Raw genomic sequence first — 72,089 nt, forward strand, 5'->3', positions numbered from 1 at the left:
CAAAGTAGCAGTGTGCCCAGGTGGCCAAGACCAGTGGCAGTTCTGTTCCAAATCTGTTTTGTTTTACCCTCTCTACAGGGAGATAGTAGAGTAGTGTGTGGGGTAAGGTCTTTGTTTATTTGTTATAAAATTCTTCTAAGACCTTGCTTGTTCTGCTCAGGTACCACTTGAGGTACCACCCAAGGACAGCATGAATAACTTGGAGCAGCAGAGGACTGGGTCCACCAGAGTATAGCTTTGCAGTGTAGGGGTGTTGAAATGGAATCAGCCTGGATATAAAGGATATCATTTGTGGACTCCAACAATGCTGCCACATGGTGTTCGTGTTGCCAGCTTGAGCCATAACATCAAGATAAAGTGCAAAACCCAACGGGACACTGAGGAGAAGTACACAAATGTGTCAAATTTCAAGCAGTAACCATTTTCCTCAGAGTATAGATTCAGGCCATGTTCTTTGAGAAGCTGAAAATGTCTGCTTTGTACCTTTGCACTTAATTCAGTCCTGTGCTTTGCATCCTGTCTCAGCAGATTTAATTTAAAAGTAAGACAATCTATTATCAAGTACAGAAACCATGGTGATGACTGTACTTCCACAAATCTAAATGATTTTCCAATTATGGAAGGAGCTGTGAAATGCAATCTTGGCCACTAAAGCTCTCCTACACATCATACAGATGTTCACAGCTTTCACCATGCTGTGAAATACTCATCAAAATAGAAGCCTAATTAACACCTCTTACAAAGACTGAAAAGAGTGACTCACCAGTGTTATGCTGTCAGCAGCAATAACTGGATTCCTTGGACACTGCCAGCAATACCATTCATACATGCACCTGTGTCAGCCCTTGTAAAGGTGCACATTATCAAGAGAATTAGTCAGGGTAGAACTGAGACATATGATTTTCCAGACTCCAAATTACAACCTAATGATTACTTTCACAACACAGCTAAAACACATAAACACAAGTTGTTCCAAAATGCCGCTTCAGTTATTAGCTATTAATGACAATCTGAGTACACAAGGACAATCAGAGGAAGAAAAGGGAGAGGTTTTATATTTTTTTAAATAAACTTTTAATGTGCTATATAGGCACGATCACTACAAGATCTTCCACCTATACGCAATACTACACACTGTTAACACACTGCATTTTCACTGTACATTAAAAAATCTGGGAAGAATATTCCTTCACTGGAAAAATATCATACAATCACTTAAATAAACAAAGACAACATTACAGTGCAAACAAAATCCTGGTTTTATTTATTCTGCAATTACTGAGTATTTTCTAAAAGTCTTTTAGAAAAATAAAAAAACCTTCCCATGGGCAACCAATACGTTCTGAGATGATTTCCTCTTGCTGAACCAAGAAACTTGATCTATTCCTTGAAGTTGTTATAAGCGGTATACTCATTTATATGACGTATATTCACGTGATTTGTATGAAGCAACAGATCCCAACCCAAATTCTGCAGACAGCAACAAAACGGCACTTGCTGGCTTCATCTGACTTTTGATCAGACCCATGACAAGAAAGGTCTGGTACAATAGTTATCCCCATGAATTAAAGACAAAGTGCTTAAGGAAGCCAGACAAGGCCTTGGTTAATGATGCTATTGGTTTCTGCTGGTAATTGCTGTTAGACAGAGTAGGGACATACTTTTTTTTTTTCCCTTTAAAGAAGAAAACCAGACCATGGAACAGCAATCATGCCAAATTCAACACACAAAAGAAGTATGACATATTTCTGTCCCAAAGGGCATGATAGTTTTGCTTGAGCCCACAAAGGCCAAGACTCAGAGCAGATGTTGCCTGCTTCCTAATCTGTGTAAACTCTGTCACTTTCATAAACTCCTACTCTGGTGAAACAATATAGTAACTTAAAAGTGCCTGTATGCTCTTGTCAGTTGGGTGATGTTAAGAGAGTATAGACTTTAGGGAAATAAAAAAAGCAGGTAGGTGCGTACATGAAAAGGGGATGTTTGTTTTCACTTGGAGAAGAATGTTGTCTCTTTATCCTCCATTGTGCGACCCTCCTCGGAAAACTGGAAAACCTATTTGAATGCAGCTTCCGACTCTGGGTGAGATAGTGAGTTTGACCCACTACCATTGCTGCACAGAATGACACTGGGCTCTTCATGTACGTATCATCAACTTCTGTTCAATCTCCATTGGATGCCATATAAAGAATAAGGCAGGCTTAAAAGGAAACAGAATATTTAGCACCAGTGACAGTATATGGGTCATCCTTGAGGTTCTTACCAGATTAGACAATACCATGAAGCACTATTTTTACAGGCAATAAGTGATTATTCATTACAATTTTCAGATTTGCACTTCTTTCTAAGCATACATAAAAAAATAGTAGTAGCTAAGAAAGCTGAATTAAATAGCACACAATTTCACAGTCCTATTGCTGTCTGTAAAATACATAACCTGCATATCACCAGTTTGCTACTATACCAGCTGATGGGTAAATGCATAACATTCTAGACGTATGTGGGAGATGGCACAACATGAGGACTATAAGGCTATAGATTCCCCAGTTCCAGCTTGTATACAATTATAATTTTTCGCTTATCTCACTGAATGAGCACACAGAGCATGTAGAAAATATGTCTCAAGTGGATGGGCACTGAGCTGCATGGCTAAGATAAAGAGCAGCTTCCACAGTGCTTCTGGCTGGCAGTGACTGAAATACAGCAGGAGGCAGGCTTCTGGTCATGGTGAAAAAGAGCACTGGCCAGAGGGTATGCACCAATGGGGCTGTGCCTTAAGAATGCCTTGGCAGACCAGAAAAACAAATTCTGCTCTGCTACATACTGCAGTTCTCACAGCTGCAAAGCCATCTTGTGGAAAGGCAGTGTGATGATACACGTTAGCCTGCTACATCAGTAGGACAGCTGTTAGATCCAGATGAATGAGCAAGTGCAGATTTTGCCTACTAAAGCTTTATAAAAGCCTTTGACCACCCTCATGCATAAATACTAACCCACATATCAAAATTACTTATCCTAACTACTTAAAACATTATGGTGTAACTGCCCCAAACAGAATTAGCTGCCTGTACCTACAAATGAAACTTGCAAATGAAGACAGTAAACATTAAGAGATTATTGTACCAAAAAGGGTAAAAATATATAATAAACTACTGTTTAATTACATCCCCTATTCATAAGTAATTGACCATGATTCACTCTCACAAAATTATTTTAAGATTGTGTATCTAATAGAAGTTCAATATTTGACTACCCCAAGAAACTGCATTAAAAATATCCCAAACCCATCAAGCTATGTGACCAGAGCCAGAGACTTGCCTGCTAAGCAGCTCCTTCTCAGGTCCATCAAGAACACCCTAGGGTCCCTCAGAGTAAGGTTACTCTTTCTCATGGAGAAGTTTCTCAGGGTAGCAAGAGAGTAAAAGTTCTTGGTTTTTTACTGATGAGAAGAACTTGTTGATTCTTCTCAAGATACGAAGGAAGAACTTCTGTTGGGAAGCACTTTCATTCACACAGAAGGTCTGGGAAGGTTAACTGCTCTCCTTGCACTAAAATAAGTGTTCTTTCTCTTACACAGCAATACAGTTAGAGAGGCACGCTGCAGCACAAGTGTATCACACACAAAATCCCACAGACAATTCTGCAGAGAGCCCACGTTCACAGGACTAAAGGCTGCCTCTCTCCTTTATAGACTCAAGCTCTGAATTCTGGCAATGAATTCTGTGCAACCCAGCTTATCTCTCACCTCCCATCCACAGGAAGGGGTGAGACTGGGTTGTTAGAGAGTCCGTACAGCCACAGGGTAGAGCAACGACAAGTGTTCTGCTCCTTTGATAGGCAGCTTCTTTGTAGTGTAGTAGTGGATGACTTCAGGAACACTGTCGAAGGGAGGGCTGTTCTGACCCAGGATGTATTTCTCTTTGGTTTTCGTCAGCTTCATATGCATAAAACCTTGACTGCTCCTGCAAGGAAAGCAAAGTGTAAGTTCATGCTTGTGCATAGGAAAGAGGGGTGCAGCACCACGACAGGCTCTCCTTATGGAGGGGAAAGTAGGAAAACAAAATGCCAAGTAGTTGCTGGGTGGCAGGCTGAGACAGTGGCCAGACTGACAGTTCCCAACTGCTAGTTGCAAACCCCCATGGACAGTTCACCACAAAGACAGCCTAAGGTAGTGTTTTGTTTTCAGTACCTGTGCTGCCTTGATCCACATGCAAGGCTGTCTCACACAGAAAGTGATCCAGAGGTGTGCCAGAAGACAATCCATTTCCTCCCCATGACCCACTCCCCAGCCCCTCAGTATTTTCCTAAGCACACTTATTTTCACTACAGCCAGTCATTACTTCTGGACCCAAATATCTGTGGTGCTGGCCTGTCAGAGGCCTGAGGGTCCCTTCATAGGCACAAGCAGGCCACAAACCTTGCTCAGATAGGCAAGACATGAACTGTCCTGTTCTACCCTGTGGATGCCTCAGGGCATACCTCACCCATTCCACCCTGGCAGTAACTGTCCAGAACACAACTCTGTGTGAAATCTGCTGGCTTCAGGTGAGAAAACTACTCCAGGTGAGCATGTTCCCAAGGTTCATGGCACAATACTGCATTGGAGTGAACACTATTCTGAGCAAGGGCTGCTGTCCTGTGGTCTTTCTGCAGGCACTCTCTTTGAGGGAAGGCTCATGATTACGCAGGCAGGAGAAGAGTGCCACGGAACTTATGGAACTGCCTTGCCTGCTCTTGGCAAAGCCAACATAACTCCACTCTGATGGGTACCACCCACACTGCCATACAGCACCAGAGCTAAAGCTGGCCTCAGCTCTTCCCAGAAGTGACCCTTCACCGTCTGCTGTCTTAACATAACATATAGGCTACTTTAGGAGTGTAGAGTTCAGCCAGGGCAACACAAGTGCAAGGAACAGCTCCTACACATCAAGATGTTAAATGAGGCTTGCTTTTTACAAGAAGTTTTTTACAGCTTGTTTGATGTCACAATTCTGGCTCCAAGCCATTGTTTCTTCTAGGTGTGTCCAGGGGCAGAGACAATGGTGTTAAAACTAGAGTTAGTCTGTGTCAGCAAAGAAACCCAATTCAAGATGACACAGAAAGCTGCAGCAGGAAAACAAATTATGTTAAAACCAGCTTCTCTAAAACCTGCCATATTCTAGTTAGCAGGTGCAGCGTTTGTAAGTGCCTGTATCATAACCTAGCTCACATCTTTCAGATGTATTCAACAAATCTCTGGTGAAGAGAATGTTTCTGGTGTGCAGAAACCACTGCAGGCACTGTAATTATGGCTCTACATGCTTAAAATCTTGCTTTGAATATCAATTTCTTAGTGGGAAAATATATCTTTCAAGTCATAATTGATCTCTAAATTATTTCCCTTAAATAAGAGCAACATCTTTAAATACTTATGAGGACAGATGTATTGCTCTCTTTCTTCAGTTCACTATGAATATACTGTGCTACAAAATTACTTAAGAGAGTGCAAATACATTAATGGAATCACAGGCATGTGCTAATTTCAAAAGTATGGCAAGGACTAGAGAACAATCTTTTGAGTGCACTTTAGTGCAGAAAAGAAAAAGGCACAAGCCTTTTTTAAGAGGACGACAATGCACATAGTATGAACAAATTGCTTCAAGCCATGTATTATTCATGACAGACAGCTGTTGCTTCCCCAAGAAGGACCTATGCATATATTCAGGTTTGTGTAGCACATAGTCATTGAGCTTCCACAAAAAGAACCTCTGCTACATATCTTGAGAAGTGAGTGTTCTGGAAGGTCACACTGTTTGTGAGGATGAGGGAAAAAGAATGTTATGAATAGCAGGCTAAAGCAGACAAGGCAAATCTATAGCTTCTGCCTGTTTAGTCTCCAGGAGAAGAAAAGATGAGATGGATTGTGTCAGGTTGCAATCATCCACTGCCTAAAATGGAGAGTTACGGAGAAAACAGAAGATTCCCAGTCAACAAGCAGAAGCTACAAGGAAGTTCCCACTGGACACAGGGTCTTCTTCCTCATAAGAGTCCTAGCGCCCGGGAACCAGGATAAAGCAGGTCAGAAGGGTTTCACCCTCACAAGTTTTCCAAAGGACTCAACAACCTGATACGCATGTACTGCTTGGAGTAGGGGATTGGACTAGACATCTCCAGGGGTCCATTCCCAACTAGGTATCTCTAGGAAACTGGAAGGTTATGTGAAACTGACTTCAAAGCTTTGCAGTGTCCCACATGGAAATTTTCTGTTCATAAAGGAGTAGAACTGAGAGGCAAGAACATTCAGTCAATGATTTGGTTTTGCCTACTCCTAGTCTTTGCAGTCAATACCACATTGTTAGTGACAGACCTGACTTCTATCCTGGGTACTTTTCTGGATGTCCAGAACTCTTCAAACTGAGCATTATTTCAGGCTTATAGTGGATGAAAGAAAAGATTATGTTTTCAAATATCTTCCTCCTTACCTCCCTTTCCACCCTCTTTTAAAAGTTTCCAAAAATCACACTGTGAATGTGCTATCTGCCCTCCCTGTTTCAAAATGACATGTCAGTGGTTGCAAGTACATATCAAAACAGACAATTCTCATCTTCTGTAATGTAAAACAAATTAAGTTGGAAGAAAGTCAACTAAGCACCCTAAAATCACGTCCTTGAATTAAACACTTTAAACTATTCTGTGAAACTATTCACATCTACACTAAGGATCCTTCTGTGCTGTCTCACCTTCTCTATTTGTCCTTAAAAGCTGTCTCACAGTCTCCCCTCTTCTGGAATGCCTGGACTCAGACAATCAGTGCCGTTAATAACAGGTAAGGGCAAAATGCATCTGCACTTGATTAACAGCCCCAGTGCTGATGGACCACTGACTAGAATTAAGGGACCACATCAAAAAGGAACCTGGAAATTATACTCCCTCCTCCTCTCCTCCAAACGTTTTCAATCTAAGCTCCGATTTTAGTGTGCAAAGAGATTACTGAAATATCAGGTAATGAAGGGGAAAAACGCTTCATGGTTGAGTGACTGTAAAGAGGTTTCTGCTTAGTTTTTGAAGCACTGTTGGAGTCTACCTGAACAAGTGCTTGACTGAGTAATCCTGGTTTTGGAATGCCTATTTTTCAGCTCGGCAATAATTATTAGAACCTGCCAGGCCCAAAGTTTCCAAAGAAAAGAACCTAAATAGTGATTCCAAGTTCACATATATGAACACTGAGGACAGCCGGTGCCTTGAAGAGACAAGACATACACATTTTGCAAAATAAGGTGCCGGAACTAAGGCATGTGACATTGTTACTGTGTGAATTCTGAGTGCCATTGTGGTTTTTCAAATGTTGCAATAACTCTTCACTACATTTTCATTCAATTGAGGGAAAACAGTGACAAAACAGTGCTATTAGAGACAATATTCTATCCTTTCTTTCCTTTTTGCAACCATTCCCATGAGTTTCAAATATAGAAGTAAATTGCTAATTGCTGATGCCTGCATGAAATTTCTTTGGAACTCTCAAGCACAGATGTTTACACAGACATAAACTTGATATATGACTAATGGTCAGTCATACCTTGTTTAAAATGTTTGGCAACACAACTGTAACACCAAGAGACTTTGAATTGCAACCTCCCCACATATTTTCTTTCAGTGTTCAAAACCCAGTGAGGATGGGAAAGGAATTGGGCAGACAGTTAATCAGAGCGTACTTTTTTGATGTTATGCATGAAGTGTGATAAAAGCAGGTTTAATAAATATTAATTAGATATTAAACCTAGTATTTTTTTCCCAGGAAATATTAATGGCTTTGAAACATGATTCAGTGTTCACAATCAGAAAGTTTGGCCAAGTTTTCTGAACCCTATTTTTGCTGAAGAAAGCACTGTTTTGTCAGAATAGATTTTCCGCATTCACTTTGATGAAACATCACTTGCACAAAGAAAAAAGCAACAACTCTGCAACAGCATTGGAAAAAAAATCTAGCAATGTAGGAAATACATGTTGTGTTACTTTTCCGTTCTGAAATGATTTTCTATTTCATAATTTTAACTTGTATTACATGCTGTTGCTTTGAACAAAGCCTATAATGTTTCATGTCAATATACAGCAACAAGAAAATAAAATAAAAGCTCCTCTGAAAAAGAAAGACTCATTACTTAACCCCAGACAAAAAAAAAAAAAAAATTTAAAACTTATTTATTGGAGCCATTAAGAGGCTGGCCTATGAACTGGTTTTCCTGTTTCAGCTTTGCTTTTTCAAGCACTTTATACACAACACTGTCATTCTACACCTGATGGACAGTCTCGATGATAAAATAAACAATGTCTTTTCCCCTACAAACAAGGTGTAGAAGTGCTCATTTGCACCCAATGTGTGAAGATGACTATTGAGCCCAGGCTCCTTTCTCTATAACCAGTTCCCATCTGCTACTTTGAAGGTAGTGAAAATCTTTGGCTTCTTGGACAGAATCCATATTTTCTGCTAGCAGCCAGGACTCTATCCTTATGGTTTAGCCTAACAACAGACTAGTAATACACTTCTGAATATTTTTATTCAATTGCTAATTTAGAGCTATATCAAAAATCCCATGACCTCTTTGTAAATTATACTGACACAAAGAAACTTGTAATTTTTACAGTATTACAGGATTTACTTCCATTAACAAAATCCACAGAAAGGTGCAAGTCCAGAATTTATCCTGAACCCAGAACTACCCAGAGTTTATGTACTCAGCTTTGGAAATCAGGATCACTTCTACAGATTGTACTGACAAAAAACCCAACAAAACAAACAAAAACCCAACAAAAACAAACAAACAAACAACAAAAAAAAAATCCACAACCACACCAAAAAACCATAGCTTGCAGTTTCCTTTGCTATTCAGGGAAACCATATGCCTGTTTATGAGTCCACAGGATCAGGATGTCAAAAGGCACCACCCTCTCTGAATTCAGCTCTGTACTTCCAGTGGCTATGATTGTGCAGGAACTATCTGACAGAACAGAAAGCAATGCCTGTTACTGTTTTTGCTCACAGACTGCACATTTAGTTAACTTGTGAGATAACCCTTATCTAAAATTAAGAATAGTCACATTTCCCAAAACTGAAATGTCAGTCAGGAAATGAAGTGGTGTGGGCATGATGCACACTGCTGCAAAAGCCTTGGGAGGGAGGAATCTTGTCTGAAAGGATTAGCTAGTAAAGCTCAGCTGGTGCCTGGTCTTCACCGAGCAAGACTGAATCATGCTAATCCTGAGATCCTGTTCTATTGCTGCATCAGGAAGGCACCTGTGAGCCTGATGTTCACTGAAGTGATTGCTGAACACCTAAAACATTTACAAGTAAGAAATGGCTCTCCCTCTTTCATTTGCACATCTACTTCTATCTTTTTCACCCATCTGCTTGTTTGTAAAGAACAGGTCTCAGACAAGGAATTTGAAACCAGGCATTTCAAAAGCAGCCAGAAACTTCTAGTCACAGCACAGTTACCAGGACTGTGGGTCTCCAATTTTTACCCAGCCATCTGCAATTATAATTGTGTTTAAAGAAGGAGTGAGTGGGTATGAACGAGACAAATATCTACAACCCTGAAGGAATACAGAGAAGAGGAAACAAAGGTAACAATCGAGATTCAAGAGAATGTATAGCTGCCCATCATGCCTTGAGATCATTTTGTTCTGAGAAGGTAGATCATATTCTTTCCCTCTTCTGCTGTGCAGAATTTAAACAATGCTGACCAAGAGGTTTAGCTCTTTGGATCCCAATCCATAGAAAGATGCTTGTATCTTAAAACACTTTTCACCAACAATATCAATTTCTTGTTTCTAACTGAGATAAGCAACATAAATGTGTACTTCAATAAGACCTTCACTGATGCCCCCAGAGATAGCTAATCACATGCAATTAAATTTCACTGGGTAAACTGCACCATCTCAAAGTGACAGGCATTGACATGAGCAACTAAAACTACCTCAATGACTGTTTTTTACACAGATGCATTTTAATTTAAAAATAAAGTTATTTTCACGCTCATTTCATTACATTTGGAATTCTCCTGCTATTGGAAAAAAATGGTCTTCAGAAATGTCTACATTATGCAATATTCAGTTATATTAAATGAAAATGAGCAAGTTCTACCATCTTTTCACTTTTTAAATACAGGCAATATTTGAGTAGATTCTTATTGCTGAGTTTTGGGAAACAATCTTTTGTTACTAGAGAAAACTCAAAAACTAGAGTGAAGAGGTTTGGCCTTGGTTTTTGCTTTTGGTTTTGTTTTTAGAAAAAGCTTGTTACATGAAACAGAAGAATAGATTTTATCACTGTTATCTAAACTCTGCACAAAATCAGCAGGGTGTAATTCTTACTTTTTCCCGGAAGCATAAATGAAACATTTAGCCAAAAAGAAATGCTGACTCACACGGGGTAGTAAAGGTCCCTGAGAAGCACAAGCACACCTAATGGACAATGGGAATGTTGTAGTTCTGTGCAAAGAGACTACAAGAGGATATTAAACGGATGAACTCAGCTGTCCAAACCAGCAAAATACAATTTTAATTGTCACCTTTCCCTCTGAAAGTTGTGCTATGGCTGAATAACAAAAATCACTAGGCTGATGCAAGAGTTAAGTGAAATACTTTTGAAAAAAGCTTGTATTCCAAGACTTTGAATTTAAGGGAAAATTTAAGCCTGAGGGAAAATTTATTCCAAAGCTTGTGCTATTAATACTTTAGTGTCTGAAAATATCTAGAGGACACCTATGTTGGAGAATACGCAGATCAAATTACAAAAGAGATAACAGGAACTGAGCCAGAATTCTAAAGCAGATGTGTTCCAGCTCAAGGCAAACCTCTGCATTACAGGGAGATCCCAAAAATAATAGCAGAGGAATAATGACTTAAAATGTGCTCCTACAAAATACTTTTCTTCTCAAGTCCTAGAATGGAATTTTAAACATAAAAAAGTATCAGCTTTGGTGCTATTTATAAAACTGTTTGTTACAACCAGGTATCACCATCATCACAGCAGTAAAATGTATTTTCAGAACAGACCTGTCAAGAAATGGCACAAAAGCCAAACTGGGAGGAATAATGCCAGTGAAAAGGGCAAGTCAGCCTGTACCCCAGACCTACTTGGAAGGCTAGGCTCCACATCAGACCCTATCCTGCATGAAGGAAAGACAGGAAACATTTCTCTTTGCACCTGTACAGCCTATACCAAGGTCAAGGGGCTTCTTTTTCTCTTGCACAGAATACCTTGACTATCTTCCTCAGCTAGAAAATGAAGTGAACATATTGTCCTGTCAAGGGTGGAAGAGTTGGGCTAGATGATCTTTGATCCTCCCTTCCAACCCCAACTGTTCTATGAATCTGTTTTATGGTGTGTTGAAGAGAACGTCTGGATTGTACCCTGCTTAGCCTAAGCTAGGTAAGGTAAACTCAGGGCAGTGCTAAGACTGAATACTGCTCATTTCCTAATTCAGTAGATCTTCCACACTCAATCCTGGGCTTTTTACTTCAAAGAACCATAGCAATGCTGTACAGCTTTACTGCAGTAAAGCACACAAAACAAAAGGAATGAAATCCCCAAACAATACAGTTACTTATTCAGCCTAAAGCAGAAGCAGCAAGAGCATTTCAAATTAGAACCAGAAAAGAAATTACTCCAAGTTTATTTAGTTAAGTGGACACCAAATGAAGACTAAAAATCTCCTAACATCCCCAGACAGGAAGGTACTAATTCAGTGACTGTAACCATTCATCACACAGTCCCAAACACTCTGGAGTCCTTTGGAGCTGAAACACTGCAGGAACAAACTGGATAATTTTCTCCTATTCCGCCAGACAAGTTAAGGCTTACAAATACATTTACTATGTTTTACTGACAAGTACTTACTTCAGTGAAAGAGAATAGTCATGCTTGCTTGTCTGACTATTTCTTACAAGGTAGCTACACTCCTTACATAAACGTAACAGGTTTTCTGCATCTGTCCGACTGATTGCTCCATGGTACCATCTAGGAAAAAGCAAAGAGGTTAATACACACACAAATATTGCCACCCACACTGCTTTCACTACTTAATTTTTTTAAGGTATGGACTGTTATCAGTAGTACATGGATACCTTTAAAATCTGATGTATTATGGATAAAAAGCACCAGATGAAGTTATTACAAATTGTGGAGGCTTGTAGTTCCTGTCAGCTGAGGGGAAAAACTCAGATCAGGAGAACCATGCAATAAAATTGGTGTACACATCTATGTAAGAAACTCCCATTTAGAGCAACACATTAAAATCTGCAGATCCATGATATACACATTTGCTCTATTTCGTCCCTGGGATACATCAGTTTTTAAATCAATATACAAAACAAAAAAACAACAAAAGCAAAGAAATAGAAGATCAGAAGTGGAGAATATGAACAGTTAACAGTGGAAAAGATTTGCTAAAATAAATCTTTGAAAAAGGAGAAGAGTGATGAAGTGTGAAGATCTATCAAAAAAGGCACACTCTAAACAAAGCTGTGGCAACTCTGAGAGCTTTATATAAATCTCTTGTGGATCTGTGGAGTAGATGTGAACAATTCAGGGAAGAAAGGAAATTGGGAGAGGAGAGGTGGGTCCTTCATTAAACTCACTACTGCAAACAAAGAAGCTTCTCAGTGCATGCTGCTCTGTATCAGCTTTCAAAATCTCAGACTCCATGAGAAAGTGCTTTGACCCTTCCCTAAGTTTCCAGAGCAATGTAAAATGTGTCTGGCCCTGTACTGTGTCAAACATGTCTCTGAGGAAGATGCCTCCCTCCCTGCAATTGCCAGGTGCACTTTGAAGCACTATGTGACACTACCATGTCTGCCTAAGCAAGACAATGAACACATCAGAAGTGCTCTCTGTCTGTTCTTATCAGGAACTGTTGCTTGCTTTGTGCAAAAGAGTTTTATTCCATTTGTTCTTACTCTAAGAAAGATGCTCCAGCTAAAAGACAGGTGAATTAAAAAGATACATAAATAAAGACCAGATAAATGTCTTTGACAGACATCATGCTCTTAACTACCTTGTGCTGGTGTCTCCATTGTCAAATCTGATTAATGTGCTAAAAAAAATGTTGGTGTCCAAATTAAAAATTCATTGTGTGCTAGATTAAAACCAAAGTCTGCATTATAGGGAACTAAAAAGAGGTTATACTTTGTATAGTCACGACAGACTAGAAAGGGAGGCCCTGACAACTTCATCACTTCACAAATCAGATAGAGACACAGATGCAAATGATTTCAGGCAGTCTCCTCCTCATCTCTCATTAGATATTTATTGGTGAAGGATATTTCTTAACAAGCAATTTAAAGACTAGATTGCCTTCTGAGTGTAAGGAAATAATATTAACACAAGTGTGAATCAAGAAATGGATTTGGGAGAATTTGAAAACATTTCCTATTAGCTACAATTATCCTTATTTTTTTTTCCTCCAAAGGGCCAAATAAAACAAAAGCGAAGCATTACCTTACCAAATAAGAGATACCAGACTCAGAGAGAAATGGAAAAAGAACATAGGGCTGGTTTGAGGAAGAAAAACCTGCTTTTAGAGTTGAAAGTAGAACAGTTGAGTAGATCAGATGAGATAGCATCTGATTCAGATGTGACGTCGGGAAGCTGTTTTGGCTACACCTGACAGTAAACAGCAGTATGCAGAAGAGTAATTGCTCATGAGTCATATGCCCATGTAATTGGGACACTGCTCCTGTTCCAGCTACCTAAGTGCGATAAGCAAAGTGTCATAATCAGTTTTAAGTTCCTGAGTGATTTGCTGTTCAACTGTATTGGATCTGTTTGCCCTGGGTGTGCTTATTTTTTTTAAACGTCAACATATAAGCATTTGTGACAAAAGGTCAAAGATTCAAACGTCAGTGATGTGGTCTTTAAAAAGTGCAATGAAAGCTTGTGAAGGACACCAGTGCAAAAGTATGGAATAACCTGAAAGTCTTCTAAGATATCCTAGAAAACACAGGCACACAATACAAACTTGAAGGCAAAATTCTAACATAATCACACGCTTTGACCCCCAACAGGATCTCCTCCCACGTTTGTAAGTACCCTGATTGTGCTTTACAGAATGCTCTTCCTGATGTCCCTTACTTTGTCAATGGTCAGGTTTTGACCACAAAGGGGCCATAACTCCACTGAAGACAGGAGAGCAGCATCAATTATACAGTAAGTATAATAAGTTATTACAGCTTACGTAACGCACACTACTCTGTTTCTGAGTTACAGCAAAACAGGAAACTACCAGATCTTGATTATAAGGTTGGGAGGGATTCACTTTCAATGAGACAATGGAAACAGCAGAACACACTTTTTCTTTACACTGTTATTGAGGAAATAGAACAAATTACTTTGGTTCCCCTGGGTCCATGAGTTAATAAATTCATAGTTACAGATTCCTCAGTCACAAGTAACTAAAAGTATTTTCTTGATATACCAATACACTTTGGTATTTTTGCCTGTTTGGGGAATATCCTAACCTACCCATCCACTTGCTAATTTGTGTACATCCTTTCCTTTAGATCTTGTATTCCTTTCTGCAAAAACAAGACTCCACTTCTGCAGAAAAAGAAGTAAGGGTTTGGCATGTGCTGTGGGGATGTCTCACACTAGTAAAACTTGAGTAGTTTGAATTATTATGAATAATCTATGATAAAATAAATGTGAATTCTTGCACTTTCTGACACATCATTGTTAACTGTCCATTCATTTTATGTTTGATCCATCATACTGAAGAATCAAAAATAACCTCATGTCACTGGCGTTTGAATAGTTAGGAAGGAAAACCTGCATTTTTAACATTTAACTGCAGTTATACTGAAAGAGAGAATGACATGACATGAGTCAAAAATTAAGAGCTGGAACTACCCAACTTGGAGGACCAAATGTACAGTAAAATTTACAGCCTTTTAGTTATTTACCTGACAATATCAGTGACTGATTTCACAATAACGGTTGCTACTTCCTCCACTGGAGATAAGCATGCAATCAGTCAGTGGGCAAATGGGTAAAAGGCTGAGGTTCATCAGATGGAACATGACAACATGTGGATAATATTATTATCCACTTCAAACTTAAGCTTTCAAATACTGCCTGAAAAATAGAATGTCGAAGGAAAAGCAATTTCTGGAACTGCCTCCTCTCAAACTAGGAGAGGATTCCCTCCTACTGAGGATTCAAAGTGTAGAAAGATTGTTAATCCTCTCAATACCACTAGCATTAATGAGCAAAGTATTCTCACAAAGTGAATACTCAATCCATGGTAAATTATGCCCTCCCTCTCCGGTGCAAACAAATTCTGCCTCTAACACAAGAATGACAGTTTCTGGAGTGGACTGCCTTCAGGGATTCATGGCACAGCTTCTTCACTTCACTGCATGAATCCACTGGTTTCTCAGAACCCAGGAATATTCACTCTAGCTTTTGTAAATTGCTCCACATGAGGATTTTTCTCTGTCTAGCAGGAATTCTAGCCCCTTCTCTGAGGCTGCACCTTTGGTATGATACAGGACAGTGGGTCATTCCATCACACAAGTCAGTCTGTCCAAACTTCAAGGAAAGGCAACAATGAGGCAAGACAGGGGCCAATTGTGTGGATACCAGACATTCACTTCAGAATGCACTCAGAACCCGAACCTGGAGCTGATAAAGGTGCATCTAAATACCACTCTCAAGTTTGACAGCACAAGAGTAGAAATAACAATCTCTTTTCTGAAAGCTGTTTAAGTAGTCTTATCATTCTCTCCTTGGAGGAGAATCACAGCCAGATGCAAGGCAAATCTGATGTATTAGAAACACGCTCTGCTGCCACAAATATATGGGATTCACACACTATTAAAGAGAATTTGGTTATATGGGAGATAAAACTTTTTTTTTTCCCCTAATGCAGTATAAAGGTTGAAAATGGAATAACTGTATATACTTGACAGGTAAAATTCACTGTTCCTGAGATGATTTTCTTGTTTAACACTATTTTGTTCCCCCACAAAAATTACTTACACCTCACAGGATTACGAAGAGTAGGTCTTTGAGGCTTTGGGGATATTAAGGAGGGAAGATGGTCAGCAGGATCTGGGCACTTCCTGCTCCTGTAAGTTGGGAGGCAAAGAGCTGGAGAGCAATTACTGAGCTACTTACATCTAAGAGAGCTTACTTACATCTGCTTTTCCAGTTGAATAGTTGGATCTATTCTCTCTCCCAGGATCCCACAAAATTCAGGACTGCCATGTTTGATAGGTTTAAATCCTCCTCCAGGTGCTCTTAATTGCCTGTGGTGGTCATTTGAGGAAGGAGATGCTTGCCGTTTCCCACTTCCATTAAACTGGGCTGCAAGACACACAATAATTACCTCTCCAGGCAAGGTTAGCAAGGACCAAAAGAGTTGTAGCAGTCAGAGAGATTTTCACACCCCACAGACAATAAACATACACCCACTAGCATTAAGATGCCTTATCTACAAAGTTACACGTATCACGTAAAGTGTTTCTTACTATGCAGAGTACAGTCCTAAAACTCTCTTGCTTTTCCAGTAATAAAATTCAGGCTCATCTAAACCTTGCTACAATAACAACTGCTTATCTTGACATTTGACACTTTGATCCTCCAGAGATGATGCTGCTAAACAAGTAACAGTAACAAGCCTTCAGTCACCTGCCATAATTCCAGAAGCAAACAAGTGAGAACATCAGTTTGCCTTAGGTTATGTGGTATCATCCTAACAGTGATCTGGGGGCAAATCAGGCAGCTAACACCATCTATCCATACCAGAAATACGGTCAAGCAGCAAAGAGCTTACAGTGCATCCACTCACATGCTGCCAGCACAAAGCTTTTGCCTTTAAAGTCTACAAAACAGAGATGAAAAAAGAAAAATAGCTTTTCATAATTTCACTCACTAACTACACTATTAGAGGACAGACTTCCAAGAAAAGCAATACAACTTATTTTGGAAAGCTGTAACTTGTTAGAGCACTGTAATACCCATAGCCAAGCACATACTAACAATGTCAGCAATCCTCATTCTACACTTATGGATTCCACATAGCCACAGTTTGAAAAAAAAAATTAAAGTACAGAATGTTGACAGGAACAGTGAAAGAATCTACCCACATCATATTCCTGACTCTCACTGCCTTTTATGGTTGGCTGCTTCATCAAAAACTAACACCCCAGCTGCAGATAATTTTTTTAAGATTATCTAGTGAGGACCAGGCAGAGAATCTTCACTGTGTCAGGAGGTAAAAATCACAGTGCTTACAAGCACAAACAGCTCAATCAGCCCCTATGTGAATTCCTATGTGAATTTCAACAGCAATACTGGGGAAAAAATGTTACAAGGAAAACTGAAGGGACTCCCTACAAAACGTATTGGCCTCATGCATTTAAAAGTGAACTTATTGTAACACAACCAAGTAGGCATGTGGGTGATAGCATTAAGTGTTTTAAAGTAGTGTTTTAAAGTAGTGTTTTAAAGTAGTGTTTTAAAGTAGTGTTTTAAAGTAGTGTTTTAAAGTAGTGTTTTAAAGTAGTGTTTTAAAGTAGTGTTTTAAAGTAGTGTTTTAAAGTAGTGTTTTAAAGTAGTGTTTTAAAGTAGTGTTTTAAAGTAGTGTTTTAAAGTAGTGTTTTAAAGTAGTGTTTTAAAGTAGTGTTTTAAAGTAGTGTTTTAAAGTAGTGTTTTAAAGTAGTGTTTTAAAGTAGTGTTTTAAAGTAGTGTTTTAAAGTAGTGTTTTAAAGTAGTGTTTTAAAGTAGTGTTTTAAAGTAGTGTTTTAAAGTAGTGTTTTAAAGTAGTGTTTTAAAGTAGTGTTTTAAAGTAGTGTTTTAAAGTAGTGTTTTAAAGTAGTGTTTTAAAGTAGTGTTTTAAAGTAGTGTTTTAAAGTAGTGTTTTAAAGTAGTGTTTTAAAGTAGTGTTTTAAAGTAGTGTTTTAAAGTAGTGTTTTAAAGTAGTGTTTTAAAGTAGTGTTTTAAAGTAGTGTTTTAAAGTAGTGTTTTAAAGTAGTGTTTTAAAGTAGTGTTTTAAAGTAGTGTTTTAAAGTAGTGTTTTAAAGTAGTGTTTTAAAGTAGTGTTTTAAAGTAGTGTTTTAAAGTAGTGTTTTAAAGTAGTGTTTTAAAGTAGTGTTTTAAAGTAGTGTTTTAAAGTAGTGTTTTAAAGTAGTGTTTTAAAGTAGTGTTTTAAAGTAGTGTTTTAAAGTAGTGTTTTAAAGTAGTGTTTTAAAGTAGTGTTTTAAAGTAGTGTTTTAAAGTAGTGTTTTAAAGCAGACAGCTGCAGTGTTCAAGTTCAAAAAGATAATGCACAGAGACATGTTGTATGAGGAAAGTGTTTTGGAGCTGTTTTTCAAAAATTTATTTATGCTTATGTCATGAAGCTTAGGACACTTGCAAATCCCCCCTCTACTCAGAGAAAGTGGGCACAACTTTTTTAATTGCAAATATTGGACAAACATATTCAATCACATTCCTAAGTATACATGGTGGAAATATGCTGGTTCTTCCTTATTATAAATTTTGATTCAACCTCATTACTGGATAATGAAAGCTGATTAGCGTAACAAGGAGAAACATTGCGGATGTGGATGTGGATACTTGCCCGTGACATACACGAGCAGTATTATTATTTTAATAGAAAAACACCCAGATGTAACTTGGGTACACTCTGAAAAGCAGTGAGCTTACTGTCACCTTCTGAACAAGGAACATCTTTCAGACACCAAAAAATGCAGTTCACAAAACAGACTCAGTTCTGACTGTTAACAGCTGTATCTTTACAACACAGAATCACAGAATGGCTTCAGTTGGAAGTAAAATTAATTATTATCTATTTGCAACCCCCTAAGAACAGTGAGATGCCACCACAGGCAATGATTTCATCCACTGAACCACACTGTTCAGAGCCTCATCCAATCTAGCTTTGAACAGTCCACAATGTCAGGGCAACCTGTTCCAGTGCTTCACCAGCTTTGACTACACAATTTCTTCCTAACATCTAATCTGAATCTCTCCTATTTCAGTTTAAAAACATTGCCTCTTTTTTTATCTCTATATGCCTGTGTAAAAAGTCACTAACATGATGGTAAGAGGTAGGAACTATTCTCCAAAAACAGGACAAAGTTAAATTTCAGACGCTTTGTAATGTTGGAGCTTTTCTCTCTGTTTGAAAAGTTCAGATATCTCTCTGGACTTCTGGCCTTTTCTTCTTTCTTCTTCTTTTTTCCCCTTTCTTTGTGAATTAATTTGTCAGGAAGAAGCAGTCTTGAAGGGATATCCAGGCAGATTGAAGTGGCAAGTGTGATACCCAGTCAGGTACCCGCCCACCCAATGTTGTAATCTGGTCTGAGTCAATGTTGTAATCAGGTCTGAGTTTGTGCTGCTATGAATCGTCTCTTAAACAAAGCTAAAGTATACTCAGCTACTGCAGTTATGGAACTGACTGCAATATCTGACACTTCCACACTCTCCCTGTGGCCTCTCTTCCTGTAATTCCTGCCATACACCTGTGACAGTGGCATGCCAGAACTCCCTTGCCTTAAGTCCCTCAGGGTCCTAGGTAACACCTTTCCATGCAACAGCAGTAGCAGCCAGAAAAAGTCTGGCATTTATAAGTCCTCCTTCCATGATCAGTGCTGGAAACTATTGACAAATGGCCCTCTTTACCATTGAGTCAAGACCCTCTTTATAACAGAGGGCCACATATTTTGTAAAGCAATACCAAGATTGGCTTTACAGACTTCACAGACATTTCCTCTACCCAAAGGTTTTCTGTGCCCACACGACAGTCTGAAAAGGACAGATTTCTCACAAGCTCAGTGGAAGCCAGTGTCAGCACAACACTCTTGAATGGACCCTCTGATGCCCATGCTATCTTCTATCTATCCAGTGGGCTCTCCCTGGTGTTATCTCTTTTCCCAGCCAGACTTGCGTACCTGGAAGCTACTTTGCTCCTATTACTTTGCCAACCTCAACTCTTCTGGGCAAACCAGTCTGCCCAGCTCAGCAGGAGTTGTAACAAGACCTGCTTGCTTTCCACAAAAGCCATCAAAAACACATTTTAGCTTCAGCTGTACAGCCTCCAATAAAACAACTCCAAATTTGTGTGTGAAAGACAGTGAAAATTCTGCATTCCAGTTCTGCTACACAGAGGTGCAAAATTTTAGCAAACTATCTTTTAGCACAGCAAAATCCATAGCCTACGTACAGCTTGCCCCATCCACCATGCCAGCATGATACCAGACCCAGCCCCATCCTTAGGAGTCAGAGCACAGACACAACTCCCCTCAGCCTCAGCACATTCCACAGCCTGTACACATTTTCATTCTGACAAATCTCAAAGTCCAGGTTAGAGATAAACAGGTTTTAGCTATGCTTGAGTAACAACTCTTGAAATTATGGGAGAAGAACATTTTTTTCCTTCAAAAACTTGCATGAGTAATCAGGTTCATGATAATGCTAGTGTTGCTTGCCATTTTGGTTTGTTTCTATGGTCTACCACCTGACAAATCAAAAACATTTGCAGCACAAGTCTCCGTGTCTGCAATTCTCATCACAAATGTCTGTTGTTCCCTCCAGATGAATTTCTCAAAATAGGAAAGTTTCAGCAGAGGATCCCTCCAGGATATCCACATTTCCATGTAATTGTGGGCCTGTAAAGCGAGACTTGCCCATTGCAAGAATTTTTAATAGTTAGAGCAACACTGCACTTCTCAGAAAAATCCCAGCTAAGAACTGAAAAAACCCTTTCCTGTGCTACACTATGGAGCCACCACATAAGTTAGAAGAGCACTTCACACATCTCAGCAGAGGGTCAACACTTGTCCATTGCAAACTTCACACCATTTCAAACTTCAAGCTCTTCTTTCCTTACTTTGAACATTTACTACTCCTAGGACGAAGATGAATTCTAGAGATGCCAGGTGAAACAGCAGCTTGCAACTCTGCTTGCAGCCAATCCTTAGACATTTCTTGGTGACAAATAACCTTGTACTTAAAACAAACTAATCTATAATGAATGGCAAATGTAATGAGAGAAATCTAACTAATCTCAAAAGGTGTTTATTCTTCTTACTTTAAATAAGAATTCTCCATGCTGAACCTGTAAGTAATCCAAACATATCATAATACCATTTAATTAAACCTCTCCTTACTCTATTAATTCTGTAGAGCAATATTTTGCTCTCTGTGCTTTCATAACTGCATAGTACTTGAAAGAATATTTACACATAAGCCAATCATAAAATCTTGTATTGGAATGACCTTGTTAATTTACAGTTACATGTAAAAATTGAAAAGTAGATATAAAGAAAAAATTTGACAAAACTAACATTCTTTATTTTGAAACAACTCAGAAAAACCCAATTTCAGAATTTACCAGTTAAAGACCAAAAAAGTAGACATAAAGATGAATACAAAGCTTAAGACAAGATTCAAATGAATTAAGACTCATTGATTTCATGTAATACGACCACTATGTGAAGGATAATGTCTGTGATTTACATATGCACATATATGACGCTTAAGACTTAACTTTTAAAATAATCCAGTCTCTGTAGCTGCTGCATTAGTATTTGGAAAATTTGTGAAATATGATCTCACTGGGGGACAGATGTATACTAGTCCCATAGCTTGTATCTCATCACCATTAAGCAATGAAGTTGCTGGTTTTTGAGAGAAAAATTACTTCTGGGTAGCACACAATCACCGACCTTGTGTGGGAAATTATGTGATCAGATCAGGTTGTTTATCCAGTCATTTCTTCCCATAGGATGAAAAAAATCCTGAAAATGGAGACTACAAGAGGTCCTTGAATAATTGTTTCCAATGCTTAACTGTTCTTGCAAAGAAGAAACCAGCTTGAGTCAGAACCTTTCCTGATTTATCTTATCTTCCCATCACACACCTGCTCATTTGTGAAAAAACTGGCTCCATCTTATTGAGGATCTGGTCATAGGCATTAGAAAGCTCTCATTACATCCCACCCCAAGTTTTCTCTTCTCCAAGCTAAGCAAGCCCAGTTCTCTCACCATCTTTTCGCATGTGCTGTCATGTGCTGCAGTTTCTTGTATTTTTTTTTGGCTCTGTGCTAACAAAAATGTTTATCAACATCTCTCTTATATCAGAATCATGCCACAGCATTATGCAGTGTTCAAGAAACATGCAGTAAAGAGGAACAGTCACTTTGCTTCATTCACTGGCTTGCTCCTATTCATACAGGCTCGCATGCTGCTAGCCTTCATCATGGTGAGGAGCATTGCTAGCTGCATGTAGTCCACTTTCCAGCAGGACTTTAGGCCCCGTCTAGCAAAGCTGTATCCCAGCAAGTCAACCAGACCTAGGTCCACATTGCAGGGGGTTACTTGGCTCCAGATGGAAGTCTTTGGGCCTGTTCTCATTAGGTTTTGTAAGCTTGTTGTCAGTCCTTTTCTCCAGCATGTTCAGGTCCTGCGGAATGTCAGTTTTGCACACACCCTCCCGTCCCCTGGCTGTTATTCCAAGCTTGATAAGGGGCATTTCCTCTCCTTCTGCTCCTGGTTACTAATAGGTGTGCTGAACAGGAAGGGTTCCAGAACATATCCTTGGAGGAACCACACTCATAACCAGATTCTAGGAAGGGTATGAATCACTACCCTTTGAGGTCAATGACTCTGGTAGGTTTTTGCAAATCTACTAGTTCACCCATCTGGGCTACAACATTCCAAACACAGCTGATGCCACAGCACAACATGTTGAAAGCTAAAGTCAACCAGATGACACCTACTGCTCTCTTTCCATTAAGAGATCTAGTAGTTTTAACACAGAAAGCAAACAGGTTTGTCAAGCAGGATTTACCTAGGGTAAATGCACACTCACTAGGCAGTAATCATTGCTCTCAGGCTTCTTCCATGCTTGCTCCCAGAGCCACATCTCTTTTCTTCCCACCTCACCCCCTACACTTCATTACACTGTCCCTTTGAGAATCGCTCCACAATTTCAGCACCCTTCAAAGCAACTTCCTCATCACAGAGACACTCAACAATAAACACTATCTACATCCCATCCATTAAAATGAGGGTAGGGACAAGGAATGGGAGAATCAGAAGTTTTAGTTATATGAAACAAGTGCTAAGATGATGCACAACAGGTTGGTTGAAGTACCAAACAAGAAGAGCAGTGTTCCATATTCCTGCAGCAGCTAAAGATTTGAAATGACACACATTCCCTTTTCAGACATTTCTTCACACACACATACACACCAAAAGAGTGTAAGTACTCGATTACCCCCAAAGGCAAGTATATATGCTATAACTTTGAGAGAGAATTTTGAGGCTGGAATCTAGGAATCCTACCTGCCAAAGCTGGGATGGTGACTTTGTTCCACTCCCATGGCTGATCATACTCATCCGCAGGCCTGTCATCATCCTGTGGCAATTTGCTTTCTCGTAAACGGCGACTCACCACACTTTCAGAATCAGATTCCACACCACTGCCTTCTGGTTCATAGGGTGTGTCATAGAGCTGCATGTTTTTCTGGTGGGACTTTATGCCTTCCTGCTGCTGAAACTCTGTTGGCAAGGAGGAAAATTGCATCAGAATCACTACTAACCATGTCTTATCATTACAGTCTATAATTTTAGAGCATTCAACTTCCACCCATTTCTTAATAGCCACATAATTATAGAGATGACAAGCTTGTACAAGACTTCTAAATTCTACCTCTATGTTGGTAACTGGCTGGAAGCAAAAGTTTGCTCCAATTAACAACCACAGCTTCGTGCCTCCACCAGCATTTCCCAGCTTGTGCAGAGCCAGATTGCAGGAAGCATAGAATCCCTGTCAGCTAGTGAAAAGCAACTCACAAGCAACTCTACATAAATTCCCAAGAACACTGAAATTTGTGTGTAGTTAGCTCTTCAGGAGGAGATGGTTCTGAAGTGAAATTTGAAAATACAAAGAACATAAAAAAGTAAATCCCACAGTACAATTGTATATGCTGATAAAACAAAAATTGTCTGCATTTACGCCTACAGAATATCAGCAAAAAATGAACTAGGACTGGAGTAAGAACACTAAACAAAAGCATTAGAACTTATCTCACATGAAGGGGGTGGTAACAGCAGCTTTCAGCTGCCTGAAAAGCAGTCAGAACCAAACCTTCTTGGGCAGAATCAGAAGCAGCAGTAAGGAGTAACAGGCACAAGAGGTAGCTCACAAGATCCAAGTGGTTCACTGAGGGTACCTTCCTCCCCTGGTGTGCAGTGCAGCCCTGGGATAGGTTATTACCAGGTAGGTCATGGGAGGTCCCTCTGCTCTTTGGAGTTTACAGAACCTTGGGTAGGCAAAGCCATGGTCCCTCCATACTGATACAAAACTGGGTGGAGTGAGTGATAGACCAGGTGGCTGTGCTTCCATCCAAAGGGGCCCAGGAATGCTGGAAAATGGCAGTCCAACAGGCTAGAAAGCTGCTCAGCAGAGAAGGAGTTTGGAGTCCTGTGTTACAGCAAGTTAAACATGAGGCAGCAATGCACCCTTTCAGTAATGAGGGACAACCCAACCTGGGATGCATAAGGAGTGCTGAATGCAGATCAAGAGATGTGATTCTTCCTCTCTGATCAGCACTTGTGAGGCCACATCTGGACTGCTGGGTCCAGTTCTCACCTGCCCAGCACAAGAAAGACACAGAATACTGCAGGAAGTTTCAGAAAAAGGCCATGAAGCTCAATAATGGGACTGATGCACTTTTCATATGAGGAGAGACTGAAAGAGTTGAGACTTGCTAGCTGCGAGAAAATAAGTTTTAGTGGGGACATTATCAATGCATATAAATACCCGATGGAAGAGAGAGAACATGGACACGGACTTTTATTGACAGTGCCCAGTGACAGGCCAAGATATAGCAGGCACAAGTCAAAAGATATGCAATTCCATCTGAACACAAGAAAACACATTTTGAGTGTAATAATGGTCAAACATAGAAATATGCTGCTTGGAGAGACTGTGAAGTATCCATCTTTGGAAATATTCAAGATCTGATTGGACATAGTTATGGGCAACCTATTCTAGCTCATCCTTCTTGAACAGGATTTTTTATTAGATTATATCAAGTGGTCCCTTCCAACTTCAGATTTTGTGTGATTATACTGACGTTAAAATGACAAAATAAGACCACAAATAATGTAGCAAATAGCAAAGTTATGAAAAGACTCAGCGAGAGAACTTTTTAAGCTACACATGGAGCAAAGATCTAGAGCAGTTCTTTCTGTTACTATAATAAGTCATCAATCAATGAATACATCTACAAGAATATTATAATCAAGTAATTTCTCCAAACCACTTCAAAGCACAGTGAAAAGCCTGAAAAATGACAGTGCCCTTACTCCTTGAAAAAAAATTATTTAATTTATACATTAAAAATATAATTTGAAGAAATATACACCAGAATTGATGGAGATGTAAATACAAGCAAAATACATTCTGTTAATTTCTAGTTATGAACAATCACATCAAGAAAAAATTATGAGAAAAAACTGTAATAAAAAGAATACACAGCTCTCTTGAATACTCAGGATCAAAAAGATAAACATTTTATTTCTTCTAAAGCCAGAAAAGTGGTATCTTTTTGATTTCCAGTACTGTGGACCCACTAAATGCTACAACAAGAAATGAGCATTTCTGAGGACCAGAAGTCATGATTCACCCAAATAATTTTTAAGTGCCAAACACACATTTGTATGCCAAACACAGCTATGCAATTAGTTCTTCATGTGTGAGCATATTTCAATACAAGAACTCTTGTCTGACATTTTCTTTTACCCAGAAGACCAAAGCCTCAGGCCATACAGAAAAGTTTACCTGTAAATAGAAGGCTATTCATGTTCAGGGAGCATAATCAGAAATACTACGAATATTTGATTCCAAAGCAGAAAAGTTTTTCTAGGTAAAGCTACAAGCTAGAGGGAGGGAAGTGCAGGCACAGGAGTTGGACTTAATGATCCTTGTGCATCCCTTCCAACTCAGCATCTTCTGTGATTCTGTGATATATAAAAACATATGCATGTATACACATACCGTTACACACACAACTCCAATGTCTTTTGTAAAGCTCTGTATAAATATGCTTGAAAATTCATCTTTGACAGCATTTGTAAATAAAAGCAATTTTACTAAAAGCTAAATCAGAAAAGGTTCCCTTCAATAAGTGACAGCACAGCTGAATCTGTACCATAAAGCAGTACTAGCACTATACATACTGATAGCTCACTGCAAACTTGATATTCAAGAATCAGATAGTAGAACGCAAGAAAACATTTGTGAGGAACCATTTCTCACAATAATTTTACAGCCTCTAACAGTGACAACTCTAAGAGCTCAAATAGTCTTTGGAATGATTAGGAAGTCGAAAATTATATTAATTTAACTTTTTCTTTAGAAATTCACTTCTATGAACTATAAAATTTGAATTTTTATTGCTGATTAAAAGCACATTTGTATACAATTCAACGTTAAGTTAACAGCCAACAGACAAAGTAACAACTGAAGTTTTGAAAGCACTAATTTTGGTAGCAGTCTGGAAGAGTCCCACAAATAATTCTTGCTCTTACAGACCAATGCTTATTACAGAATCAGGCTCCAGAAGTTCGGGCTCCTGTGCAAAACCAAGAACCTGACTAGGAGAGGTACAGAAACTGAGACAACACTCTGAGATACAAGACTCAATTTGACATTGTTCTTTCCACTTGGTGAACAATTCTGGTACTCACATACAGAAGGGATCTGGAACTCTGGACAAGCAGCCACATCAGCCACACCAAACACCTTAACAACCCTAAATAATTCTACAGGATTACGCAGAGATGCATTGTATTCCTGAAAATAGCTTGGAGAGAATTAGGGATATATCATCAGAGAAGCAGAACAGCTATAAAGCCAACAAAAGGTTGAAAACATTACTACTTGCTTACAGAACCCAACAGGTGAATTTCTACAGGTTGCCTTCCAAAAGGATGCAACAGACTAGAAAGCAACTAGATCATTCTATAATGGTCAGATGCCAATAGATAATTCCTTCATCTCAAACTCAAGCATGCAGTAACAAGAGGTCAAACAATGTAGTTGCACTATTAAAAAAAGCTCTGATAATATAAAAGCCGATTTTCCCAAACCAAGCACACCTGTAAATGTCACCAGGCAATAATAAACTCAATACCATTTCACCACTCCTTTTTAACATTTCTTTTGATGAAACTAGACATGCAAAATGCAGGAGTCTTTACTGCAACAATCATGTAAGGAATGCCAGTTATAGAGAGATTGCCTGAAGTTAAGGGCTTGCAAGAGTTTTTGTTCTCCTGTATGGTGAAAGACATGAACAATGAACAACAACTGGGCAGGTTGGGAAGCAAGGACAGGTTCCTGCATCACTGTAACAGCACATCTTGCTCATCTACATCTAATATGCAGGAAGAGTCTTAACGTGCAAGGAACAAAAATCGCTAAGTTATATCGATTCCCAGAGTTTTTCAACCTCTGCTATTCTATTGGGAAACCTTTTAGACAAATTACATGCAACAACAGCATCAGTGGTAAGACAGACATAGGTGTTTACGGCAATCTATAATTTTTGCATGCTCCACTGAAAACTAAGGAAAACTATAGTGCAACTGGATACAGTCACATTAATGCAGAGATTGATCAACAGCAGCACAATAAAGCTGTTTTCACTTGCCAGTATGTCAGATTTCAAAGTCACTGGCCCACATATATCAGGTATGAAAGTGATAAACCGGACTCCTCTCCACCTCAGCTACAGCTTTCAAGACTGTAGGTGCAAAATTAAAATGACAGTCCTACCAGTTCCTTGCCTGCCTTCTCTAGCCAAAAGCCCTTTCCTAGTGAGACAAATCTGACTGTGAAGGTCTCATGCTGGAAACAGTACAAGATGTAAGGTCAACTTTTGAAAAGCTAGTACTGAAATTGACTTTTAAGCAAAGTACAAGGGTTATCAACACCCTTTGTATCTGACAAGCCTAAGAGCAATACTCAGGACAGAGAACAGAATTCTACTGAAGGGATTTTACAGGGGACATTTAGCTGCACTCAGCTCCATTCAAGAGAATGTAGTTGTTAGTACAGAATTCACGGAGTTTATCTGGCTAAATAAAGCTTCATCCTATTTCAGAAAGCATGAAACAAAATACTTGAAAATACTTCCAACTCCAACAAGCAGTTGTTGCTAGAGACCCTTTAATATAAGTACAATGATTTTCAAGGTCATTTTTGCATGCAGTTAAATTTTTTCAAATACATAGTTATTTGCAGGAAGCCCAGTAGATTTTCATTCATTTATTTAACACACAGTAACATGTAAACACTACGCTGGAACAAGGTTGTACTGAGGACAGCTGTCAAGCTGTCAGCTAGAAGAATTCCTGTCCTCCTACCTCTGGATTCAGGCTACAAGTCTCCTCCAGATTGCTGCTGCTCTTCCGCTCTGTTTCCAGAAGTCAGCATATTTAGACAACTTCAGTCCTACTGACCTGGATTTAGTTTCCCACTAACTAAATAAAAAACACTACCTGCTATTAACTACATGCAAAACTGTAACCAGCCTGCAGTGAACACCAAATACTGTGCTGCTATTCTCACTGAATACGCTTGTGTCACTCAAATCTACCAGATAATTCCAGTAACAAGGATCTCAGCACTGAAGCAACTTTATCTGGAACTCATAAAACTTTTCAAGGCACACAGATAGACCAAATATTTATTATCAGAAAGATGCAGGTATGTAATTAAAGCAAGCACACAAACAACTATACTCTGAGCAGAGTCCACTTCTTGCCTCTTTTCCTCCTAGATACACAAAATTCGCCATAGGGAGAGGAAGTGCTCCTGCAATGAAAGAACGGGCTAACTTGCCTTCAACTAGGATAGTCAGAGCAGAATTATGAACAGCAGAACTTTCAGAATGTGGATTCAAAAACTTTATATTCAAAAGCCCTAAAAGGGCAGTCCACAAAGTGTCTGGAGGAGTTGCTATAAGCTTGCTGGCTTTCTGTGAATAAGTCTGGGAAAAATAAAATACCATATTAAAACCAACCAAACAAAACTCCAAAACAAACAAAATAAAAACAAACAAAAACCCCCCAATCAAATACCAAAAAACCTAAAGGTATGTGCCAAAAAAACCAAAAACCAAAAGGTATGTGAGCACATAACTCAGCAGCAAAGGTCTGTTTGTGGACAACAGCCAATTGCATTCCTTGTATTCTCACCTGTCATTAAAAACCTGAAGTTATAAGTGGATGCAGAAAGAAACTTGAAAATGCTCAGGTTCACATCGAGAGGTACTGGTGAGTATCTGATGCAATTCCCCCAACATTATCCTGACAGTCTGGCAATCTCTAGCAGGTAAAGGTCACATCAGGGCCAGATCTGATCACAGACAACAAAGGCCCATCTGCAGGACTTCCTGCTATCAAGGCAGAAATTTTTCTTAAATGGCCCAAACCTCTGCTTTACACATGTTCCGCTCTTGAGGCTTCTAATGGAAAATCACTGAACTGGCAAGTAATCACACTGAAGGGCATTGAGCTGTTTGCTCCAGGTGTATGAGTAGGCAACACATCAACCAGTAACTTGCCAGTTTGCTGGAGGCGTAAGACAGATTAATGCAAAGATCACCCTGATATGAACATTTGCTTCCATTGAATTAATTCCCACATAAACAGGTCTAAATACTCAGCCAACTGTTTACTTATCCAAACTTCACCATTAATGCTTCTTTTCACATCCATTTTGGAAAGACAGTCTGAAAGTATTTCAGGACTTGTGATGCAGCATTCTCATTTTGTTATTGCAAAGCCTGTTCACTAGAGAACCTAAGTTTTACCTCTGTTCAAATTTCGCCTCAGGTCACCAGAAATCAAACTGCTTTTTCCTCTGCTTCCAGATCCAGCTGGATGCCTCCAACTGCTGGGACACAAGGGAACACCAATTACATTCCAGTGGCAGGGAGGACTGTTTTGCTTTGAGACTGCAGCAACTGCCACCCAATGGTAATTATTGCACATTTTACTGCAGGAAAAGCTGCAGTAAAATTATTGCAGATTTTACTGCAGGAAAAGCTGGATATGAGAAGATCTTCCTTCCCTCATCTTTTCTTCCGAACAGAAGCCAAGTGACTCAGAAGTGAGCCACTTTCCAGGAATGAACAAGCATTTGTTCCCCTGTTCCCTGTGAGGGCTTGGCATAACCGCATGATGTGAAAACCAACATCTTCACGTTGCCTGCATCACGCCGGAAATACCACTGAAGTCCAAGTATGACTCATTATCCCAGGAAAAAGCATTCAAAGCAACCTTACATTCCAACAATCCTGATAAAGAAAAGTTGTTAGGCCAGTCAGAGCAAGGGCAGGCAGGGAGAAGACTGTTCATGATAAATATCAATAAAATGGCAAAAGACCCCATTAACATTTTCCAAGGAAGGTATGTATTGAATTAAAACAAGCAACCACTACCCTGCCCAAGAATACAGTAAGCACACGTTTGTCTTTGTGGGTGAGATGGGTGAGGAAGAGGAGGGGTGGGTACTGGTGGAGTTGAAGGATGCTGATTTAAAAAATAAATACATGGGAAGAAAACCTAAGTCCTGGTGGCCAGGAAGGACAGCAGTATCACTTCTAAAGGACATGAAAATTATCCTTGGAAATGTATTTCTCTTTTGGCAGAGGCAAAGGAATAAACAATTAAATTTCTTCAGCTCTCTAGAGGCAGAAATTTATTCTACAAAGCCTTCTCCTTCGACACCATATTTTCAATAAGTAAGCCGTGATTAAACTGTCAGTTTAAAATTCCTGATTTCTGCAGACTTTGCCTCTTTGGAGGCGCTTTGATGCTGCTGACCTACTTACTCCTTGCACATTTTTCAGTAAGACACAGAAGAGGAGTAGGGATGCCCTTTTTATTTAGATGAGGGGACAAAGAATCCAAAAAACTCTGCAAGTCTGTATGTTTACTGCTGCTTGACCAAGAGCCAACTCCAGATGCAGCTGTACAGCTGTTACATCACAGTGCTATATTCCTGGTTTGATTGTAGGTTCTGTTGACCTGTCTGGAGTACTGACCTTTGGGATTCTAGCATCATTGTTTCATGGCCTAAAAAGAGCAATCCAAGTGGCAACAGTGCAAACCAAAAAATTCAAGATCCTTGTTCAACACTTCAAAACTTCTAAGCTGTGTAAAAGAACATTCATTTCTTGTGGTAAGAGGGAACAGAAGCCCTCTGGGAAACAGAGTACTATGCTGGGATTTTCATGTACAGCAGTTAATACAAGTCCAGGACACAAACTACAGTGTCTCAAAAGATTTACTTTAAGGTTAGCAAAAACAGAATAAATTCTCTTTGAAAGCCATCCTAACACTAAGTCTAAATTGCCTATTTTCAACAGGCTAAAACTGTCCCATGTCAGGACAGGGAAGTTTGTAGTGAATATGAGTGTTTCCTGCAGTTAGATCAGTCCTGCTGCTCATGACTGCTACTGATGTCCTTGCCAGTGCTCTTCATGAACAATTTCTCATCTTTGCAGGAATCACCTTGAGAGAGGACAGGAGTGGAAGAAGAAACCATTCATAATTTAAATGCTCTTCAACTCACACAGAAGGAGGATACCTGCATCACGTCTACCTGTTACAGTCTCTGCTGAAAGCTCACTCAAAAGAATCAAATGAGATAAGCACTGATCAAAATTATTTTTTAGTGAGGATAAACATATATATTTATCTACTCAGGATGATATTGCAAAGAATAACCAGATGTGAGCAAAATGAGTTTATATGACCAAGACAAAAGAGGCCACTGTTTCCTGAGAATTATGCAGAAAGGAGTTATCTTTTCTGCATATAACTGACTTTGAGCAAAGCCTTCTATGGATGTGGAAGAGGGCAGAGAAGGGCAAGTAGATAGAAGCCTCCTTCCAGACTTCCTCCCCACTATGCTTTGTGATACAAATGGTGGGAAGAAGTTCCCTACAGGTATAGCTTACATGGTACAGTAAGGCAGTAGAGTTTTGTAGCCAGAAGAAATGCCATATCTGATTTAACAAACTCAGATGAGATATATCCTTAGCCACATGAGACAAGTTATCTTCTTCTAGCCACCTGCTAGCATTTGCCATAGAGAGTACAAGGCAGGGAGAAGAACTGCTACTTAGTAATTCCTAGAACAGATTTATTCCATAGACCTGGTAGCTATGTCAGTAAGAGCAACACAGAAATGTGAATTCTGTGAATTGTTTTCATCCAGCCTGTGAACTATTGTGTTGCCATGATTAAAAAAACTGAAAACCAACCAACCAAAAAAAAACCCCTCAAAAACCCCCAACTGCAACCTCAAAAACATAGCCTGAAACTTCCATTATGATTAATACCCATTATTTTATCTTTGTTAGTAATTTTTTAAAATAAAAATGCTAAGGAAACAAAGAGAAGTCAAAGCTTTGGAAGAAACATATGGTGCATTTGCAAGAGCTCTTTCCCTCCTCTTTCCCCGACCAGAATTCCAGGAAGAGCAGGAACTATCAGTACTGTTTCCTCCTTTGGCAGGACTTAAAAGCCACACAGCATCTGCATGCTAAACCATCTGGTTTTTCTCCTGTTCACTGCAAGGAACAGCCACAGTGATTATTTGCCACAGCTGATAATCTGCAATTTTCCAAATGGTAAGTTGCAAGCAGGAGAGATCAGCCACCGTGATTATTTGCAATTTTACCCACTTGTACATGCATTCCCCAAGGGAAGTATTGTCCTAGTTGCAGCCTTTCTGTTCTGTCATTCAAGTTGAGTTATGGGGATAATCTAGGAACTCTAATCACCACCTAATGAAGATGAATCACCATCTCTTGGACAAACAAGATGTTCTGTCTTTGAGATAGAACTCCAAATGTTAAACTCCAATGTAAATTTGAAGTCCAGCACAGTCCTGCACATGCATACCACAAGGATCATTAATGTAGACATAAAAAGGGGTCTGCATGCGCTGTTCAGCCCTGGAGAAAAAGTGGTTTAATTTAGAATTCTACCTTCTCATGATTAGATGAAGAAAACTGCTCAGTTGTCATTACATGCAAACATTGATTTTACTTATCCCAATCCAAGGCATTGCATGCATTAAATGACAGCTGACAGCACAGAAAAAGTAACAAGGACATGAACACTGAAATTACTGGAAAAATGTTTCAACTCATCCTCTTTGGCCTATGATCTCTTTACTCATTGTGTCAAGTAGGTCAGCAAGGGATTAATGGAAGGAGAAACTTGTGTCTAGCATTTGTAAGATTTCAAGTACTCAGCACTGAGCTGTACAGCTGCTAATATTCAGTACCTTGCCCGTGCTTGTAGATTTATCTGTAGTTATTATACCACTCAGGTATAACAACTGGATGTTATTATACATCCTGACTGGATGTCCATTCCTAGTTAAAAGCCCACTTGCAGAATAATCTCTCAGGTACACGGTGTTGGGTTTTCCCCTTGGACAAGACTCATAAAACAGTACAGAACACGCAGCAGTGTTTAAATGCATGCAATACAGAGTCAATCACATCATCACTCAAGAGCATTTGTGCCTACATTGATACATAACAGCAAATAAATCTGGCTAGCACTCAGCACAGGATCATTAAGAACAGGTGCTTTAAGAAAGCAAATGTCAGTCATGTGCAAACATCATATATCAGTACTTTTTTTCCACTTCTTGCAATGGATGTATCACAAATTTGGAAGAGCAGTATTTAATATTTTCCAATTAGGTCAAGTCAGAAAGTGTCATGTTATAAAAATTCATTGCAATCATGATCCTGATGGATACAACTGCACCAATGTTTTCTGGTAAATTCTCCAGTTATATTCTTACTCTACAATGTGCATCTCTACACCATCAACCAGTGTATAGCAAACATTTGCAATGCACAAAACCAACCCCCACGGAGACAATTGTGGAATGCTGTATTTTTTGCCCCCCTTCTTTTTTTCTTTTTTTTTTTTCTTTTTTTCTTTTTCTTTTTTTTTTTTAAGAGACAGATACGGAAAGTTCCTTTAAAAAATAGTTAGGAGAGGCTGTCTTTTATTATGCTCTATATTCTGCTATGGTGCCAGGATCTCTGTGCATATCACAGCCAAGGGAAAGATCAACAGCATGTGCTACTCAGCAAAAATATAATAAAAAACCAAGGGTATATATGAAACACATCACCTTTTTTTAAATTCATCTCACTCTTCCCTTTCTATTTCAACTGAGGCCACCCCATAGACACTTTCAAGATAATCGCAGGCTGCATTAGAGCTAGAACTGCTGCTGCAGGACTTGCTTAGAAAAAGCTCACACTCTTCTGTCCTGCAGCCCATCCCAGACAAGTGAAACTGTTGTTTGACTGTACAAAAGACAAGAGTCAGAACAGCACAAAACCCACTGCTTCATCACAGCAATTTTCAAATTATCTACTCCACAGAAAATGAATGCAGAACTGAAAGCAAGCCAAGTGCCTTCAGGCAAACCTAATTTCCCCCAAGTTTACCTGTGTTGCTCTTAATTGTTAGTGTAGTTTTGCATGCCTACATCCTGCTTCATAAAACCAAGATGTATGTGGACTCTCCCACTTCAAGACACCAACATATGAAACTGAACAATGCACAGCCTTGTTCAAGCCCAGATGAAGACTGAGTATTTCCATCTTCTATCCGCGCATTGGTATTATTCAACAAATTTAGTCACAGTAGCACAATACAGTCTATCAGCAAGCAGAAACACACTGAAGACTTCCTAGGTCTTTACCTGAGTAGGGATAATAAAGATTAATGCACATATCAGCACACCAACACACCAAAACCAGATGAGGCTTACCTGACCTAAGCCAGTAAGAAGTTCTGCAGACAATTGCCTCTAATTTAGTATCCAGAATGGTAATGAACTGTTGTGTTTGCATAGATGTTTGAGCTCCTCCAAAAGAGCACTTTCAAGCAGAGTTCTTCATAGCCAGAAATCAGAGAAAGAAGCTGTATGTTTTTGCCACCCTACATAAAATGCAAAGAGCACAAAACCTGCATTTCCCACCACTTTTCCCTGAAGTTTTAAGTTCATTCTATGACACTGCTGTGAAGCCACATTAAACTGCTGGTAAACTGATGTAGAGTCTCTGTGGCAAAAGTAGATACAGAACTAACTGGTTCAATCTTCAACTCTTGTTTGCTTTTAAGGATACAAAAGCACTCATCTGGTTTGAGTTTTCTGACTGAAAAAGCCATAGGAGAAACTGTAGCTACTACATTATAGTTGATGTCAGAAACAGACGTCAATTACTGAAGGTTTTGCTCATTTTTTGCCAGTAGGGATTTCCAGAGTCTGGATGCAAAACCAGCAGGTAAAAATTTTATTCATTTACTAGAAAACTAAGCACAACAAAGATGACAAAAAATGAGAACTGAAAGGGTATCTTGTTCCTTCAAAGAACTATTCTGTCTCATGGTTAACCAGCTTTTTCAAGCTTACTTAACTCTTTTGTAGAGTGCAGATAAAAAACCAAAAGTGATTTGAGTAAGAGAGAATATAATACAAAAGAATAATGAAGAAAATTCTTCTGAGAAAAAAATTTCTCTAGTTTAGTGGGGGGGGGAAGCACCCCTAAGCAGGACCTATGAGTTGAGCACAGCTAGCTGGAGAAAGGGTAGAAATTCCTTCTGACTTGACAGCAATGTAATGTCCACTAATTTCCTTTAAAAAGCAATAAATCCAGTTTAAGCTAGAAATACCTACTGCCAGGGCTATCCTGATAGTAGTTGGTTTATTAACACACTACTTTTAAACATTTTCACATTTCCTTTGGCTAAAAGCTTCTTTGGAAAAGAATAAGAGAAAAGAGGAAAGGAAAACAAAGCATAATTGAGGATACATAAAAGTGTGACAAGGGGGGTTTGTATCACTTTTCTGTCCCAAGTGTATGTCTCATTTTTCTTTTAGTATCACTATTGTAGCTCCATATAACAAATCCCTGTAAAACTCATCAGCGACAGTCTATGTCTCCTGTACGCTGCAGATTCTTCATGTAACAAATTCTCCATATTCTGCTTTTGACCAATGTTGCAAGAAGCAATAGAGCTGGAAACAGTTTGAGAAGACTGAGAGCTGAACTGGTAAGCTGGCAAGATGTATCTCTGATGTCCCCCTGCCTAATATGATAATACTCCTCCCAGAAAGACCCAAAAAGGAGTTTACAGTGTTCCCTTCCTCTGCTGTGGCAGACCACAATAGTATAGTCACCTATGCTTCCATACCCCCACCTGGAAGGCACCCAGCATTCCTGCCAACAGAGTCCAGAAATGCACATACAGGCCGAGTGCAGTCTGGAAGCCCATCTGTTCAGCCTCTGCTCCTTCCTCCCACAAAGTGATAGTGAACAGCTGTCAAGAGTCAGACTCCCTTGCTGCAACAGCATGCTTTCAGCATGGATTCCACCCATCTAAGGTTACCTCCACAAAAACAGAATATTTGTGGGTAAGCCCCTGCTCAAGCTACATTTCAGTAGACTGTTTCCTTGTGCCTCACCTGTCTGGTCTCCCCAGAGATAAAGTTTGAAAGTATCAGTATTGGGAACATACTGTCATGGTGGTGAAGCTGGAAATCGACTGAGACTAAACAAACATGGGTTCCAGCGATCTAGTCTGGGATATGCTGACTCTCACAGCCACTTCTCACCTTCACAACTCAGTTCCAGGTTCATAAAATAAGCTAGGTTTAACAAGATCTCAGGAAGTGGAAGTCATCTTGTTCAATGTCCTCCTCAAAACAGGTTTTAGCTACAGAGTCAGACAAGGTTACTCACATTCTGGTTTCTCAGTCCAGTCTTGAAAATTTCCAAAGATGAAGACTACACAATCTGACTAGGCAACATCCTTCACAATTTGACTGTCCTCATAGTGAGATTTTTTCCCCCCTGTATTAAATGAACCTCTTACTTCAGTTTGTGTTCACTCCCTCTAAGCCTTTCCAGGCAGGGAAAGAACAGATGGAACACTGATTAAATCAGAATGAATCAGTCTACAGAGGTCTGATTACAAGGGAAAATGCAAAACAGTTTCATTTTTAATTTACTTGATTCAATTTAGGGTTCATACAACTCACACCAATCTCTACAGGACAGGCAGAGGATCCCTTCATGGCCATATATATTCGTGTTTAGGCATGTTCTACCTAAGAGAACCTAGAACCTTCTACCTTTGCACTGAGATGAAGTACATCTTTTCTATCCCACTAGATGACCAGAGGAGTGAGACACCTTCAAATTCAATATATGTGATACTAGAGGGTATGAGTTGGGGAGGAGGAGGGTAGAAGTGAGATGGAGGGAGATTAAAAAGAATTTAAGAGGTCAGCAGGGCACAAAATGAGAAGACAGTAGCTCTTTCACTTTTGTAACCAAAAAATACCAATATTCCAAAGAATACTAATTTTTTTCACTCTAGGATCATAGTTCTCTTTTTTGTATTTCTCAAGAGACAGCTGCTGGAGTTCTAAAATTACAGATCTTCTTGGACCACACAGACCTCAGTGCTACTCAAACTCCTGCCAGAAGCATCACTGTTTTGAAGGGGCAGGCAATTCAAATCCTATATTAAAAGCACCATTGTTCTGAAGAAAAGCCATCCAAAATCTTGCAGCTTGTCTGGGGATGAGAAGGATGGAGTAGAGGGAAAGCCTGTAGTAACTGCAGGTGAAAACAGACATAGAATCAAAGCAGCATAGTCAGAAACACAAAGACTCCCTATGCCACAGGCAATGCTGCATGCAAAGCACATGTAGGCACCAAGGAAAAAGCACTTGCATACATTACACACGTTGCTTATATTAGGAAAGCAGATAGATTTTGTCAAACTGACCATCTTGATCAAAAGTGGTTTAAACCTACTGATTCTTTTCCAACAGAAGTCTTCCAGACTGCAGGCAAGGATCAAACAGCATTTTGAGCTCATTGGTTTCTTTTTCTGAAACATCCATATATCCATTCCTTCACTTGGCTTTTATGCAAGTACACAAGCCAGATTGATCAGACAGTGAGCAAGTAAAGTGAATGAATGAAGTTACCATCCTTCAACATGCACCCTCAAGTAGTCTACTATAATTCTAATGTACCTTTCCAAGGTTCTGGACATCTTTCAATTATTTTGGGCATAAACTTTGTTTTAATGAGAACAGGAGTCTAGAAACTGTGAAAAACTCGATTTTTATTCAGACTGGTGATTCAAGTTTCACATTTAGTCCCTTTCCAGACTATATCAAATCAAAAGTGCAAAATGAAGCTGTTGAAACAGGGAAAAAAACCCCACAGACAAAGGCAACATTAAATTAAACATGTTGCATTAAACATTAGAGAGAACACCTTCAATCTTTCTAGAGGAGGAGACACCTTTAAACATAAAGAAATTGCATTAATTTTATGCACAGCTGGTTTCCAGCCCAGTAATGCACCTAGTTACAGCAACCACAACACATTGCAGTCTCTCACAACATGAGAAACCAGGCTCTATCCTTTCTGGCTTTATCTTCTCACAATCATTGATGGGGTAAAAAGTGCTCATGAAGACAGGAAGAGAAGTATGGATGATCCTGGTAACTGGACATGCTTCTAAACTGGTAGAGTCTCACGGCATGTGTGAGATCTTTCACTTTGCTCAGAGAAGGTAAGTGCTTGTATTGAAGCAGGTCCAGCTGCTATTTCAAATATCTCTCAATTCATGCACATTAGACCTAATGGCAAGGAATAAATTCTCTTCTGTAATTGTTCCTAGACAATTTCTTTCCTTTAAATCGTTGCCCAGTGTAATGTCTGTCCAAATCCCAAATGAAGTAAGAAACAAGTCTAAATAGATGCGGAAGCCCAGGAGGTTTCTAATTAACATTACATCTAGCATACTTTAAAGAAGCAGCACAGCTGTTCAGAGCATATGCCCTCACTTCTCATGAGCTGCAGGCAATTTTGCACTACAGGATAGCAGCAGGTGACAGTAACACTAGCACTATGCTCCAAATGATGGGAATGCTCAGAACATATCAGACATCCCTCCTTTGTCACTTCTAGGAAGAGCTCCCCAAGATTTCCAGTGAGAGCTCCCCAAGATTTCCAGTGCTGCTCTATAGGAAACTCCCAACACATAAATAAAACCATCTTCTTACCAGTCACAAGCTTTCTTCTGCGTGCTACTGGTCTTCTTAGAATCCTACCCAGTGGCTCTCCACATTGCAAATGTTGAGATGGGAGCACATACAGATTGAATTTCAGGGTGAAGAGTTACCTTGCTCTTTTCCACACTTTTAAAGGAAAAAATGTTGGAGCAAGAGAAGGAGTTTAAAGTTTATTGAAAATTATGCCAGCTGTTGAGCTTAGTGGACAAACACACTGCCTCTTCTGTGTTAGCTACAGCTGTCTGCCATGCTCAAGTACAGACAGACAGCAAATCTTACACAGAGCTACTACAGTGCTTAGAGATCTGGTTAGCTTGCTAGGCTCACTGATTTTCAATAGGCCAAAAATATTCTTCATAAACTTCCCATGTTGTACGTGCTAATCTAGACATCCTAATCAAAGCCTTTATCAAAGTACTTATCATTGCTCTTATATTATTTGCAGTTGTAAACTCGGTGCCAGCAAGCAACATGCCAGAGGCCACCTGGTAAAGAATTTTACAAGATCAGACTCACCACCAGTGTGCTGTAGTGACTATTCAGATGAAGTTACATGTCTGAACAAAAAAACAGCCTTTCTAGTTACAAGGGAAACTGACACCCAAGACCTTTTGAAGTAGGTGCAGGTTCATGGGAATGCTGTTTTCTCCATACTCCCATGCAAGCTTTCTATGATAGCCTGCATGAAGACTGAGCTACTTCTCTCAGCATGTCCATGGGAAGCTCCCAGTTAAGGCAGGTGCACCGTTTTTGCTAGGTTGGCTGTCATGCATTAGAGATCCCATTGTGATGCAGCCATGGACTCTTACCTCAGTCCCTAGAAAGAAGCAGTGAAGTGCAGGAAAGCATTTACTCTTCTAGCACTGCCTGCACCTAGAGAGGGGTCTCAGCTTTCTGCCTCCTCAGGGAAAGAAGGTCAAGCACAAAATCTCTAAGTAAGAGCTTGTAAGACTTACTCACTGCTGGTCTACTGCACAGCCAGGATGATGCATATAGAGACAGGAGGATAAATACATAGAAAAAGAAGAAAGGAGGAGGATGCTAGTGTTGTGAGCCTGTGAACAAAGCTGTGATTTTTCTTTTGGAATTCTCTCCAGTATCCTGTTGTTTGATTTTAAAATGGCTCCTGTTGACAAAATGCTCACATTCATCAAAACTCCTCTGGATGAAACCCCTGCCTTTCCTTGTCACACACTTCCCTTAGTTTACGCTCACTTTTGCTAGTGCAAATGTGTAATTGCTCAGGTTGATAAACACATTGAACAACACAGACAAGAAAACAGGTATCTCTGTACCATGATCCTAATGCTCTAGAGCATCCCTAGCAATAGATTCCAGCTCTTCACGTCCAGTACACAGATCCTACTGCCACATCACTCGCCTAGACCTTGAGCATGCACACAAGCTCATCTATTCAGTTTGAAACTTGAATTCTGCTTTCCATTTATGGCCAGAAACCTTTTTGTGTCTTACTTAGATTTTCCAGTGTTCAGGGAGTAGCGGCAGCATGCTTCTGTATCGATTTGGGACTTGCCAGTTGTGCACTGAGCACTTTCCCTGATTTCATCGGTTAGCACATCCCATCTACAAGATCTAAAATGCCCAGTCCCCAGGACAAATGTGTTGATTAGACTCTTGTGAGGAATGCATCAATAACAAACTAAATTCCTTTCTCCTGTAACACCTACTTTGGCTGTCTGAAAGGAGATATTTTATGCCCTGAGGAACCTCTAAAGTTACCCTGATCAGAACAGAGGCACAGTGTGTCTTTTATCAACAGTGCTATGACAGCCTTCTTAGGTTTGCACACAACATAGCATTTGCTACATGAGGAAGACCACACGGTATGTTACATCTCAGGGAAAGCACCTTTTTGCAGAAATGCTACCCATTTAAATTTTCAGAATTTTGAGACACAAGAAGAGGGTTTTCTCCCTGGCTACCACATCCTTGAGGCAAATGCATGAACTAGACACCAGAACCCCATAAAGACGCTGATGTCTCTGGCACGGTCTTAGATCATATCTATAAAAGCAAAGGAAAAACGTGATGTACATCAAGACTGTCAGGGCACAGACCTGAGACATTCCTGGATCTCCAAGAAATCAAGGCACCGATGCACCACATGCTTAACTCACCTTTCAAATCATTGTCCTAACTCTCTATCTCTCCTTCCCTGACTATTCCACAGAACAGAAGATACAATTCCAGATCCAGAAAAAACAGAAGTGATTTTGCCAACACGCATTTCTCAACGTATCATATCCTGATAATGCTTTCTCTCACTATTTTTACTTTGGGTGGCTGCAGCTAAGGCTCTTGGTGAGCTTTCTCACCTGGAATGTCAGCTTAGTAAGCAAGCAAACACTACCTCCTTGGCACTCAGTGACCTGCCTAGTGACACTGAGATTACCAGACATGTAACATTGCAAAACTGGGCAGCAATTGACTATTTGCTGCTTGTCCATGGACACAGCTGCCAGCACTTTGAAGGGATGTGCTGCTTCGACCTGTCTTCGAACTCAGTATCCATCCACACAAACATCCAGAAGCTGAGGGAGCAAGTTAAGGAAATAAAGGTTGAGATCTCAGACTGGATCAATGAACTTTTTGGACAATGGGGATTGACCAAGTGGGTTTTATCCTTTGTTAAAGGGATTTTTTGAGTTGTAATCATTGTTGTTATCATTCTACTTATGTTTCCCTGCTTAGTTAAGTGTCTGCAGAAATTCATTAGGGAAGTCTTCTTAGTAAGAAAAATCAGAGGAGTTGTGGAATGCCTGGATCCCCTCAGGGGAATTCCCAGGGTCCTGCCTTGGAAGGATGGACCATAGAGTCTTCCTTGCCTAGGCTGAAAGAAAGTCTTTCCTCATGGTGCTTGCACAGTGTGGTCTGCCCAGGATTCTCCTCTCCCCATTCCCCTGGTTCTCATGGTTTCGCCTTTGCCCACTTCCCTATTGGTTGTGGTATTCAGTGGCTAGCCCTGTTTTCCCTGTAGGTCACTGACCTTTGCCTTGCTCTTTGTACCACCCCCGTGCCCTCAGACCATTGGTCCCTGACCCCTATTTAGGCCAGTGCACAGCACATGGCAAGGTCTTTGTTCCTGATCTTCCTTCAGTGCCTGAAAAAAACCTCGCTGGAACTGATTCATACAAAGGCCCTTCGTGCCTCTCCTTGCTGAGCCTAGCTGTGGTGTGTGTGATGTGTGAGCTTGACTGCCTTGCCTGAATCCTCCCCAGCGGCTCTTCCACAGGAGATGCTTATGGAGCTATAGATAGCAGCTCTACCACCTAAAAGCACACTGCTACAGCTTTCTACTTCCTCTCTCACCAAACAGCCCCACCCCCACCACTTACCCAGCACTTTTCATTATGTAATTCCAAACTGAGACTTAAAATAACCTTAATTTTACTGTTGTTGAAGTAAGACGAATTTTATAGCATGTATCGTGCTAGGCACTTCATACTCAAGAGATCATAAGCTGTTCCGATCAGGGTAACTTTAGAGATTACTCAGGGCATAAAACATCTCCTTTTGGAAGCAAGATGCTCTCTTCAAATCCAAGCACCAAGGAGGACAACAGATGCAGCTCATTAAGTCATTCTTGTAGCCAGTATTCCTTATTATACCTTCAAATGACACAGTTCTTTGTGCAACAACTTGCCTACCAGCATATCTCCATCTGAATGATGATCCTAAATTGGATCCTTCTCCAAAGGCAAATTTTATATGCACTCTATGATGCAGCACACAGAATGCTGTGGTATGGACAGCCTTGATCTGGCATTTGATTGCAAATGTTTCATGCAATCCGAGGACTGGTGTTAATTCCTTCTGAAAGGCACAGATCCCTAGAAGAGCTATGTCAATATGCACAGCTGTCAAGAGAAAGAGGAAAGGCATGCCTGTAAGGCTATAACTAGAATAGGGCCTTATGACTTTTATGGGATTTTAAAGGCAAAAAAATTGCACACATTTTCCCGAAACCATAGCCGTAGTCATATCCTTGAACTGAGGAAACCTTTTCTCCTCTCAGGTAAAGGATTACCACAGAAAACACATAGACCCCTCTCCAGGATTTGACATTCAGTGCAGGCTGATGGGAGTAAATACTCAAATGCAACCTAACTTCTCTTCCCCTAGCATTCCCTGAGAGGAATGGGTGACAGAGAAGCCCGGATGTTACGATCACCAGCACTCTGACCTGACAGTGTCTCAGCTATTCACTTCTGTTTAAATGCAGCATCTCTAGCCACTGCTTTTCTGCAGAGCTCTCTCTCAAGCATGAAGAGCATCCTACACCTGATCCAAGCAGTGATGCTTGGCTACAGTGTAGGTAAAGCAGCACAGGCCTGTTTCTGTGACAGGCCACATGCCACTGCATCGGCTACAGACAGACACCAGGGGAGAAGTAAGGTCCAGGATCCTTAGAAATCGGCATTGTAGCTATCTCTATTGCTGTCATGCATGCTTGATAGCAGCCACTCCAGAATCTCACTCCCTGTATAGTCTAGGATATTTCACGTCATATACCACAGAGAACTTCCTTCATACTCATGTTTCTCTAGGACATCAAATCTCCAGACAGGCTGCAGGCAAGGCAAAGATGCAGCAACTGTAGCTGTGGCTTTGGGTGCACACCCAGCCAAGCTCAGACTCCCATCACACAGCATTTCAGGAACTGGATTGCCAGGGATTCTCTCCGAACCTTTGGCATGGATTTCCTGAAGACAGGACAGGCACTTATGGATATCAATACCTTAGCAGATGTGTTTGGCTGACAAGAGATGATACCTTCTTATCAACATGCATTCGTTAGCAACACACTCTACCTTAGCCTCAGGTCAAATCTTTGTTTGAGAAATCTTTCCAAACTCTGTCATAAAGGTTGCTCCTTTTTCCAGTCATCACAACCACAAATCTAGGGAGACAGTATTTTTGGGGGACACTATCAGCAGAAGAAACTTCAAGCCTGACATGGGAATAGATAGACCATTCAATAATTAATTGAAATAAATCAACTCAGGGACTGCCTTTTCTTTTAAATTAAACATCAACTCAGAACAAACTGCCTGACAACTGCAAGATCACAGAACTTTCAGAAAGAAAGGATAAGCTCTGAATAAAAATATTAGTTACTTCAGACATTGTGCTTTTCTATTCAGATGTGAGCTTACTTTCTCATATTGAAATCATAGGGTCTTATTTCATATGGACACCTGCTTTTGCCTAATCCTCTACTAACTCAAGGAGCACATAGCATGCAGAAAAGTTTCAGGGTCACATTTCAACTACCCTTACACTGCGTGCCCAAAGTTCAAGAGTTAGGGTACGCCAGTAAATATGGAATAACTTATAAAAAGCTGGTTTATTTTCTGTCTCTCAGCAGAGCATTCCACTGAGTTATGTAAATTCCCTCTCTCTAGGATTAAGCTACGTTAAATGCAATCAGAGGGATTTAATCACATTAGTCAGGCTAAACAGATAGCCATCTGATGTTCTTCTATTCATCAGACAACAAAACTAACAAACATGAAGCAGTAAATATTTTGAGGCTGGCTCTATCATAACATAAGCCAAACTTCAGAAACAGCAGATACAAAATAGAACTCACTCAGTAAATATAAACAGAATCTTTAAAAACGCTCCAACAAGATGCCTTTGGATTTTCACTTATCAAGTAAAGTGCAAATGCAACACCTGAGCAATAAAAAAATCCCCCACACATAAAACTACCTGCTTGAATACAGTCAACATAACCTAATGCCATGGAGGTTTGTGGGGAGACCTTCTCTATCCACATTAGGACAAGATGACTGGAAACTAAATACCCACATCTCAAAACACTGAACATCTTCACAGGTATATCAGGCATCTTCTACTAGCTCAGTCACATGAATATTCAGAACACTTGCTCTATCATTATAATCAATTAAACTCTATTTTCAAAAGTGCCTTTAGCATCTTTAAGAGCTCCTCATGTTTCCTTTATAATAAGATGGAGCAGATATAACAGATTATCAGTTGCACCAAGCACCAATTAGGCAAAGGATATCTTGTAATTGCAATGGCTCATAAACCTACTGCCACTTACTGCAGCTAAGCCACCCAGTATCATCCATTAAATATCTCACTTGTTATGGCTAATCTGGAAAAGAAGGGAGAACAAGATCTAGTCCTAAATGCAGGAAGAAACAAGCCAATGCACTGTAAACTTAATAGTTTAAATTAAAAATGCTCATCACTGCTGTATAAAGAGCAAGAAATTATTTGGACTAATTTGATTTTCTGAGAAATTTCTCAACTTACAATGAATAGGTTCACACTAATGAGAAATAACAGCTCCCAGCCCTTCTGTAAGGTACTGAAAACTTCCAAAGAACTGTTTCCATGTCACTTCCTGTGTCTTTCTTCAGAAATGCTTTAAGAAAAGAAAAATAGGAACACTTGCATGAAAAAAGGATCTTTGCATCCAACAGCCTCATCTTCCCCCATTGATTAATCTTTTCTGAGGGCCCAAAACAGGAGCTGCCAATAGAAAAGGAAAGCATACAATCAACTTAACTGGGCACAAGAGTGACTTTTACCGCAAAATGAGAAAAAAAGACCTGCTATACAAATCCAAGAAATGTGCATTTGATCTGCACAAAGATATGTGTTGACTAGTCAAATCATCACAAATTAAAAACATATGGCCCCATACCTCACAATATATTACAGACTGCACAGCCAACGAGTAAGATATTGATCCTGATAGTGAAAATACATGGGAAATAGAGCTGTATAATGCCAGTACAAGGGGTTCAAATAGTCCAAAGGCTATTGCTCTTGTACAACATCACCACTAACCACTTCCCTACATGACAGAAGAGGAAGGACATTACCAAGAATAGCAATTAAAGGCTCACAGGCATCCTATAGTGTCTCATTTTGACTACTCGTTAAAAAAAAAATCAGAGAAGCACGGAAGGAAAGAAAGAGGCTGCAGAAAGATGTAGCTCTGTAGCCCTCCTGTGACACCAAGAAGTCCAAATCTGATTGAGGAAAAAAGTCCATAACCAAGCTGATGAACTGTTTTTAAGTAGAGTAACACCGTATCATATTTTGGCCATCTCAGCCACATACAGAGATGACAGCTTTCACATTGCCAAGAGGAGCAATACACACTCCGACTCCCATTGCTCTTATTTTTTCATCTTCTCACATGACAGTACAAAACCTCTATATTTAAAAGCAAGGTACAGAGCAGTATTTTTAGCTATAAAGGCACATGCAGGAAAATGCAATACTTCAATGGCACTTGCTGCTGCCTGCCTAAGCATCTTCTGAAACCGAGTTTTCCATGCCAAAGGACATTTTTCCAGGACATTTCTGTTTCATAGCAGCTATAATATATATGTGAACTGCCATAGGATTGGAGCTCACATGTGCTGAAACTGTCTTTTCTTACCAGCCATTATTCTCTGGGCTTCGTATGGTTCCATATAGCCAGTGTTCTCCCCTTTTCCCATTCTGTTCAACTCACTTTTGGCATCAAACGGGTCTGAGTAGTCATCAGCTATCAGCACCTGAAAGACAGGAAGGTAAATGTTACTGAAGTCATCAGTCAGATGTGCAAAGCAGAAGGAAATTATATCCTATCAGCAAATAAAAACAGCTTCACATGGCTGCATCCTATGCCGTCTTCAAAGTACAGTCTTGGTTCAGAGGATAAATACACAACTGCCATAGATCAGTTACTAAATGGTACTGAAATAGAAGTAGGCTCCTATTCATACCAGAAACCTCAAAAAGGCAGACCCCGTGGCAAAAGACTTCTGACTAGAACAAGTAATGGAATAATTGGGATGGACAAATTAGAAAGAGCTAACCAGTCAGTAAATTCAATCCAGTGCAAATCTTATCAGAGAAATCTGCTAATATTCAGGAAAAAAACCCCACTCTTTATCTTGCACATACTGCATCTCCTCTCCTTTCAAGGTTTATGAGCTACCGAAAATATTGCTAGAAACTTTAAAAAGAAGAATTCCAAATATTCTACTCTACTGTTTTCATTGCATTAATAAGGAGCTTTTTTATTTTTAGTCTCACATAAAAAAAGAAGAAACAAAAATATCTTCTTGGCTAAAGTTAAATCCTCAAACCCATCTGTGCCATTCCTTCTCCCAAAGGAAGGTTATTTTTACTTATATTTTGTGAACTGAGACAAAAGACAGTAAAAAGAATTTATCTGTCAGAACATGTTTTCTTCCTCCACTAAGAGGCTAAAAAAAATCTGAGGATTAGAAAATCTCACAATTGACCTTACATTACTGTGCTTTCATGACCACTGCAAAATCATTGTATGCTGTGTAGGTCTCATATATAGGTTTTTAAATCAGTCAATGGAAGTCACAGGAATCATTCCTCCCTATAATTGAAGTGGTAGAGCTAATCTTTGTTTCTAGGGTGTAACAAGGGGACTGGGGCAAAGGCAGAAATCCTCATATGAGAATTATTGCAGAGCAAAGAGATGTAATCTACAGCAGGCAAAAGAGTCTGAAGCAAACAAAGCAGGCAGAGGCAGGCTTCAACATCAGAATCCCTCTGAAATCACAGGATTATTCAGGTGGTAAAGAACCACAAGAGATCACCCTGTCCAACTCATCACTCAAAGCAGGGCAAGCCTAAAGGGTTCTGCCCTGAAGGCTTACTTTATTTACAAGTGATTTTTCAACTGAGTTACTTTATATTTATAAGACTAGCACTAGTAAGACTTACAGCACAGTGCTTTTCCAACAGTTTCAATCTTTTCAACAAAGAACCAGGAGTACAGTGCCAGCTAAGAGACTGAAGTTGCATCTGCTTCTGTCTCCTGCTGCCAGCATACCCCACCAGTCAGAGAAGAAAAACAGGACACACAAGTATTCACAGATCAAACACCTGCACAAGTGCCATGGAATAAATGAACACTCTATTAGGAAAGTCAGAGATCGCCTTTAAGATTAGGAAACAAAACATCTAACACACTTCAGAGTCATTACTCAAGCCCTGTAACACTGGCACACTGCAATTTTATACTACTTATTTTGCTTATTTTTCTACCAAGACTGACATTTTAATTTTTGTTGTTGTTGCTTTTATTTTCCTCCACTCAGAGTTTAAAGTGACTGGAAGCTTTTTTTTCCACCAGAAACCACTAGACTGACATGGATTGTAGAGAGAGGGAAATGTAATTCTTTCTTTCACTTGGTGTCCAAAATTACTCCCTCATTATTTCAAAAAACAGTTAACACAAAGGGAAAAAGTCCCCTCCCCCCATCTGGCAACATATGCCCAAGCAGCAAATCAAGAGACAGCAGCTGCATACACTTGAGACAAAGACGACAATGTGTAACAGGCAACAGTAATTCCTCCTAGTCACAAGGGCAGTTTTATTTCCAAAAGTGCAGCAGTTGAAATGCCATCCCTGTTGTCTTCTGCTCTGGCCCTGTCAAGAGCTGCTGGGTGGTAGCATGTGCTCTGTGCTGCTCTCCTTGGCAAATGTTGACACACAACCCTGGCCAACCCTTTGGATAACTGTACTAGAACACGAAACAGAAAGCGGACTTGGCACAGCTATTTGACATTTCTTCATCTCCATTTGCCCAAAGTATACTAGGAGGAAATCTATACATGAAAGATGCTGTCAAACAAGACCACCACCCAAAAAAGCCACACAAAAAACTCCAGACTAAACAACACCCCCACAACAAATCCCAAACGCACTTTTCAGCAGTCAGGCAAGCAGAAAGAGCAGCCTGCTTCACCTTTCCTGGAACTGTGTATCTTATTATAAGTGGATTTACAATGCTGAGCTGTCAGAGAACTCCCCAGCTGACTGTTACTGTTTCCATATATACTAAAATTCAGTCATTTTCAGCATAGATGAGCAGCTGGCCAGTGCCACAATTTGAATTCTTCTATACTTGCTAACAGCTATAAATTCTCCACTTCTAGGAAGTCTCGAGTATTTCTACTTCTTTCAAAAAAAATTAAAAACAAAAAACAACAACAACAACAAAAACCAACAAAAAACCCAAAACAAACAAAAAACCTCACAAAACAAACAAACAAACACCCACAACCAAAAAACCCACCAAACCCAGCACCTGAAAACCTCAAATAGGTATGATTGTTGGTTCTGTTATAACATACTTACTGTAAATATCTGAACTCCCATTGACAATCCTGTTTCACAGGATTATTTTTGCTGTTTTCAGACATCTCAACCAGAGAAAGAGTTCCTACTCTGCAAATCTTTTTGCCATCTACAGATAAGCTACTTTTACCTTAATGAGCTCACCTTCCCAGCCTCTATGCTTGGTTAGACAAAGTACAGACAAAAACTTTTGATGAAATAGGAGGTTCTGAGTACATGAATTTTCTGGTCATGCACACAATAAACAAAACACTTGCTTCATGGCAGATGGTATTAATACACTGTCCTCATACCCCTTCCATGCTATGCTCAGAAAGAAAAAGTTTGCCAATGTTACACACAAGTTCTCTTCACAAATATCACAGGTACATGCCTTGCATGTGCAGTGGGGATTCTGCAGACCATGATCCTGATCACCTCCATGCCACACGGGGAAGACCCACTGAGAAAACACCAGGCTGTCACCTCTTCCCCATAGGCGTGCAGGAGCAGGTCTCTCTGTGTGATAACCAATGTGCCCCTGTGCTCACCAGAGCTCGTTAACCTTCCAGAAAGAAGTATTTGCTGTGCATTTTGTTTGGTTATATTTCTCCCAACAATTTTTCAACCATTGCACAGCAAACTGCTCTCAGTCAGGCATTTGTTTTCTACAGTCCAGAGGCCAAGGCCAATGCAGAAGATCCCAGGTTAGGGCCTGCATGCAGTGCCCCTTCCACAGCTTTGATATAGTGCACTTTCAAGGCAAATGGCTAAACTCGCTCAACTGGTCTCCAAACTGATCTTGCATGTTACTTACTGGCAGACACTGGACATGAAGTAGAAGACAATGGACAGCATCCATTATCTACCAAAGCATCCCTCCTAGAAGTCTCAGCTAGTCAGGTTATCCAGGATCTAATGCTGTACTTGCCACATCTACCCCTGGGTACAATCAGAGGAATGGCAACATGTTGAAATTTTATAAGCACAGCTAAAGGCATTCATACACAGAGGCTGACCTTTGCAGCAGGACACATTGAATTTGGCTTCCTGCTCTGCCAAATCCAGCCACCTTCCACACAGGTCCTATCTGCCAAAATGAAAACACAGCTGTCAGGAATCCCCAAAAGGCAGTCATTCAGATGCCAAATTAATGGCATTAATTAATGTCTAAACCACCTGCATTTACCAGGGTTATTGTCAAAGACTTGTGGCTTATCTCTTGACAGAATGCAAGATCTACATTCTGAGTGTGGATAGTGAGCTCCTACAACTACTGATTCCTGCTCTTTTCAAGTTCTCTGGCATCCCATACATATATAATACTATTTTCTATTTTTGTACATGTAGTAGTAGTATTTTGAGGCATCAGTTACATCAAGCAAAAGGAACTTTAACACATAAATAGAAGTGCAGTTATCAAAAGAAGTCAAGAACGATTTAGAGAACACTCGCAGTGGCTCTTCCTAGCAGGTTGCAAGTTAAAAGTCAGAAGACAGAGAAAAAGAGTACAGCTCAGTTACCAGACAAGCAGACAAACTAAAAATCATAGCTCTAGCTAAAAAGTTAATCAGCAGATACAAGATCAAAAACCCAGTAATCACTCCATCCCCCAGAAAATGAAATACCAGCTGAGATTGCGGTTGGTTCATCCCTCTATTATATATTAACTAAGTTGCAAGCTTCACTGCTGATGCATAGTCTTTGTTCTTCTACAGTCTTAAAAAAGGTCTGACAAATATTATCATATTAAATACAAGTTTAAATAGGTATTTGCATATAAAAAAGCATGATTTGCATATGCAGCCACAGGAAGAAACCAAAGAACACACCTTACTGCATAATTTCACAGGTATCTCTATCTGACTAAACTCAACATTTTAAAGGGAATGAAAGAGAAGGAAACAAATGAGAACTCATCACACTGAAAAAATAGAGATAATCCTTTTTTGAATTGAAAGGAAATGCAGAAGATCAAGCTGTCTTTAAAACAGCAACATCAGCACAGAACTGTGAGCTATTTCACCAATTTAGTGACTATTGTGATTAAGGACACACTATTCTAGAAGAATACAAGAGGAATTATAACAAACAACATGTAGCAAAAATGTAAAAGACTTCTTCTCACAAGGTCTTTGGGGAATTTACTAGGGGAAATTTATTTAAAAGATTAATTTTTAATAAATAAAATATATTACTATATTATCAGTGCTTAGATAACAGAATGTTTTGGGTTGGAAGGCATTGTCAAGATCCTCTAGTTCCAACCACCTTGCCATGGGCAGGCACATACTTAAATAACTGTATAAAGGCAGACCATATATTCCTCTTCCAACTTTTGGGAGTTGCAATTAAGTCCGCCAATATCACAAATGAGAGCATGTGTCTGTCAGCAAAGATACAGAAGACAAGGGCACTTAAAAACTGCAAATATGTCTCTGAGAACATCACAGTTAACACATTTAACACAACGTAATGAAAATTTTTCATCCTCTCTGAGATTTGTGTTCACGGAAGACCAGTCTCTAGCTACAGTAAAAGGCACTCTATTATCACAGAAAGGCCTGGTTTGGAAAGGACCTTAAAGATCATCTTGTTCCAACCCCTCTGCTATGGACAGGGACACCTTTAGATAGACCAGGTCACTCAGGGTCCCATCCAGCCTGGCCTTGTACACTTCCAGGGATGAGGCATCCATAACTTCTCTGGGCAACCCATGCCTCACCACCTTCACAGTAAAGACCATCTTCCTAAAATGTAATGTAAATCAACTCTCATTTCAAAGCCATTCTCCCTTGCCCTGTCACTACATGCCCTTGTAAAAAGTCCCTCTCCAGATTTCCTGTTGGCTCCCTTCAGATACTGGAAGGCTCCATTTAGGGGACCCCAAAGCCTTCTCTTTTCCAAGCTGAACAATCCCAGTTCTCTCAGCCTTTCCTTATATGAGAGGTGTTCTATCCATCTAATCATCATAGTGGCCAACAATAATTAACAATATTATATGTAGGGAGTTGTGTTGTTATTTTTTTGGTTGCTCTTGTGTTGTATTGGTTGGTTTTTTTGTGGGGGTATATTAGAGGTTTTTTTACAACGTGGTATTTTTAACAAATGCCAAATTTCTTTATTTGACCCCAAGCAACCTCCAGGTCTCACATTCCAAAAACGCCCTAAGTGGATATTTCCTAAGAAATATTTTCATACAATATTCAGGCAACTATACATCAGGAGCATCTCTAATGCTGAAGCCTGGACAAAGTTCAGCCTGCATACAGCAAGACTGTGAAGTCTGGTCTTGATTTGTTTTCCATATTAATAGAGACTTCCACCTAGGTTTTCTTCCATGAAGCACTGAATTCTAGAACCTGTTGGATAATCCTCCCTGTAGCCTAAGTACCATTCTTTATTCAAATAAATTTCACAGCCTTATAAAACTTACTAACAGAGCGATCTGTACATGGTCAAAGTCCTGAAATTATCAGGAAAAATAAATCAAGAACTGTTACTATCTTGCTAACAAGTCAGAAATTTAGAGTATGATTCTAGAGGACTACCGTACAGATGAAGTGTGTTTAGAGCCTTTCTTCCTAGTCCTAAATTCAAGTATTGGAAAGACCAACACTAGTTCTGCCCCTTGAAGGAATCATAGACCTCGTTCATAGCGTTGACCTCTAGAGACTGACATGTCTCATTTAAAAGGTAATTGAAACACAGATTGGGAAATGTAGTGCCTAAATTTCTCGGAGAGTTGTGAACTGATAGGGGTGAAGTGCTGGGGAAAAAAAAAAAGTGCCAGTATTTAATAACAGGATTTCAAGAGCTGCACCCCCACATACAAGGTTCAGTGCTCAGTGAAGGTGAATTGCTCTTCAGTTTTTACAGTGTCCACACACTCCCAGGGACAGAACTGAACTGCTAACAAGCTGATACAAATAACTTGCCTTCTTGCCCCTCCACTTCTGTCCTCTATTCCCAGGTTAGTAATTGAAGTCCCCTGCTATCCCACACGTGTCACTGCTTTGCACAGGGCAATGCAGACCACTCTTCACACAGCAGGCAATGCAGCATTTCCAACTCCTGCTCAAAGTTTAAAAAATGCAGCTGTACCTGCTTCCTCCCAAGAAAGAAACAGGTGCTCCCTTGACCCATCCACTCAAGTATTCAAAATTTGAAAATACACCTTCAAGGATATTTCAGTAGATCTGAGTCATTGAAGGAAGGACAGGCAGAACAATTAACAGATATTGTTCCCTTCAGAAAACAAAGTTTAAAAAAAATTTTTAAAAATTGTATCCCATGTAATGTCATTAGCAGAATATGTTTTGTAAAACAATTTTCCACACTTCCTGGACAATGCACAACTACTGCAAAACCACACCTTATGTCTGTTTCCTTGTAAATAGACTGTCTAACAGTAACATATACAACAACAATGACCTATCCAGGAAGATTGCACCACAGTCCTTTCCTATCTCTTGTTAGAATACACCATTATGCTGTTTCAACTGCTCAGTCTCATATCACTTTTTCCACTTCCAAACAGTGCCTAGCATACTGTTAGTTAAGGATACAACCACACTGACACTGACAGGGCAAAGGAGTAAAAAGTCAAACCATATTCTTTGTCACCAGGTAGTGGTCAGCACAAGCAAGGACATACACAAAGATGTTTAGAGACACAAACATCTCTCCTATCCCATTTTCAGTGAGTCTGGGGAGCAAAGAATCTTGTAAAAACAGACAATTCATTCTTAGGGACATGGAGTGACTCTTGGAGATGGTGCTGTAGAGGGCACAGTGATCCTTGTGGGTCCCTTCCAGCTCAGCATTTTCTGTGGTTCTGTGAATTAAACCACTCTTCTGCTCAAAGCAGGGGTAATACCAAAGGTAGACCAAGTTGTCCAGGATCTTGCCCACAAGTTTTGAAAGTCTCCAGAGTTAGAATGTCCACAACCCCTTTCTCAGCAATACATAATTTATGTTTATAAATACCAAATAACATATAAGTTATATAAGTACCAAATAACAGTGGTAACTATATATTATATATTTATCATATTTTGTCTATCTACATGTTTGTATACACATATAATGTAGATTTCAGAACTTTGCAAATAATTTCAACATATGTAATGAGAAAACCTAAATTCACTTAAATAAACTTGTAGACTATTGAAGCAACAGTCTGAGATCAGCAGATGTGTACACCAGAGAGATGTAAGACTAAACACAAAGCAAGCAATTGGTAACAAAACAGCAAACCGTAAGTAAGAAGAGCACAGTGTAGCTGTTTGTCCAGACTGTCATGTGAGGGATAGGGAGTTTGGATTGGAAGCGTGTAACTGCCTAAGGATTTATTTGTTCAGAGTCCCTCTCTTGAGCCACTAATAGATACCATAACAGACCTGTGCCAACAAACCTATCTAATTGAGAAGAGAATTATGTCAAAAATTTCTTTAACACCCGTGGAAATGGATCTTGCAGCTTGCAGTGTCTTCACATTCAATATACCGAACTGTTGCATTGCTCTGTCTCCACTGAACAGAGGCAGTGCAGAATGCTGCTCATTATGAAATAAATTTCTTTTAAAGGAAAATATGCTACAAATCCAGCTTTTTAATCTTAAGGACTTCCTGTGAAGTATGATACAGCTTGTTTTTGGGAAGTATCCCAGGTTCTTCAGCTGCAAAACCAGGCAGAGAAATGGTTAGGTTCAAATACATAATAGGTAGATAGAATATATATCTGAAGTATCCTTTCACACAGACACTTCCCACTCAGTTATTACTTCATGGATTTACACACACCACAATGCCAGATAGAGGACAATCACTCAGGAAGACTTCAGCTTATTTCTTTTGATCTCCATTCACAAGTGGTTTGCCTATTGAGTTGGTCTTAAACCAAGTCTCGCGTTTATTCTTACACAAATACAGGAGATGCCAGATTGATCCAGAATACAACCACATGTTGTTTCAACTTGCCCACACTCCCTAGCTTCTCTGTGGCAAGCAAGTAAGTTAGGTTCTCACAAGCCAGCACTAAAGATGGAAGCCCATAATTTCTTTAATCCACCATACTGGAGGAACTGAACTGCTTCAGCCATGAATTCTAACACACCCTGTTCTCCTTTGTCTGAAGGTAAACATCACAGTAAAGTCCCCAAACCCACTTAATTGTATTGCCTAAATAACAACAACAACAAAAAAATCCACCCAACAATTTGAATTCAAAGACATCTGGAAATGATGACTCTCACTGGGCATCTGCTGTAGAGGTTAGTCACCTCACTATTAAAAGGTGCATGGCAATTTGAGTTTGTCTGCTTCAGCTTTGGTTGGTATTTCTACTGCTACACATCAAAACTTCCAGAATCCCAGATACTTTACTTCTCTGTGGTTACTTTACCAGCCTTTGTCTAAAATCTCGCAAAATATAATCATGCCTGCCACTGCGTTAAATCTGCATCCCCTTTATTCCCTGAATCAGCTAGCTTATACTTCTTCTTTTCCTCTGGGAATTTCAGCTAACCAATCTGCCACTACCCGTACTTTGCCATTTGCCCTTTATAAGTAACCACACCAAACAAGCACTTTCCTGAATCTCTTTCCCATTCCAGTAACTCTTTCAAGTTACACACAATTGTGACACACAATTGAGCTTTTCAGCCAGCTCTTTACTGATGACAAAACACAGGAGATATAAAATCGCTCAGTGAATTTCTTGAACCTGTACTTCTTACTTCTCCATCAACACATAAAGGAAAACAGCACCCTATCTTTGTAAATAAAATCAGAAGAGAAAAAAAACCAAAACAAAACACTGAAACAGCAATAATGGAATGAAACACAAACATTTAACAGGCATTACTGGATCCTTAAACCCTAACATACCTCTGTGAAGACAGAACTATACAGCACTTAGTTATTTTTTGTTTCATTCCTAAAGCATTTGCTAGCTTATGCTCTGTTACACACAGATTTTTTAAAATGTTTTTAGCATGTCTGTGAATTCTTCTGAACAGCAGACCTCTAGCTTCAGGGGGGTTTATTCCATCTTTACTGTCTTCCTTATTATATCTTTCTTAGAGAAGTTTATTTTCACTTGCTTTGTTCGCTACTAACTACAGACACTCAGTTAACTAAATTCCTTCTTTTTCTTCCTCAGTGAATCACAGGTGTAGAAGAGGAGCAGTTCCCTGGTAGTCCACTCTGATCCCTCTTCTCCTGTCAAACTCTACATGGCTGTGAAATGGGAGATATTTCACATCCATTGCTGGGATGAAATAACACAATCGAACAAAAGGCAAGCTGTGTTGCCTATCACACACAAATGCTGTTGCAGGCAGGCACAGTTGGCTTTCTGAGGCTCAGGGACAATTTTATTTCTCAGATATAATCAGAATTCCTGCTTTTCACATATAGTTCTCCCTCTCAATAATTGGAAAAAAACCCCAAATATGACTGAGAATTTTTGTCTACAAGTTTCAGAACCTGCAGCAAGGGCTTGGGAGCAGCATACGGATTTATGACCATTACAAAGCAGCAGGTTACCTAGCAACAAATATGTGTTTTCTGATTTGAAATTTGCTTCAGTAGGGTCTAAAATTGAACATTAATTTTTAAAAAAGAAAAAGAAAGAAACGTTTTGCCTCAAGCAGCTGTTTTTGCTGAAAGGTGTTTTCTAAAAGAAGATACCCGGTATCAATGCAGGAAATTTAAAGAAGACTGGATAGATTGTAACATATACTATACAACATAGTGAGATGCTAACTTTTAATCAATCACTTCCATAAAAGAAGATGCTTCCAGTCAGGAATCTACAAAGACAACAGAATAAATCCTAGACTTTTCACCCTATAGCATCACTGTCTAAGCAGATTTCTTTGGAATTCCAACCTGGGCAGATATAATTTATCAAGTTGTCACAGAAGTGTTGCAATGCAATCATGTTACAGATTTAAACATGTACACACAGATCATTTCAACTGATAACATTCAGCACATGCTTGAAATTTTTGTGATGTGACTATTATCTTGGAGTTGAAAATGCCAATTAACAAAGTAGACAAATATTTATTTCCAATACATGAGAAAAATTGAACTATACTCACAAGACCAACACAGGTGGGAGGATGTGCTGTGCTTAAAAACAATTAATGCTATTCCCTCTAACTTGAGTTCCCAAGTCCAGCACTTCTGTCTAGAATGTTTTTTTTTTAAATTTGAAGAGAATGACCAGGAAAAGACAGGACAACATTTGCAACTGGGCTAGTATCAATGGAGTTTGCTTCGAACATGCCAGTTGGAAACACAGTATCATGGAATTTGCCATGCCATTGTAACACAGGACTTTGAACCGCCTCACCTTTGACACTGAACTAGGAGGCAAAAAGCTTATAAATAAGCAAATGACAAACTGTCTGCGTAAAAACAGTTTAATTTTTATATGTGACTGCCCTGTACCACATGCAGTGGGGCTGAGGCTTCAAGTTAGGGTCACAAGCACAAGGCTTTTCAAGGCCCTCTAGCGCTCCCCAAGCACCCCTCTAACACTTACATCCTGTTCTGTAAGGGCATACCAAGAGCCCTGGTACCCATCAGGAGGCTGGCAGTGAACTGTGCCTCAAAGCAGGGCTAGACACACCGGTGAATCTGCCCCACCAGAAGAAAGGTGAGCTTGAAAGCTGAAAGGACAGAGCACCATCACTTCACGTGCTACTCCCGCACACGCCCTGCATGCCCTGAGATACCAAAAAGGGCCAGGCCACCCAATGAAGGATGGCTGAGAAGAGCGGCAACTCCAGATGTACAGTAGCTGGTCCCCTCGCCAAAAACCCCTCCAGGGGCTGACGTGGCCCCAGCCCTAGTACCTAACCTACAGGTGCGGGAGCAGGAGCACAACACTTACTTTATCTTTCATGGCAGAGGAGGCAGCACCCGACGGCTGCTTGGAGCCCTTGCCGAGCTTCTTGCCCGCGCCGTCGCTGCCTCCAGCGCCGCTCTCCACCTTGATCAGCCGGTGCTTGGGGGAGATGTACTTCACGTCGGGTGGCGTCGCCGGGCGGCGCTCGCTGTGGCTGCGGAAGAGGTGCGGGGAGCCGGTGGTGGGAGGCGTGGCGCAGCACGACGAGGAGGAGGAGGAGGAGGAAGCCTTGAGGGCTGCCTCGCCCAGGTCCTCGGGCGCCGAGTAGTCCGGCCGGCACATGGCGCGCAGCTTGCGCAGGGACGAGCCGGGCCCGCTGTAGGGGTCCTCGAAGTCGCGGTCCTTCTGGGCGCGGTAGGCGCGGAGCAGGTCGCTGGTGTCGTCGCGCGGACGGCGGCGCGAAAAGCCGGGCGAGGTGTGGTGGTGGTGGAGGTGGAGGTGCGGCGGCCCCTCGGGGCGGGGCGCGCTGCCGGCACCGTTCCGCTTCTCCCGGTAGTCGGGCCGCGGGGGCTGCGGAGGGCTCTTGGTCTTGCTATTGCCCAGGCTGAAGTACTTGTTCAGCCATTTGGCCATCGTCTCTCCGGGTCGCGGCCTCAGCACCGCTGCGCGCTGCCCCAGGCGCCCCGCGCCCCAGCGCCGCTCGCATGGAGGAGCGGGTCGGCGGGGCGGGCCGGGCGCCCCGCTCCGCGCTCTCGCCGCTCTCCCGCTGCCAGCGGCTGGAAGGGCCCCGCCGAGCCCCGCGCCTTCCCGGCGGGACGGAGCCGCTCCCGGCCCCAGCCAGGCGCTCGCCGGAGCTCCGCGCCCGCCCCCGCGGCTCCGGGTCTGCCGCGACCGCTGCTCCGCGCTGGCAGCGCAGCCCAGCCTGACCTCAGCACGCACCGGAGAGGCGGGGGACGCATCTGCATGCGGGGCCCGCCCACCGCCGCGGCCGGGCGGGGCCGCGCCAGGTGCCGGCGGGGCGGGGCGGAGGGCCGGCCCTGCGCGGGGCCGTGCCGGTGCCGGTGCCCATACAGATGCCGGTAGAGATGCCGGTGTAGGTGTAGGTGTAGGTGTAGCCGTAGGTGTAGTCGTGCCTCGCTTTCCGGCGCGACGGGACCCGCCGGGGCTTCCCCGCTGCGCCTTCGAACGGGCGGGGGAGCGGAGCTGCCGCCGCGAGGAGGACGGAGATGCCTTCCTGTTTCTTTCCTAGGTGCCTCCGCCTGTCGTCTGGAGTGGCCATGGTACCTGCAGCCACCACCTGCACAGTTTGAATTCTGAATTCTCTACTACCACTACCTGAGTATCCCCCGTCCCTTCCAGTGGGAGGGTTCCAGATGGCGCTTGACAAGGAACCAAGCCCTGTTTTTGGCTAGGGCTGATGCTAAAAAAACAGGATGTTGCATATTTTTTGGTAGGTATCTTTCCCATGTGTGTTCCTAGGTAAGGGCTACGGTAAATCATTAAATAAAATGCAGAGGTGATACTTGTGTGAATCATTCTGCTCATCTTTTGTGTTGCCAGAAGAATTTGTCATCTGGGCCACCACAGTCGCAACCACTTAGTATTGCTCTTTTAATCTTTCTCCATCTGCCCAAAGGTAAACATAAACTACAGCAAGTTTTCCCAAGCTCTCTCTGCCCAGCTGTGATAGTCACACCTGTATCTTTAGTCCTTATCCCAGTGGTGTGATTTTAGGGAATGCTGGAGGTATTGAATGGATGTTTGAGTGGGGATAGGAATACCTGCATGCTGATCTCTCCAGGCCCATCTCTGGCCTCTGCCACAATCAAAAAGTTAAACGAACAGAAGAACTACTCAAATGATAGCTTGACCTGTCGTGCTTCAGCTGTGCATTATGATCAGTGACAGGAGAGATTTGTTGCAATTTTGTTCTGTCTACACTGCATAGTGGAATGCAGTTTCAAATGAAGAGTTAGAAAACACCTCGCTACTGCATTTTGAGAAATCTTCCCCTAATCAGAATTCAGACCTATCAATAAAAGAAACAAAGAGTTTTCATTCCCCCAATGCAAATCTGTGACGGAGTCTTCCAGAGCTGTACTTTCGTGTGAAACATCATTTCCCTGCTGCTTTATCAAGTCCATCAATGCAGAGAGGTGAGCAAGAAGGGGAACCCTTTTCATATAGTTCAAAGATCTGCACCAGAACATTGCAGTTTCACTACAAGCTGTGGACAGGTTCCTAATACAATGTGCTGGTTTTGGCTGGGGTACAGTTAATTTTCTTCAAAATAGCTATTACGGGGCTCTTTGTGCTGCAAATAGCATTATTAATACAGGGGGTTTTTTTGTTACTGATGAGCAGTGCTTACACAGAGCCAAGGCCTTGTCTTCTCACACCGCCCCTGCAGTGAGCAAACTGGGGATGCACAAAAGCTTGGGATGGCACAAGCCAGGAAAGATGACCTCAACCAACCAGACGGAGATTCCATGCTCATGCTCAGTATATAAAACTGGGGGGAGAAGAAGGAAACGGGGGATGTTCAGAGTGCTAATGTCTGTCTTCCCTAACATGTTTTCTGCACAGAAGTGTGGCCAAAATGTGGACTTGAGATGCAACCCTGTTTTGAAGATGAGAAAGGCAATGCCATGCACATTCCTCTGAAAGGCTGAAGCAGATACTGCAGCACAGTGAGTACAGCCTCAGCAACTGGGCAAGTAATCATACCTCTGAAATACATTAGTGGCAGCTACTGGGACAAGAGATGTGAGAAATTTCATAACCTTCTTTTCGAATTGGTCTGTATGAAGCAGGAAAGGAAGGTAATATTGAACACAGGCTTCCAACAAGCAATGCATACAGCTGGTGCAGTAATTGAGTCTGGATTCTGTGAAAACATAAAGCATAAATCTGTTTGGAGAGGGGTGTGAAGATGTCAGGCACAGTCATGTTTTGCACTGTTGTTTTTAATCATTTGGGAGTTGAAGCTCTTTTTACTACAATCAGAATAGTGGAGGGAAGAGGAAACCTTTATCTGCTTGTCACTGTAAGTCATCTTGTATTGTGTATTGCCCTGTTGCATTCTGGCAAACACCTATGTAGCTCCCTGTTGGCATTTTTGAAGCCCAGTGTCAGACACACACCTGTAGTGTATTTACACACCCACCGCCAGTCATGAATTATGAGGGCAAAAAGACTCAGTTATATTCATGAGTTAATTATCTTCATGAATTAAAATGGACTGGATTTACATACAAAGTTTTTATCTGGTTTTATGGACCCTTTTAACCTTGCTCTTGGCTACAAATTCTCTGTAAGAAACCTCATTCTCTCTGAGTTTGGGCACTATCCTTGCAGTTTGCTCAACACAAGCATGTCTGTATGTTTTAGTGAGCTCCTGAGAACAAACCTCCTCCCCTGTGAGCACAGGCTTCAATTGTAATTCCTTCCTGCAGCATTTTCATCAGCTTATGCGGAAAGGACGATTGCATGCTCCCTTTACTGTCATCAGCAAATTTTTCTTTTTATGTCCTTAATGTTGGTCTCCTGTCTCTGCCTAGCATATTCATGCTGTCCTACTATAGTTTTGTTGGGGGTTTTTGTTTGTTTGTTTTCTGAGAGCAACTTCTCAGCCTGTGTCTGAGCAGTGTTTTGTTTCTTGACTGGCTCATATCTGGGTCTCTCAGGGGGTTGCAAGACTCCCAATAGTTGCTGATTCAGGAATGGTATATTCTAGGCCCTTTGTATGAGAGCGATTTTTTGCCCTGAAGCAGGATGAGTCTCAATTTCGTTAAAACTCCAAGGATCTCATTACCAGAAGTCTAGCAGGTCCCTTATTCCCGTTCTGCCAGTCATGGGAGGGGCAAGAAAGGCCCAGGAGAGCTCCAAACTCAGCCTGATACTGTCCCTTGTGGCTCAGTGAGGAACACATTCTCTTCCTCGCACTGACAGGCAGCTTGTGAGGTGACAAGTGAGCAAAAGCACATCGATGCAGGGAAGCTTCTCTAATACTTCAGAATGTCTCTAAAGTTGCCTCCCTGCAGGGTAAGACGATAGGAACTATGCGATTACTGGATAACCTTGGGAAACCCCAAACCTGGATAAATACCTACGAATGGGGACAGAATAATCTGTAAAAAGGGCAAAGGAGAGAAGTAAAATCAAGAATTCCATTGTCTCTCTAATCTCAGAGATTGTTCCAATATAAGTCTGCAAGGTCCACAACACTTTTGCATATGCACAAGATGCTTTCCAATCTCAGTCTGCTCATGCAGGATACATCTACACCTGCAGGACTCCTAGTCCCAGCTCTGAGTCGTTTTCACATGGATTTTTGAAGGAAATGGGCTTTGTCTTTTTCAGAACTTTGACCACCTTTTTGAGTTCTGGTTGGCAGGTTTCCAGCATAATTTTTTGCCAAACATAAGGATAAAGAGGTGATGGTGAAAGTGAGCTTTTTCTGTGAAATAACAAATCCTAAAATGTTATGATCTGAATACGACATCTACTTCTTCTCAGATCTGCCTCTCCTGAAGTAGGAATAATTTGCAGTTTGTTTCAACTTAGGGAATTAGTAAAAAAGAGACTCTTGCCTTTTGATACAGGCATAGCATTGCACACAAATCACTAAATTTGTGCTAAGTGTTCCCACTCCTAATCATATTATTTTAATTAAATAATGAAGTTAATAGCATCTACTCTGGAATTTATAAGGTCTTGTTTCCTCTCATACTTCTGATTTCCATGTGTAATAAGGGTTGCAATACATGCAGTGCATTTCAAATTGGATAAAGAAGAAAAAGTAGCAAGTAAGATGCAGAGTAACGTACTTTCTGTATTAATAAACACTCAAGCAGTGCTGCCAAGTCTAACTTTACAGTTATCTTGCAGGAAAATAAGTCCAAAAATTTTAGTATTGATCAACCCTTCCCACTGAAATATCCACAAGAAAGATAAAAAGCATATAATCTTTATGGTTAATATGGTTTTAGACTAGGCAAAAAAAAAAATCAAATGCATTCACCATGTTAGGAACAGCCATCACAAAACAGAGAAATGTTCTCTTTCTTGAGGCACTCCTTTCTTGGTGTCTAGTCTGTTTAGAAAGGGTGTGTAGCATCCACAACACATTTGGATTCCTCCTGTTTGTGTATGTTGCAACACACAAATCATACCCAGGTAATGATTTGAGATCAGTTTGTTGTCTACAGGCTATCAAAATACTGAATGTTTTCCTGCTTGTGTATATGTATGACTACATATAGGATTAGAAAGTTCTGATTTTTCTACTTTCCAGGGTGGTATCTTCCTGCAATTAGTTTATTCCCAAGTAAGGAGAAATTCTTATACTGTGAGCATGTGTTAGTTATTTAAGTCCAACCAATTTGTCCCATATTCTCATGCTGCAGGGAAAAAACTAACCAGATTCTCCTCTTGAATTCTACTTTTGTGATGATCTGTTTGCCTCCAAGAGCAAGTTCACATCAATCATCTTCAGTTTTCTTAAATCACATACCTGTTCAAAATCAGATTTTGAAAGGTTTTGTCACCTACAGATATCCTGCAGAATTTGCAAAAGCAGCTTCATTAAGCCAGCTGGATTTAGAATACAGGGTGCTTGCAGACATTCCATTTGTCATTTTCTTGCATTTTTCAGTGCCTCTCTGGAAAGCTCTGTCTCAAGTGACCACTATGATCTGCATTGTAAGATTTGCTTTGAGCACAGGTGGTGTGTAGTCATTGGAATGATGCACTTCAATCCCAGCTACTCTTCAGACAATGGCAAATTCTGGCAAAGATGCAGCTGTAACAGCACAGGGTTTTCTGTGGATTTCAGATTTTCCTGATTGCTACCCCACTGAGATGCCATTATTCAACCTTAATTTGAAAATGGTTGTCCTGTAATTTTATTTATCAAATGCAACTGGATAAATGGATTCTTTTGGAGAACCTCAGCAGAATGATGGCACTGGATTGCAATTACAGTTAAAGATCTATTTTTTCAAAACATTGTTTTATCATCAGCATACTGTAGAATTTTATGATCACAGTAGCACAGGATTTTTTTTTTTTTGTAACTGATATCAGTGTAGCATGATTTTGTAAGTATCACAGCACCAAATTTAAAATCACATCTTAATTGATGTTTCTTAATCACCTGGATTCCCTGCAGATCGAGTGGTTGGCTTGCAACGTAAATAAAACAATCATAATCTATAGTCAGTCTTCAGAGGAAGCAGACAACAGTGGAGGAGTCCCTGGCCAGTGGGGGATCGTGGGTTTTCCACAGCAGTAGCTGTGGGCCAAGTCCCACTTAGGGCTTGTAACTTCTTCATTTTACAGCATGCTCTCTCTGTGTGATGTTAAGTTTCATTTTTCTGTGACTGGGTCATCACAACTTGTTTGTCCAGGTGCCTCAGACCTACCTTCAAGGCTGTAAGGAGGGGAGAAGGTGTGCTGGTGCCCAGGAACCTGAGGATGCTATGGAGGTGGATAACTCTGCCTGGTGTTTGGTATCTTCAAGACCAGATAAAGAGGAGGAAGGGAACTGACATGTGACCACACAATCTCACAGGAACAGCTCTTTGCCACATTAAATGGCATTAGTCATGCTAAGCATATTGCCAAGTGTCAGGAGCACAGGAGTGGGGCACCAGAAAATGTGTAGGGAAAAAACCCCAGACCCCTAGATTCAATAATATGAGAAATTTTTGAAACAGCACAGGAAAAGATGCAAGATGCTACTGGCAGTGGCACTGTTGCATTGCTTTAGGTGCATTGTTCAGCAACCATAATGTTAAAATCATTACAGTTAAATTCCAGAGCCTTCTGATAATAAAAAATTAAATTCATAGAATTTACTTTTATAAAAAAATTCCCTTTTGTTCTGAACTTATTTCTAGTTTCTGTGGACTAAATTTGTTTTCTTATTAGGAAACACATCTGGTTTAAAGGGGTTCACATCATATTGTTGGAATGTGTGGAAGTAGCAATTTGGAGATTCACAAAGAGCTCCCAGATTTGCTGAAAAGTTGGAAAAAAATTCTCCATTCCTTTTAACTCTTGTTCACATCAGGCTTGGAATGCCTAATTACTTTTTCAATATGACAATGAAGATAAAATAGTACTTTATAGGCATCAACCTGTGTACTTCTCAAGAAAATTATCACAATAATATCAGAACATCAGGATAATTCCTTTTTATCTTTTATTAATAACCAACTTCCACTGGTCAGACATTGGAAAGATTTCTTCATAATGAGCTTCTCAGCAGAGAATTAGAATAGAAGCACAGACAGTTCTGCATGCTAAAAAAATTTAACTGCCTTGATCAATTGCAGGGAATTGAGGACTCCAGGAAATTAACACATTCACCCATAAACATTCCTCTGAAAGGCTGAAGCAGACACTGCAGCACAGTGAGTACAGCCTCAGCAACTGGGCAAGTAATCATACCTCTGAAATACATTAGTGGCAGCTACTGGGACAAGAGATGTGAGAAATTTCATAACCTTCTTTTCGAATTGGTCTGTATGAAGCAGGAAAGGAAGGTAATATTGAACACAGGCTTCCAACAAGCAATGCATACAGCTGGTGCAGTAATTGAGTCTGGATTCTATGAAAACACAAAGCGTAATTCTGTAAGTTAATCATAACAACTGCAAGTAAGATATTGAATTAAGTTTCTGCATGCAACTTTAACTCTGATGTTTCCAAATCTACAGTGCAGAGAGAGTATTTATTATGTTATTTGTTATGTTTTAATATTTCCCTAGTTCAAGCAGAACAATGAATTAATGACTCTCAGGAGTCATGTCCTACCTCATTTTCATGAGGTTTTAGTTATCATAGAAAAAGGAACAGTTCTGTAGTTCAGTTTCTCAGATTGGCCATATATGTACCCTCATACTACTTTTAGAAGATGGGCCTGCAGATTTTGCTTTTGATTTCTTGCTCTTTGTGGATGTAATGAAGCAGAATGCTACAGATAATCTGTGTCAAGTGTTGCTTCATGCCTCTAAGAATCAGCAACAACGTGTTTGTCTGTCTTGGTGCTCTTCTATGCAGTAATCAGCTCCTATGGTCCCTCCGTGGTTCACAAGTTCCCTGATTCACAGCTTTCCTGTCAGGTTCAGAATATCCATCAGGAAGACAAACTGTGTTTGTAGCTCCTGATTGCACTCTGTTGACAAAATGACTTTGCCTCGCAACACCTGCATTTTCCTACAAGTACATTTTATAGGTCATTTTTCTACTGCAGCTTGTACAAAAGAGGAGAATGATCTGTAATCAAATCAAATACTGAGGAGTTTCATAATAATCATGTTCCTACAATGGAAACATACACACAGTAGTTGCTGAAGCCTGAAATTCTGATTCTGTCGAGGGAGGGAGATAGTTTGGTGACTTGTGCATTGGCACATGCTGCAAGGCAATCAAGACAGCTCTGATTCTTGAATAAATTACTCCTTTGCCTTGAGTCACTGTCCTCCTCTCTGACATTTCATTCCATTGGACTCGGTATAAGGTTAATTGCTCCCATTTAGTGTCTGGCTTATGAATATCCAAACGTGGCCATTTTGCATAACAAGAGATTTTGCAATTGCCTTGAGAGTAATCCAGATGCAGATTTGCATTTTAGCATGTTTGGAAACCATAAAAGGAGCTTTAAACAGAATGAGATTGTTCAAATGCAGTCAAACAGCTAACTTTTCAGTTAGGCTAGTGTAACTCACACAAATAATATAACTCACCCAAATGCCAGAGGTTTTTCTGCACACACCTATTACAGCCTTCACACTTGTCTGTTTTTCTGCACACACCTATTACAGCCTTCACACTTTCCGGGGAGCACGGGAAGGCTCCCTGGAAGACAACGCCACAAGATTTAGTCTGTCTGAGGTGGAATTCATTTTTCCACAGCAGCCCTCCCAGTGCTGTGCTTTGCATTAGCAGCTGGAAAGGTGTTGACCACAGAGCAGTGCCTTGGCTGCTGCTGAGCAGTGCTGGCTCAGCACCAGCCTCTCTCTCCGACATTCCGCCCCACACAGGCCAGGAGGCTGGGGATGGGCAGGATCCTGGGAAGGCACAGTAGCTGGGACAGCCAACCCAAACTTAACAAAGGGGTTTTACACATCACAGGATGTCTGTCCAGGTACAAAACCTAAGGGAAAGAGGAGGAAGGTGTGGTCTCCATTGCTTATGGTGTTTGCCTTTTGGACCATCTGCTGTGTGTGTTGAAGCCCTGCTTCCCAGGAAGTGGCTGGATATCATTCACTGGTGGGAAGTAAAGAATAAAATCTTTCAGGTTTTTTTTCCCCTTTGTTTTCACACATGCAACATTCTTTTTTGCTTTATTAAACTGACTTTATCTCAAACCATAAGAGTTTGTTTCGCATCTTATTTTCTTTCTGCTCCCACTGTGTGAGGAGAATCATAGAGAATCTTCATGGGCTCCTGGTCCCAGACAAGGTCAACCCACCATATTACTGTCCCCTTGAAGTCCCCAGAGTTCACCAAGTTTTTTATGCTTATTCATAATTTGAGCCACAAAGAGACAAGAGGCTGCTGCTTATCCACTGAGGACTTCTTAACAGTTCATTTTTGGCAAAGAAACCTTTTTTCTTTTGAGAAAAAGTGTTGATGACCTTTGCTATCACTCTTTAAAACATTCTTTGCAATTTCAAGTGGAGGATGTCGGTCAGCTGGTGTCTGTGATCACGTTTAATAAAGAATGGTGAAATGCCGTGGCCTTATAAAGCAGTATTTTTAGGACACTGTATACTTTTCCCCTGAAACATAAATGATACTTTGGAAGGATTCAGAGTAGACTTTCTTGTTTAACAACACAACATGAGGTATTGAGATATTTGAATTGTTTAGGTTTGAAGGAACATTTAAAGGTCATCTAGTCCAACTCAGCCCTGCAACACACCTGAAGAGGCACACTCTTCAACTAGATCAAGCTGCTCATAACTCTGTCCAACCTGATCACTTCTGGAATGGACAAAAGAAAAAAAAAAAGCAGTATTTGCAAAAATTTTCCTGAAGACTGCACCTCTTTAACTATCCCAATCCCCTGTAAAATACTATGTGTGGAAGAGTAAGTAATGAGTATTACATCAAATATTATGACTTGGCAAAATTCCATCTTGCCAGTGCCAACAGTCACCTACTTTGAAGAAACAGACCTATCAAAACTAGAGCAATATCTACCTGTTGCTAGCCAGGAGACATAATGCTCTGTGGAGAGAAATGATGGGATAAGAGTGTACATACACTCTGCATTGCTCTAGAGCAGCAAATAATTTACTCAGTTTCTCAAACAATCAGTCATTCAGCTTCTTGAAGTGGGGAGTAGGTGTAACAGAAACTTTTGAAGTGAACTGACAGAGGAACTTTCTCTTCAGACTGTGAATCTCATGGAGCCTTGCCTGTGCCACTGCTTCTGACATTCATAGATGTCTGCTGGCAAAAAGAAATAAAGAATAGACTTTGCTACTATTCCCACGTGAACAGATGTAAGAAATGTGCCATTTGTTGCCCAGAGGAGACAAAGCCACAACTGTGGCCATAATGCAGCTGCCTGGAAGAGGGGATCTCAAACATATAGAGATGTTTCTTCACTTTTCGGTAGTCAGGCTGACCCTGACTGGATGGCAGGTGCCCATCAAAGCCAGTCTATCACTTCCCAACTTCTCAATTGAAAAGAGGAGAGAAAACAGAACCACGGGCTCATGTGTCAACAGAAGGACAGGGGAATACCACTCACTAATTACCATCAGAGATAAAACAGAATTGAATTGGGGAAATATGTTTAATTGATTGCGAATCAGTAAGATAAAGACAAATAAACTCAAATTTTAAAACACCTTCCCCCATCCCTCTTCCTTCCTAAGTTTAATTTCACTCCCTATTTTCTCCACCTCTTCCATTTCCTAGAAGCACAAAACGATGAGGAATGTGGGCTGGAGTCAGTTCTTCACACATCTTTACGCTTCTTCCTCCTCACAGGAAGGACTCCTCTGAGTCCTTCGCTGCTCCAGTGTAGGGTCCCTTGCAGAGGAGGGTGTTCTTCATGAATGTCTCACATGCTACAGTTCATCATGAACTGTTCCAGCATGCGTTCTTTCCATGGGATGCAGTCCTTAAGGAACAGACTGCCCCAGCATGGTTCCACCATGGGGTCACTAGTTCTGCCAGCAAACCTGCTCCAGCATGGGCTTCTCTCTCCACAGACCACAGGTTCTGCCAGGAGCCTGCTCCACTGCAGATTTTCTGCAGGGTCACAGCCTCCTTCAGATATATCCACCTGCTCCAGCACGGATCTGTTTTACTCTAGCACCAGAGTGAACCAGCACTGCTAAAGGGAAGGCAGGTTCTGCATCCACACCGCACCTTTCTTCTCCTCAACCACAATTCTAACCACAGGAAAGCTGGCTGACCATATGCCCAGCAGCACTACAGTAGTGGCTGAGATTATGAATCTGCTTTCTGTCTGACCTAAAGACAATTTTGGTAGGATTTTAGAGTGTGTCTGGGTTGTGGACCACCACAGAGTTCCTGGCATAGACTTTCCTACTGCTGAAAAAGGCATCACATCTGCAAGCCTCTGATGACTGAATCCATCTTAGAGGAATAGCTCTTGCCATAAAAATGAAGTAGAAAGTATATTTACATTTATTTTTCAATACTGTAACTTGTAAATATCTCTCACATGTTGATCAATTTGTTTATCACTCTTTCACTCATGAAATTACATTTTCTTATGAACTGCCACTTTGCCCTTTACCCTGATTCAGTAAAACATTATTATTTTGTGTGCCAGAGCTTAATATCCTTTTAATTCCTGGCCCTGAGTCCAGATGGTTTTTTCCAGGAGTTATTCAGTTATGACCATAAATTTCCTTGACTCAAGGCATGTAATGGCCTTTAATTGACTTTATTTTCCAGTAATTCTAATGGCATCTGAATATTTGTTTTAATTGAATTAAAAAAACAAAGAAAATTTGTCTCATTGTAATCTCATATAGTAATCTGCTGCTTTCCCAATTTGATATGTGGTATTAAGAGGGGAGGAAGTAGCATTATAGAATTACAAAACTGCAATATTATATGTGTTGTTGCAGTCAAAATAACTGCTGCCTTTCTAGTAATAGAAGTAATAGAATGGTGGAAAAAAGGTAAGATTTTTTCCATAAGAAACACTGACATTTCCTTATTATATTATGGGTGACTCATCATTAAAAGCCAAAGCACTCTTGAAATATCAAAGCTGAAAGATAGGTTATTTATTTTGCAGTGCAAGGTCCTACACCATGGGTCATGGCAATACCAGCCACAGCTACAGACTAGATGGAGAATTGATTGAGAGCAGCTCTAAGGAAAAGGACTTGGGGGTGATGGTTGATGAAAAACACAGCGTGACCCAATCACATGCATTCACAGCCCAGAAAGGCAATGGGATCCTGGGCTGAATCCAAATTAGTGTGGACAGCAGGGTGAGGGAGGGGATTCTGCCTCTCTGCTCTGCTCTGTGCTGCTCTGTTAACATCCCAGCTGGAACACTGCATCCACCTCTGGGGTCCTCAGTGTAAGTCCAGAGGAGGGCCATAAAGTTAATAAGAGGAGTGGAGCACCTCCCTCAGAAAGACAGGCTGAGAAATATGCATCTGTTCATCCTGGAGAAGGCTATGTAGACACCTCATGGCAACCTTCTGTTAGCTCAACGATCCTACACAGAAGCTGGAGAAGGATTCTTCATAAAGTAGGGTGGTGATAAAACAAGAAGTAATGGGTACAAACTGAAAGAGGGAAAATTTAAGTTAGATATAAGAAAGAAATTCTGTGCTTTCTAAAGAGGAAGTAAAGGAGGAGATGAGACACTGGAACAGGTTGCTCAGGTTGTGGGTGTCCCAGCCTTGGCATTGTTCAAGGCCAGGCTGGATAAAGCCTGTAGCAAGCTGGTATATGGGAAGTGTCCCTCCCCCTGGCAGCAGGAGTTGGGACTGGATGATCTTTAAGGTCGCTTTCAACCTTAATATAAATAATAAATCAAGTAAGTAAATATATTTCATATGGTACAGCTGGGATAAAAATGATTTTCAAAGGGCAATAATATTAATTGAAATAAAATTACAGAGAAAAGAAACAGACTTAAACTGTATTTTCCTGCAGAAAACTTTTCTTTGTTGGGATTCATGATTTATTTCTCTATGAGTTCTCTGTATGGTTCAGTTTTATGTATCCCTTCCCCCTAATTGTTATGCAAGCCTTCCCTCACAGTCCCTGCACCCCAAGTTATTTTTAGCCTTTGCTGTTAAGTGTCCCTCATCCTTCCCGCCAGAAATGTTCTCTTCCCCTTCCTCCCTGATTGGCTCTACTGCATGTCCCTGCCCCTTTTCTGTCTTGGTTACTAACTTGGATTGGCTAGCTGCGTCTAGCCACCCCCATTGCTCCTCCCATGCTCTGTCCCTTAAAACCCCTGTGCATCCCTGATTCTGGCGCGCTCTCTCTCTCTCTCCTTGGAGAACCTAGAGTGGGCAAATAAACCTCTCTGTGTGTTCCCCCGAGAGAGCCTCTCTGTCTCCTCCTTCTTTGTTGTGGCGAACCATCGGGTCTGCATTGCCTCTCGAGGCCAAGAACCCACAGGGGCAGGGCTGACTCCACAAGGCTGTCAGCTCGCCTCCCAGAGTCTGTGTGCTGGCGGTGTAGAGCAAGCCAGGCTAGGCAGACGGTGAACAGCAGACACCGCCGCAACATTTCTTTATAGAAATGGAAGTAATTCTGTAACATGATTGCCTTTTCTAGCTAAGAACTGGACTTTGGTGAATTTGTCACACTTTATATATACCTTTA

At 40.6% G+C, this 72,089-nt stretch overlaps 1 protein-coding gene across 1 annotated transcript; it reads right to left on the reverse strand.

Moving 5' to 3' along the window:
* Positions 1 to 1,235: 1,235 nt before the first annotated feature.
* On the reverse strand, positions 1,236 to 58,931 carry SHB (SH2 domain containing adaptor protein B). Its single transcript, XM_063422896.1, has 6 exons — positions 58,278 to 58,931; positions 46,662 to 46,779; positions 23,329 to 23,544; positions 16,174 to 16,342; positions 11,879 to 11,998; positions 1,236 to 3,962 (listed from the first exon to the last, which is right to left on the reverse strand). The coding sequence occupies exons 1-6, from the start codon at positions 58,863 to 58,865 to the stop codon at positions 3,779 to 3,781; spliced, it is 1,395 nt and encodes a 464-aa protein (XP_063278966.1). The 5' UTR covers positions 58,866 to 58,931; the 3' UTR covers positions 1,236 to 3,778.
* Between the last annotated feature and the right edge of the window lie 13,158 nt (positions 58,932 to 72,089).

Source organism: Prinia subflava, chromosome Z, assembly GCF_021018805.1.
Source record: "Prinia subflava isolate CZ2003 ecotype Zambia chromosome Z, Cam_Psub_1.2, whole genome shotgun sequence".
Taxonomy (NCBI): Eukaryota; Metazoa; Chordata; class Aves; order Passeriformes; family Cisticolidae; genus Prinia; species Prinia subflava.

Excerpts from the sequence above, each read along its gene's own strand:
- SHB (XM_063422896.1), bottom strand. The coding sequence starts at position 58,865 with ATGGCCAAATGGCTGAACAAGTACTTCAGCCTGGGCAATAGCAAGACC. Across the intron at positions 46,780-58,277 it reads CCTCTGCCATGAAAGATAAA|GTGCTGATAGCTGATGACTA; the intron begins GTAAGTGTTGTG and ends CCTGTCTTTCAG. Across the intron at positions 23,545-46,661 it reads AGCCCAGAGAATAATGGCTG|AGTTTCAGCAGCAGGAAGGC; the intron begins GTAAGAAAAGAC and ends CCTTGCCAACAG.